This window comes from Taudactylus pleione, unplaced genomic scaffold (assembly GCF_031769625.1).
Source record: "Taudactylus pleione unplaced genomic scaffold, aTauple2 ptg000097l, whole genome shotgun sequence".
Taxonomy (NCBI): domain Eukaryota; kingdom Metazoa; phylum Chordata; class Amphibia; order Anura; family Myobatrachidae; genus Taudactylus; species Taudactylus pleione.
This window is the reverse complement of record NW_028284499.1, coordinates 674,167-746,255: the sequence shown is the minus strand read 5'-3', so window position 1 is coordinate 746,255 and position 72,089 is coordinate 674,167. Positions and strand designations below refer to the sequence as shown.

Sequence of the window (72,089 nt, the reverse complement as noted above, 5' to 3'; positions counted from 1 at the left end):
ATGCGGGCTGAGGGTCCTCTTCGTCGCTCGCGGGACTTTTACTTTCACTGGGGCAACACACTCTGCGATGGACGATGAGTCCTCCTTCCCGGGCAGCTCCTTTTCTCTCCAAGCACACGCGAACTTCACACACGCGGGGCCTCTGGCAAGCAGGCACTTAGACAGTCCTGTGTTCAGGGGGCTTTCTTCTGAGGGAGAGTGCCCTATGCAGGTCCCGTGGTAGACCTTCCCAGATGCAAACATCCAGTCCTGACCGGGGAGTACTAGGGCGGGCAGCAGCGGTTTGGGCTGTAAGGGACCTCTGATCCCCTTCCTTCTCTCTCCCCCAGGCAGCAATCTCTCAGTCCAAGGCCCTCCGACCCACGGGCACCCTCTGCTGTGACCGCGAACTTCACTCTGGCAGTGAGGGGCTGTCAGTGTAGTTTGACCAGAATCCCATACAAATCTCACACTGGCAGAATCCAGAGGTAAGGGGATATACAGCTGTCACTTTGGGGAGGCTTCCAGCATGTAATCCAGTCGGGTTTACCTAGTCCTGCGACCATGTGCAGTATTTGTAATCCAGTGCAAACAAAAGGGGTACCGCATTCCTTATCCAACAAATCCACAGGTGTGATGCAGGTCTCCACACATTACAACTTTCTCCTCAGATTCCACAGATCCAAGGGCACTCCCCAGAAACTTATTACAGAACACCCCTCCTTCCCTTGGGATGGGTATTTTATTAGCTCTCCCTTTCTCTTCTCCCTGTCGGTCTGGCTTCTATGAGTGGACAGGGGACCCCCAGCAACAGGCCGCCTACAAGCATCTCTGCCCGGACACCCAGGCTACCAATGAAGGGGGCAGGATTTTCCCGCAAAAATTAGTTGCTGACTAAGGGGTATTTTCTACCTCCCTGTTTGCACATGCTCAGTATGGTCCAGGGGGAGCAGGGTCAGTAAAAGTCCACTATACTTGCCTATGGGGCCAATGGTGCTGTATGATCTTATATAAAAAAAAACAACTGAAAGGGGCTACAGAACACCTGAGTGTCTCCCTAATTTACTAAGGTGTTACCCCATAACTATGGGGGCACCACACACTTACCCTCTAAAATCATACATGTCCTCATGTATGCTGTTTTCAGAAGGCCCGATAACCTTTCCAAAGCATCACAACATTGTTGCTCTTGTACCAATATATTGTAACAAACCACTAAGAAGCAGATACATTGTGACTTCAAATTTTCATTTACAGAAATGACAATACTAAGCCCTGAACTGAGTACAGTTCCTATTGAATGGTCAATCATTGGCAATAAAAAACAGAAATGTCACTGTTACTTATAATAACATAACATTTTAGCAGGTTTTCACAAGATTCTGAGAGCAAGTAACTGATTTCTCCTTTTCACTCTCGGTATCTGGCAGGAAGAACTCCTCTGTTGCTTCTTTCTGATCTTCTCAACTCCATTCCTGGAATGGTTTCCTCCTGGATTATGATATCAGGAGATGAATGGACCACTGCTGACGGCCCCGGAAAACCCTTAAGTAACAGCAGATCCATAGGATTGCCAAGGTCACAGCCCACAGGGGAACGTAACCTCTCTGTCACAGGCGCCCCACCCTCTGTTTCCTCAGGAGATGCTGACAAGCAGAGGCGCAGTTGATTTCTGTGTACAATCTTTCGCTGTCCATTTTGTTCTATCTCACAGGTTGGCTGCTCCTGGTTTGGTCTACCCATGATCAGGTAAGGGACAGTTTCCCATAGGGGGTCCAGCTTGCTGTGTCGGGCGTTTTTCTTTAGCCAAACTCTGGTGCCTATTGTCAATGGCTTTGCTCTTGCGTCAACGTTGTAGTAAGCTTCCTGCCTCCGGTGAACCTTCTCCATATTTTGCTCTACTATCGCCTGGGCCTCTTTGATTCAACTTTGGTGCTCTTTCACCCACTCGTCTTGTGGGCAGATTTCTTCATTCCCCTTGGTAGAAATTTCCAAGTGCGAATCTGCTGGGAGTCTGCCCTGGCATCCAAACAGCAGAAAGTATGGACTGTACCCTGTTGAGCAATGATCTGTATTGTTGTACAGGAATGTTAACTCTGGTAAAAGCGTGGGCCATTCCAGTCATCTTGGAAGAGGAATAGCCCGCAGCATGTTAACCAACGTCTGGTTTGGCTTTTCACAGAGGCCATTACTCTGGGGGTGGTACGCAGTGGTCTGCATCTTACGTCATTTGTAATATTTGCAGATTTCGGTGAATAGTTGCGATTCAAAGGCCTTGCCTTGGTCTGTAAGGATCTGGTCTGGATAGCCATAGGGCTGGACAAAGTACTTCCAGAAGGTGGCTGCTGCGGTTTGAGCTGTTAAATCTTTCACTGGTACTGCCACTACAAATTTAGAATAGTGATCCACGATGGTAAGGGCATACTGATAACTAGTGCGGCTGGGTTCTAACTTGAGATGATCCAAGGCCACCAATTCGAGTGATTGCTTGCTGACAATTGGGTGTAGAGGTGCCCTTTGAGAAGATTCCACCTTCCGCTTAACATTGCAGAAATGACACTCCTGGCACCACCTTTCTATGTCTTCATGTAGGTTAATCACGTAAAAACTCTTTCTCACTATCCTCTCTGTCTTGAGACAGCCAAAAGGGCCGGATTCGTTGTGGTATTGTTCCAAAATTTGGAGTGCGTATGTTTTGGATATCACCGCTTGTTGTTGGGTTCGATGGGTTTTTGGGTTGATGGAATTCCAGATCAGTAAACACTCCTGAATTTGCAATCTCTCTCTCTGTCACCAAAGTTTTAGCAATTCTGGATTAAGGGCCGCTCGTTGCGACTTGGTGAGTATAGTCTGGTTATGCAACAAATCTTTCACCTCACGAATTATTGGGCACTTGTCCTGTAGGGTCCGCCAGGGACTCTGTTCCATTTAATCTTCCAGGTCACCTTCTTCGGACTCTGACAAGGCTAGCTGAGTGGTTATGGCCACTTGCTTGACCGAATCCACCTTGAAATGAGGAAGTTCCACTGTTTCCCATTCATCCTCCCCATCGACTTCCAGCTACACAGATAACCGTGAAAGGGCATCGCGTTGTCATGAAGCTGCCCATGTCGGTATTTGATGGAAAAGTTGAAGTTTGCGAGCCTGGAACACCATCTCTGTTCCAGAGCTCCTAGCTTTGCTATCTGTAGATGTGACAAGGGGTTGTTGTCGGTGAACACAGTAAAGTTGGTGGCAGCGACATAGGCCCTCATTCAGAGCCGTACGCTCTGAGCAGAGCGTACGCTCTGAATGAGGGCCGGCCTCCATGAAAATGGAGCGTCCTCCTGGACGCTCGTATAGCTGTGGGTCACCACCCACAGGCTATACGAGCGTGCATTTTGATGGCCGCGATGGTCGTGACCATCGCGACCATCGAAACTGCGAGCCGGAGCCTGCGGTTGAGGTTTTCAACTGCAAGCTCCGGAGTGATTTTGGCTCTATCAGAGCCAAAATCACTCCCACTGACATCACTAGTGATGTCAGTGGGCAGGCTTCTGATGGGAGGCGTTCCCGTGGGAACGCCCCCGTCAGGGAGGCACGCCCCCGGCACGCCTACCAAAGGGGGCGTGCTGTCAATCAACATCGACAGCACGCCCCCTTTGATCAGACACAACGAGCGAAGGACTTTCCTACGCTCGTCGCGTCTGGCGCATGCGCACGACGGAGCTCCCTCCGTCGTGCGCATGCTCAGTCCAGAACATCGACCCACTTGCGAGCGGACAGCCGCTCGCGAGTGGGTCTGAATCAGGCCCTTAGTATTTAAACTTGCTGGTTATTGCCCGAACCATAGCAAGCAACTCCAGTTTAAATGCACTGTAATTGTTGTAGTTTCTTTCTGATTTGGACAAACCCCGACTAGCATACGCGATTACTCTCTCTTGGCCTTCTTGGACTTGAGCCTATACTGCTCCCAACCCCTGAGCGCTTGCATCCGTATAAACCCGAAAGGGTTGCTCGTAATCAGGATAGGCAAGCAACGGGGCAGTTGTAAGTAACAGTTTTAATCGATCAAAGGCCTCTTGCTCTTCTTCAGCCCATGTGATAGGTACTCTATTCCAGGTCGTCCCTTCTGGGCCCCTCTGAGCAATTTGTGTATTGGTGCGGCTACCTTGGAAAAATTTTGGATGAAGTGCCCAATAATAACCAGCGAATCCCAAAACTCCTCTTATTTATTTTAATGTGATGGGGACTGGCCAATCCCGTACAGCTTGGATTTTATCCGGGTCAGAGGATACTCCATCCACGTTCACCACGTGTCCCAAATACTTCACAGCAGTTTTCAGCAAATGACACTTGGACATTTTCACCTTTAGCCCTTAACGAGCCAGTTGCTGGAAGACTTCGTCCAAGTGTTGAAGATGGTCGGTGAAGGTCCTGGAGAAAATTATGATGTTGTCTAAGTATAATAGGACCATATCGAAGGTCCGGTGTCCCAAACAGTGTTCAGTGATCCGCTGGAAGGTCCCAGGGGCATTACTCAAACCGAAGGGCATCCTTAGAAACTCATGTAATCCCATGGGGGTGATAAAGGCCGTCTTCTCCCTATCCTCAGCAGCCACTGATATCTGCCAGTACCCGCTCGTCAGGCCCAAGGTAGAGAAATATTTTGCTGATTTCAAGGCTGTCAAGGATTCCTCAATGCGGGGTGAGGGGTATGCATCCTTATGAGTAATGCTATTCAGTTTATGATAGTCGATGCAAAATCGCATATTCCCATCTTTTTTTCGTACCATGACCATGGGAGAGACCCATGGGCTGTGGCTGTCCTGGATCACCCTGGTGGTCTTCATATCTTCTAGCATTTTCTTGACAGGCTGGTATAGAGCAGGAGCCAATGGTCTGTGTCTTTCCTGGATTGGTAATTGATTCCCCTTCTACGCACCCAAAGTCCCCTGGGTGTTGGCTAAAAGTTACCTGGTTTTTCCTCACTTTCTCCAACACTCTCTGCTTTTGTTCTGGAGTCGTCTTCTCGTTGCCAATTTGTATGTCTTCCCACCAGAGTCGTAAGTCGTGCTTGGTTTCTTCCCTATTTACACTCACGCTTAGCTGCACCAGTTCTGATGGTAGCGGATGAATATCTTGAAATTTGACCTGGAGCAAACTGGCCACGGGTTGATTTTTCAGTACAGATGGAGGGGATGATTATGTGGATTGAGGAGTCAGACTGGCAGTCTTCCTTTCTTCACCTGCACAACGCACCGGGCCACGACTGCTCCTGATATTGTTGCGCGAGGGTCTGTCTCCACTAACGCGTTATAGTCCTGACCTCCTGGTCCAATGCGACTCTTGCACCAAAGGATAGTCTCAGTGTTAGGTCTGCAATTCGTACTCTACCGACCTCCCCTAGAGTATTTGTGAATCGTTGTTGAACCCGTAGGGCCTTGAGGGTCTTCTGTAGCACCCATTTGTCATTCAGAGGGCACAATTCAAATTTTTCTTTTAGGATGGCTACAAGTTTGTCTGGGCAATGCTGCAGAACATTCATTCCTAAAATACAGACGGCACCTTCTTTTCCAGCACATTTGTGATGATGCAGCCTTCCTGAGAGAGAAGAGTGCTTCCCATTTGGATATCGCACTCCCAGTAACCATGGCAGGGAATACGTAACCCGTCACTTGCGAACAGGTGTAACCAGGTTGGAGGAGGGGAAATCATAGAATCCTCTTGCCAATGTCGCTTAAAGCAATCCCTTTGAATGGTGGAAACCTGGGAACCTGTGCCAAGTAAGGCAGAGACTGGAATTCCATTGATAATAACTTCAATCTGGGGGCTTTGTCCAACATATTGTTTCCCCCAAGCATGCTGGTCTGGACCTATTCGGAGGGGCTCTCCCGTGGGTTGGTCCGCTGCCGTGGGGCTTTCGAGTTTAACGCCTCAGACTGGCATTCGCGTTCCAGATGACCGCTTTAGCGACATCGCCAACAGATTGGACGCCCTTGCTGATCAAACTGATCCGTGGGCCGTCGACCTTGCCTCTCCTGGTTTCTCCAATTTTCCCTGTATGGTCTTCGCTCACGGTCTAGATTTCAACAATTTTCCCTATAGGCACGTCTTTCAGTTCCCCACCCGGGTGTTCCTGCTGTCCTGTTTTTAGGGATCTTATTTCTCTGGTAAGTTCGGCCACTTGCTTACTTAGGGATTCTAACTGATCCATTTTAAATTGTTTATTGCTTTGGGCCACTGACGCTGTTACTGGGTCCCGCTCCCCATTTCTTGACACGGTATTTTCACCTACAACAAAGATGGTCATTTCTTTAAAGTCCAAGAAGGTCACTTCTGGATCTTGCCGCTGCAATAATCGTAACTGGACCTTCATGGGTTCTCCCCTCACGCCTTCCGTGAACTGATCAATTTAGGTTTTATCAGCATCTCTCACTTCATCTTCATCCACTTGCTGAATGGCTTTCAAAGCCTCCTGATAACTAAGGGCATAGTCACAGAGTGATTCTCCATGTTGCTGTGTCCTGGCATACAATAGCATCTTCAGCTCTGACATAGTTTTCTTTTCAAAGGTTATTAGCCTCTCAAATATTTGTTCGATGGTGGTCTTTTCACAATTTGGCCAGGAGGTGACTTCTCTTAAAGCTGAACCTTTTAATTGTCATATCAGGGCTTCCACTTTCTGTGCTTCAGTCAGCAAGTGTAATCTGAACATGGACCTCAGTATTGCTTTGAAGTCTTTTAGACTCCCAGTTCCTTTATCTCTCACTTCATCAGAACAACATGACAGCCATTCTTTTAGGATGGCTACAAGTTTGTCTGGGCAATGCTGCAGAACGTTCATTCCTAAAATACAGACGGCACCTTCTTTTTCAGCACATTTGTGATGATGCAGCCTTCCTGAGAGAGAAGAGTGCTTCCCATTTGGATATCGCACTCCCAGTAACCATGGCAGGGAATGCGTAACCAAAGTAGTAATTTACAAACAAAAGTATAATGTTTTTACTCTTCGTGCCCTCACGGCAGCTTGGGTTAGGTATCTAAAAGAGAGGGTATCTATCCTCTCCAATACTTATATACTAGACCATGGGTAAAATACCCCACCTTAGCGCCCGTAAAAAAATACTCAAGATACTTAGCTTTTATGTATCATGTGAAATCTTGGTGATTCTTTACGATGGTGCTATGATGAACACATATAAATAACATGTAAGAAAAAAAATAGAAAAAACTAGTGCAGATTGTCATGTACCAGTGTTATTGCACTAAAAACTTTGCAACAATCTCTTATTCGCAAAGTAAAAAGTTGCTGTCATATATTGAAGAATCTGTTTTACTCTGTAATGCATATAATAAAAACACATTTATTAAAACAGAACAGAAAAAGTACAAATATAATTCCGATACACTGAAGGGAAGCACTCAAAAGACTTGAGCCTTCCTTTAACATCAAACAAATATAAAATCCTTCACAGGTGAAGATGGCTTCATACCAGAATCCGAAGTGATTTATGCGAAAAAAATGACTGGTAAAGATGTTCACTGCCTGGGTCATAACCTCAGCTATCCATCCACAATGGTCCCACAATGGTTCTGGTCAGGTCCTGTGAAGTTACCTCCTCTGCCAACACGTTTCGACTCCTTAGTCTTTGTCAAGGCAATGAGGATACTTGAATGTTGATCTACTTATATATCACTATCAATTAAGCACTGGATAACTGGGAGGAGCCATCATCATTACAATTTGTATTATAAACACACATAATCGCAACATCGTCCACTCCAAATATCATATATTATATATTTCAGCCTCAAACATATCAAAATCCCAATATGAAATAAATAAATGATAAAATTTGCTCCATGAAACCGGAAGTGACCCCGCACTAGATTTCCGGTTTAGCATGTAAACAGGTAAACAAGCCCGCTTGATACTGTGACCCTTCCTCTAGTCCATCCGGTCACTAAAAATCACTAGGGGTAAAGGAGTGGCCATTAAGTCCGTTAAAGTCGTTCAGTATCAGCATGCTTGTCGTATTATCAAACATGGTATAGCATTTCCTTCAGTCCGCGATACCGGAAGTGTACGGCGGTGCTACGCATATGCTCATGGGACTTGTAGTCAAATTGCCATCTTGTCTGGTACCGGAAGTCATATTCTACGAATCAACTTCCTATTAGTCCCAAAAGAGCCTGGGATCCATAGTTTTAAAGTCCAAATACGATATAAACATGTTGTATTGTGTCTCCACATGCCCGGAAGTGTACGGCGGCGCTACACATATGCTCATGGGACTTGTAGTCAAATTGCCATCTTGTCTGGTACCAGAAGTAGTAAGGCATGGTGATAGGAGTAAGGCTGGTCCCCTCCTGGGAACTGCTGCTTGGAAATGACTGTTTGGTTTTCATTGTATCTGTAGGGGTAGGCTTGCGTGGAAAATCCGTATCCTGTTCATCGACGCCAACATTTTCTTATGTGATGCCCTGGAAATTAGTACAGTGCTGCACCACTAGCACCAGGTTCAGGTGTGTCCAGTATGCTTTGGTGGCCAATTTCCCCGTAGCTAAGATAGGACACACCGTGACAGAGAGGCAAGACTGATATTCCCCTTTTTGCAGACACATTGATCTGTCAGGAAGGAAGATACAACGCAATTTTATTATTATCAATAAGTGAAAAACAATTCACATAAAAATATGTTTACCATAAACAGGATAACATCTTGCACATTTCAATATCAAGATATCTACTTTATACCTCCCTGTCCTCTACCGGTGACCCCAGCTGGCAAGTCAAAGTCAACTACGGGAAACACTATGCTTGACCAAGTAGAATGTTTGTAACAGTAGTACACTTGACTAGCAAATTGTAGCTAATAATCACAGTCTTCTGCTAGCATGAGGGCCTTTGCTGAGAAAAATAACAACAGTACACAGGCTATGCTGAGAGCAGTAGTGCACTGGCCAATTGTAGCTAATGAACACAGGACCTCATTCAGAGCTGCTCGCAAAATGCGAGCGCTCGCTCTGAATGAGGGCGTCCGCTTCTATGTGCCGAGCCAGCATCCTGGCCACTCGCTAGGCTATGGGTGACCACCCACAGCTCTAGTGAGTGACCAGGTTGATGGTCGCGATGGTCAAGACCATCGCGACCATCGGGGCTTGCGACGAGACCCTTGTGGTAGGGTCTCATCTACCGCAAGACCCAGTGAGCTTTCGGCTCTATTAGAGCCGGAAGTTCACCACTGACATCACTCGTGATGTCAGTGGGGCCGCCCCCAAACGGCAGGCGTTCTGTCTACAAAACGTGGCGAGCTGTCGATCACTATCACCATCGACAGCTGCCCATTTTGTAGTGTGTCCCGGAGCGAGAGAATTTCTCTCTCGCTCCGGGGCTTGCGCACGCTGCACGTGCGCAGGGCCTCAACGTCGACCTGCTTGCGAGTGCACAGGCGCTTGCGAGCAGGTCTGAATGAGACCCACAGTCTTTTGCTAGCATGAGGGCCTTTGCTGAGAAAAATAACAACAGTACACAGGCTGTGCTGAGAGCAGTAGTACACCAGCCAATTGTAGCTAATGAACACAGGGCCTGATTCTGACCCGCTCGCAAGCGCTATGCGCAAGCTCCAGAGGGAGTGAGAAATTCACTTGCTCCGGGGCTTGCTACAAATAGGGCGGCTGTCGATGTTGATCGACAGCTCGCCCCGTCTTGTAGGCGGGTAGGGGGGGTGGCTGGACAAACGGAGGCGTTCCTGAAGGAATGGCTGCCATTTGTGGGCGGCCCTACTGACATTACCAGTGATGTCAGTAGGGAGCTTCCGGCTCTATTAGAGCCGGAAGCTCACTGGGGCTATGCGGTAGATGAGACCCTACCACAAGGGTCTCGTCGCAAGCCCGATGGTCGCGATAGTTGCGACCATCACCTGGCCACTCGCAAAATCACCCACAGCTTAGCGAGCGGCCAGGAGGCCGGTATTAAAAAAAAAAAAGCGGCCGCCCTGATTCAGAGCGAGCGCTTGCTTTTTGCGAGCGGCTCTGAATCAGTGCCACAGTCTTTTGCTAGCATGAGGGCCTTTGCTGAGAAAAATAACAACAGTACACAGGCTATGCTGAGAGCAGCAGTGCATCGGCCAATTGTAGCTAATGAACACAGGGCCTGAATCAGAGCTGCTCGCAAAATGCGGCCTGGCCACTTCATAGCTGTGGGTGACCACCCACAGCTATTGCGAGCGGCCAGGATGATTGTCGTGATGGTCAAGACCATCGCGACCATCGGGCTTGCGACGAGACCCTTGTGGTAGGGTCTCGTGGCCGCAAGCCCCAGACAGCTCTCTCACTGACATCACTGGTGATGTCAGTGGGGCCGCCCACAAACGGCAGGCGTTCGCTTGGGAATGCCTCAGTTTGTGAAGCCACCCCCCGGCCATGCCTACAAAACGGGGTGAGCTGCCAATCAACATCGACAGCCACCCCTTTTGTAGTGAGCCACGGAGCGAGTGCTTTTTGCGCTCGCTCCGGGGCTCGCGCATTCACACTGGGCACACTTGTGAGCGGGTCTGAATCAAGCCCACAGTCTTCTGCTAGCATGAGGGCCTTTGCTAAGAAAAAATTAAAACAATAATCCCTTGATGCATCTACCACAAATTATTACCACCCAAATTGCCAGCCGGGGTTACACTGGGTTAAATAGACATTAAATGTACCTTGCACCATAGAAATCAACAAGGTGAATGGTTCACAGTAAACATACACAGTGTTTCGTGAAACATCAGCAACAAAATAGGCACTGGCAAGGGTGAATATACATTACATTAGAATATAGAAAACTAGCAATGCAACGTCACAGTACAGCAAACATTTAGCACTTGACTGAAATTAGGCACTGAGACGGTTGCAAACCTATACATGCATAAATAGAAGAGATACAGAAACAGACAAATCTCAGGTGCACAACTCCAAATCATTAATAATATATATAAATGCAATAAAAATTTGCAATCAGTAGAGGTTTTTAGCATAATCATGGCCAAGCTTATGGGCCTACCCACCATATCCAGGTAACCTCTTGCATTTATATATATTATTAATGATTTGGAGTTGTGCACCTGAGATTTGTCTGTTTCTGTGCCTGCAATTAGTCTCCTCAGGTAGCACCTCCCATTATATATATATATATAGTCAGGTTGTGCAGTCCAGAAATCTTTCCCATAAATAGAAAAGATGCCTCGGCGGGCATAGGTATTCAAGTGAACAAAATAAAACTTTAGCAATGAGAAATTTGTATTAACACCAATACTAGTGAATACATATACATTACATGGCAGAAAACAGCATTTACAGTAATCACAGTTGCATCAGACATGAGCTGACACAATACCCCAAATCATGTCCCCTCCCAGTATGAACTGGAGGTTCACAAGACAAATGACCCACAACAAGCCACAAATCTGTACAGAGGTAGAGGGGGCGACCTATCCCTTACTTCGCCCTATTTTTACAACACCTAAAACAAGGAATAGCTGAGCAGAATATCTACCTTGCCCCAAAAACAGCTCACAGTAAAAACCCCTTCTCCCTCATCTGCTTGGAGACAGCTAAAATCCCTAACCTAAAATCCCAGTTGATTTAAATGACACCCAGGGGAAGGCTAAAGGGGTACAGACTGCTGACACTAGGTGATTATTAGGAGGGTATAGGGAGAAGCATAGTTCTCAACAGTTGCAGGGGCTCTTCCACCCAACTCGATTCCAGTGATACGCCAGCCGCAAGCCCGGGATGCTGTGCACCGCATATATATGACAAAGTTGTGAGTACGCACTAGTAATACAATTGAAATGAATGGAAAATTGCTATTACATAATTGATACCAACATCATGGTTCATCACAATAAAAACATTTTTTGGATGACTCTAAGTTGGTGGTGCACCCTAAAGGTTTGTGCTAAACACATATAAAAGTACTTTCTGCAAGAAGCAGAGGAAAAGGACAAATATGCCTTTGTAGGGGCACTCTTATGACAGATAATTGTTTATATATGGATGATGATGGAATGCGATGGACGATGAGTCCACCTTCCCAGGCAGCTCCTCTTCTCTCCAAGCACCCACGGACTTCACACATGTGGGGCCTCCGGCAAGCAGGCACTTAGCCAGACAGTCCCGTGTTCAGGGGGCTTTCTTCTGAGGGAGAGTGCCCTATGCAGGTCCCGTGGCAGACCTTCCCAGATGCAATCATCCAGTCCTAACTGAGGAGCACTAGGGTAGGCAGCAGCGGTTTGGGCTGTAAGGGACCTTTGATCCCCTTCATTCTCTCTCCCGGGCAGCAATCTCTAAGTCCAAGGCCCTCCGACCCATGGGCACCCTCTGCTGCGACCGCGAACTTCACTCCGGCAGTGAGGGGTTGTCAGTGTAGCTTGACCAGCATCCCATACAAATCTCACACTGGCAGAATCCAGAGGTAAGGGGATATACAGCTGTCACTTTGGGGAGGCTTCCAGCATGTAATCCAGTCGGGTTTACCTTGTACTGCAACCATGTGCAGTATTTGTAATCCAGGGCAAAAAAAAGGGGTACCGCACCCGTTATCCAACAAATCAACAGTTGTGATGCCGGTCTCCACACAATACTACTTTCTCCTCAGATTCCACAGACCCAAGGGCACTCCCCAGAAACTTATTACAGTACACCCCTCCTTCCCTTGGGATGAGTATTTTATTAGCTCTCCCTTTCTCTCCTCCCTATCGGTCTGGCTTCTACGAGTGGGCAGGGGACCCCCAGCAACAGGCCGACTACAAGGATCTCTGCCCGGACACCAAGGCTACCAATGAAAGAGGCAGGATTTTCCCGAAAAAATGGGTTGCTGACCAAGAGGCATTTTCTACCTCCCTGTTTGCACATGCTCAGTATGGTCCAGGGGGAGCAGGGTCAGTAAGAGTTCACTATATTAACCTATGGGGAATGGTGCTGTATTAACTTATATATAACTTATATATATATATATATAAAAAAAAAAAACTGACAGCGGCTACAGAACACCTGAATGTCTCCCTAATTTACTAAGGGGTAACCCCATAACTATGGGGGTACCACAATAGCATAATGTGTTATACAGGTCATTACTCGCAGTCCTGTAGTTTCCATTTCAAAAATATTTCCAAGATCAGACCCTATCTCACCCAGGATGCTACTAAAACCCTCATACACTCACTGGTCATCTCCAGATTGGACTACTGTAACCTCCTCCTATCTGGCCTCCCCAATTCCCATCTCTCTCCTCTCCAGTCTATCCTCAATGCTGCTGCTCGGCTCATCTTCCTCTCCAAACGCTCTACATCTGCCTCCCCTCTCCTACAAGCCCTCCACTGGCTCCCCTTCCCTTTCAGAACCCGATTTAAGGTTCTCACGCTCGCTTACAAAGCCCTCACTCAATCTTCTCCCATTTACATCTCTGATCTTATCTCCCTTCACTCTCCTGTCCACCCTCTTCATTCAATAAATGCACGCCGTCTTTCATGCCAACTGATTACTTCATCCCACTCCCGCCTCCAAGATTTTGCGCTTGCTGCTCCCCACCTTTGGAACTCTCTCCCTCTTCCCATCAGACTCTCCACCTCTCTACAAACCTTCAAATGGGCTCTCAAGACCCACTACTTCATCAAAGCCTTCCAGATGTCATCCTAACTCCCTGCTACATGCTCCTTCCTCCCCGTCTACCCCATCTGTGTCACACCTGTTTGTCTGCCCCTCCCTTTTAGAATGTAAGCTCTTACGAGCAGGGCCCTCTACCCTCTTGTACTTCTCCCTACTTTACTTTTATATACTTTTTACTCTCCACTAGTGCACCTAACACTTGGTTGCTTATGCTCGGCTGCTTATGTGTGTGTTATGCTTGATAATGTAGCTATGTATATTATCCATGTCCTTGTCCTGTATTGTATTGTTCTATAAGTCACTGGTCACCTATTTGTTTATGTACTTTGTAAGGTGCTGCGGAACACTTGTAGCGCCATACAAATAAATGATAATAATAATAATTTAAAAAAGGACTTAACACATACATTATGTTAGGAGAGTAACGGAAATATTTCCTTTAGCAAAAGAGAGAGTTTTCAATGTTGTTTACACTTTTGCACATTCTAGTACATATCTCCTGTTTTTTGCAGGGCTGCCATCAGAAATCGTGGGGCCCGGTACTGACGAAGAAGGTAGGGTCCCCCCGGGGGATGGTGCAGAGGTGGTTGGAGCTACACTTTGGGTTGGTCGTCAATTAGTGCATAACCCAGTTTAAAAATTCTCAATGTTTGGGGTGAGGAAGGCAGGATGGGCATGGGGGGCACAGAGCTGGGAAGGCTGGTCTGGGGGGGGGCACAGGGAAGGCTGGACGGGGGATGCACAAGGCAGGGAAGGCTGGACCTTAATTTTGGGGCACAGGGCAGGGAAAGCTGGCTGGACTGGGAGGGGCAGGGAAGGCTAGGTACACTAGGGGGAGGCACAGGGCAGGGAGGGCTGGACTGGGGAGGGGGAAAGGGCAGGAAAGACTGGCTGGATTAGGGGGGCACAGGGCAGGGAAGACTGGCTGGATTAGGTGGGCACAGGGCAGGGAAGGCTGGCTGGTTTAGGGTGAGCACAGGACAGGGAAGGCTGGCTGGACTAGGGCAGCACAGGACAGGGAAGGCTGGCTGGACTAGGGGAGCACGGGGCAGGGAAGGCTGGCTGGAATAGAGGGTTAGGGCAGGGAAGGCTTGCTGCACTAGGTGGAGGGGCACAGCGCAGGGACTCCTACCTTGTTTCTTCAGCGGGCCTGGGAGACAGCAGTCCAGATATAAAACGGTAGCCGCTGGCGTTATTTGAAATATGACGCTGACCGCGAGCCAATCACAGCTCGCGGACCGGCAGCCAATCAGGAGCGGCCGCAATGATTGTCTGTCGAGCTGTAATGTCTTGCAGCTGGCACCATATTTCAAATACCGCTGGCGGCGCTGTGTCTCCCTCCCCGGCTGCTGATTTATATATTCTGTACTGCTGTCAGAACTGCCTCCATTATAGTGGGGGCTTCCTCCCCTACCTTCCCACTCTACCATTTTGGTACCATTTCAGTGAAGCAGAAACAGGGTTACACTGCATATACATAGGACCCCTTGTCTGCACAGAAGGGCAGAGTAGGGGTTGTGGGATTGTGGACTGAATCGCTGGGCTCAGGCTCCAAACTTTTCTTTGAGGTGCAGTGAGGTAGTGCTCCAAGGTGGTTCCAATAAAATGTATTGCAGTGACAGTTAGATTCGGTTGACCCACATACTGTACATATGTTACACATCTTTGATGTAGACAGATAATTCTGCTGTGCTGGACTAGAAAGACACAGAACAATTTCTTAATATGAACACTTTAATAGTACAACCATATGTGTATAGTATGTCAAAATGTCTGTAAACATTACAAAACACTTCACAAAATAATACATGAAGGAAAATAAGAGAAAATATAAGTTTACAATCAATATGATTTTATGTTAAATAAATATCTGTGTGCAAGATGGCAGACTGGAGAATTCATATAATGGCTGGCCATGAATTGGTGAAAGGATGTTAGTAGTGAGGCTCAAATTCAGCAGCACCTTGTTATAGTGATACTGTTATGTTCGGACTGTTCTGTGGGATAAGCAAACAAGATGGCTGCAGGTACAAGAAATGTATTCATAATCTATCAGTATCTGAAAACGGAAAGGATCAATATTTTTTTACTTTTTTAAAGTTCTTTATTTGAAATTACTTTTTTTTATAATATCAACACAAATCACATTTTCATGATTTAATAATTCAGATGGCTATGGCAAGAATAACAATGAGATGGATGGAGCTCCAGCTCCAGGCCACATAAAAATAAGCCCATCATCATAAGCATTAAAAATGTTCTCCAGTTTTCTTACAAAATGATGCAATTATTTATTTTATGTATTTAGGGAGACATTTGTGCTGGCAGTGTATTGGGTGTACACACCCACATGGCGCCGGCCACACCCACACAGCACTGGTCTCAGTATAGCACCTTGAACAGTTTCAGACCCATGCCCATGTGGTCTGTAAGCCGGCCCTGCTGCTGGCAATCTAGTAAATCAAACAGATAAGTCTTCATTATCCACCAAAACTGTTAACAGAAAATTATAAAGATATTAAAGGTCACTGAGGAGTTCTAAAGGTCTGTGTCTCTAAAATGATATGAGGTCTACAGAAATCCTCACATTTTATCAGAGCCGTAACCGGACTTTTGAGTGCCCTGTGCCAGAGAGAGCATTGGCGTCCCCCCCCCCTATTTTTTAAATAGGGACATAAGATAGTGCACCTGAAAAAGGGCCATGGCTTCATGGGGAAGGGCCAGGGAAGAGATAGGGGTACTCCTAGGAAATTTCTGTTGGCACTTTGCGATGCATGATGAGAGTATTTGGCATGTCTTGAAACGCTCTGCGAGGGGACCGAGGTCGACGGACAGCATTGACAGCATTGGTATAAGTACTGAAGCTTTCCACATTGCACATTTGGCATTGAGCCTTATTAGCCACAGCAGGCTTTGATCATGGCTTTTGTCCAAAGGACATTATGAATATTCTTTTTGCACTGAACAGAAGTGAATATCGCTTGCACCAAAAATATAGTTTTGATGTGGATGGAGATTGCAGGATGTTTTATTAATTTATACATCTGAGCATTATGTTGGTGTTATGGACATCTCAAGCTGTTTTCTGTGTGCTACAAGAAATTCTAACATGGATATTTAAAGAGCCATTGACACCATTAAGCCTGAATAATATCTGTGGGAGATCAATGTATATGCACAAAAAAAGAAGTACAGGTGCTCAACTCCAAATTAACTGATTATATATAAATAAATACATTTTTGCAATGAATAGAGGTTTTTAGCATAATCTTGGCCAAGGTTATGGGCCTACCCACCGCATCCGGGTAACCTCGGTCGGGTAGGTAGGCTTAGCTGGGCCGGTTTGGGGGTGTCCTGCGCTCTGGATTTGAATCCTAGTATGTTAGGGACCTACCCGACAGAGGTTACCCGGATTGGATGGGTAGGCCCATAACCTTGGCCAAGATTATGCTAAAAACCTCTATTCATTGCAAAAATTTACTTATTTATATATAATCAGTTAATTTGGAGTTGAGCACCTGTACTTCTTTTTTGTGCATATATCAATTGTCTCCACAGGTAGCAACTCCAATTATATATATATATGATCAAGGTGTGCAGTCTGAGGCCCATTTCCCATAGGAGATCAATGTATGCCAGTTTTTGAAGAAACTTGACTGATTTACTGGGTGTTATATCACCAATAAATGCAAATTATAAAGCCAAGTTGGTGTTTTGTTTGGAGAGTGCCCGCTATCCAATTGTCTTTAATTAATCCCCTTGGACAGTTGTCAAGGTGGATTATTGTGGATGCACCCCGCATGTTGATAATTGAAGGCTGAGTGCAAGTATACACAGTATATATATATATCTCCAAAAAACAAACGGCACTAGGACACTAGAACAATAGCTTGTATTGTAAAAAGATCAACAGTTTCGGAGCTGCCGCCCCGTCGTCAGGACCATACTAACTGTTGATCTTTCTACAATACAAGCTATTGTTCTTTACATCAGTGCCGTTTGTTTATTGGAGGTGTATGATATTGGATTCTGGCACAGGATCAAGTTGTTACAGCGTTGTTCAGAGTGCCAGCAGAACTGTGGATATAGATAGATGTATGTATGTATGTATGTCTGTATATATATAAATATATATATATATATATACACATACATACATACATACAGGGGCGCCGAGAGGGGGGGGGAGCGGGTACAGATTACCGGGGCCCAGTCTTCCTGCGGGGGCCCGGGTCTGGCACCGCTCCCCGTGCCTCACAGCAGCCCAGCACACAGCGTGTGCTGAGCTGCAGTGGAGACTGCTCGTGGTTGCAGAGCAGCAGCCACAGCAGTCTCCTATGCCTGTGGGGGGAGCGATCACACTGATCCCGCCCCCCCTGGCTTTGAGCAGGGCTGAGGGGGCCCAGAGCGCCCCCCTCCCCAACGCAAAGCTGCAAATCGTTTTTTTTTTTTCAGGAAGGGGGCGTGGCTACACCTCCAGCTATTAGGCCAAGCCCCCTATTACCCGGGCCCGCCACTGCTCTCAGCGGGCCTGCATACATACACACACACATATACACACACACATATATATTTGGATGATGGACAGTCAGTTCGGCATTACACACACAGTGACATAGACACGCAAACAGACACACACACACACTGACACAGACACACTCTAACCTGGACAGACACTCACAAAGACTACACACAGACACACACACACCTCTTTCACAAAAAAAAACAGAAGCACAGGCAAACAAGTACAGTACAGCATCAGTTTTTAAATAACACCCTCACTGGCAAACTCCCCCCCCCCCCCCCCGCGCTGGCAGTAAACCCCCTGCCGGCGGCTCCTCCCCCACTGGACACCCCCCACATAACTTCACCTACGGCTCCAGGTCCAGGAGAAAGCGCCGGGAATACAGTCACCTGGCGGCAGCTCGACCTGGCCTTCTTGAAATCAATGCCCTATCAGAACTTCCTAGGAGGAGCTGTGTGCTGCCGCAGTCAGCCAGCCCAGCTCCAGCCGCAGCCACAGTTGCCTGAACTCTGGCAGCTCCTTTTAATAAAAATAAAATAAGATGTTGTTTAACTGCACGGCGATGGAGGGACGGCCAGGGGGGGTTTGTAGGTACTCAGAAACCCCCCCTGCATGCGCGTATGGAGAATATACAAACTCCACAAAGTTAGGGCTGTAGTGCAGTCTTCTGAATAGTAATAATTACAGTAACTTTTGGAAGAAGATACTTTTTCTAGGTTAGTTATTTTGTTGTACAATAATTTTATCTTTTGGTGCCAAATGCTATAAGATAATTATGTGTCTATTACTATTGATCCTGACAGCCCAGGTACAACAGTATTGGAAGCCTTGGAAATAATATAGTGCAGTTTACAAAATAAAAGCAAACTGATTGGTTGGTGTAGGTCACAGTACCTTTTATTATCTGTGCACCAATTTCAGAAATGTTTTTCAGTATATTTTAGCAAATTAGGTGCTTAACCCAGTCTACAGATGCAACTTAATGTTAGAGGGACCATCTTTGTGGAATGTTTCTAGGAGGTTCAAATGGTCTATTTAGAAACTAAAATCCATGCAGTTTATCAGATACACCCTCAGGAACCTGATCAATAAGGCACTCGTTTTATACCCCATTCTAGGGGACCATCAGTGTCTATATGCACATTTAACTCTTAAAAAATATACACGGAGGTGGGGTTTTTTCTAAATAATAATTTGCAGATTAGGAGATAAAATCCAAACTTTAAGCCAAATTAAATCAAAGTTAATTTAGTGATTGTTTGTGGTTTCTTAGTTGTGTGTGTTTAGGAACATCATTAATACCTTAGAAATATGTTAGAACTAAAGAGCTAGTTAACTTTTAACTCCATAAAAGTACCTCTGAAAATGTTGTTGGACTAGTCAGTTCTGGTTCCTGGTGGGAAAGAGATTGCCGAGGAGTGGTCACGCTTATGATTTTACAGTATAGGAACCATGCCAAGGACAGAAAGTGAAGAGCACCCTCCTGAAGAGATATTGTGAAATGTGGAGAAGGTCAGGTTTATACGTCTATTGCTTATCTGCTTATATAGCGACACTGCAAAACATTTTACATAGGCAATCTCTGGCTGCCCATATGCTGTGGGTCGCAGTATATACTCCATTATCTGGTAATAGACTGAAAAGAAAGACTCTATTGTAGAGGGTTTACATAAAACAGATAGGCAACCTGTGTTGGCTCCAGCTGTTGCTGGACTAGGGTCCCTGGCTCCGATTTACATGATTGAGCTAAAACATAACTTTTGAACCACTGTCAGAAGGTCATTTGTTTGTACCCTCGGCACTATAATATTTCAATCTAAATCAGTCCCTAAGCCCCTGATTAGTGAGTCAGTTTCAGGATTGCAGGTTAGACATAGGAACGTCTTTTCTACCAACTCTCTTTAAGAAACTCTGTAACCTTAAACCTTCTCTATTCCAACACCCATCAGTAACCCTACATGCAAAAAGAACATTGATTTGTTCTGATCATTGTGCTACACTTAGTCAATAACCCCTATATAGTTATGAGCACAATTACCAATCATATCTATACAATACAACTTCATAGTTATCATTCAGTTCACATATAAAATGTTACAATCACAGCATTAATAAGGTTTATATTTTCAATACTTGTCTATCAACCAGGGGTGTACTTAAGCCTTTTGGTCCTACCCCTTTGCCAGGCCTTCCCTGAACTCTCCATTGATTGCATGTCTACATCTAAGTTGGTTCTGAATCTACTTTGTCCTCTGAATAGTTGTATCTGTCTGGATCTGGAATTGGCATAGGATTCCCAGCCGGTGACTCAGGTGGTGAGGCGGATAAGGTTCCTTCATAAAGATCCGATATGCCATCTGCTCTGATGATATATGATGGAGCATCATCATGGTATTCTGCTTTTTTCTTTCCATACCTTGCATAGCCGATTATGATCAACATAGCTACAACGTCAAATACCAGTTCGGCCAGTTCTGCCACCGAAAGCACTGAAGACCCAAACCAAAAACTCCACTGGTTTCCCATTATAGAAAGAAGGTCATGAATCTGTAACGTTAGAATGGTACATAGATTTTTTTTTTTTTAACAGCAACAAAAATTTGTCTTTGCAGATACTTTGGATTACATTTTGATGAGCCTTGGTTATCCAGCTATTCCCATAAAAGAAAAAAAACTTAACTTTTTAAAAAATTAAATAAAGTAAAGCATATGGTTATTTTATATTAATAGGAAGTTCAGTGTTACGTCCCATACCTCTAACCAGATTTAGCATTAGGCCCATATAGGCCACAAATTCATTTGTCATAAATACATCTGTTCACCACTGGGCAGGCAGCTGGATCAATCCCAGCATCTACTAGGGTTCAGCAGTTAATATACAAAACCAATTGTCATCGTCATCATTATCAATCATAGTTTATAAAGTGCCAGAGATTTCATAATGCCGTACAATCAACAAATTGCAAATAGAACAACACACAAATGGGTAAGGGGCAAGAGAAACCATATAATCAGAAATAATTAAAACACAATGAGATAAGAGAAAAAGAAACCACATAAGAAGACACAACTTGAACAAGAAAACCTTTCCAAGAGGACGACTAGACAGGAAGTAGAGAGGGCCATTGTCAGGAGAGCTACGATTAAAGAGGGATGGGGAAGCAAACAGAGATAAGGGTGCAGAGGCAGGAGGGGAAGGGGCAGGTGGAATGAGGGAAAGGGAAATTTAGGATCGGGTGAGGAAGGAAACAAACATTATAGGGGTTGAGGAAAAGGAATGGAAGTGGCAGGTGTGATATGGAGAATATTGGAACAGGAAATAATCAGATTAGAATTAATCTTACCACTGTTTCCTATATGTCTGCATAGAATAGATTAATTAAAATTAAATATAGCTCTATTATTTAATACCCCACCATTTTTTTAATACTTACATTAATTGCAGGTGTTTCAGCAAAGGTCCGTAGATTGAGTTCTTTAAAGTACACGTTGACCCTGGAAACACTGCTCCTAGAATGGGACAAGTAACCATTTTTATGATAACTCGTTAATTCTGCATTATATGGAATGGACAGAGATGGAGAGCTGTCATAGCTAAACCCACTACCCAATGATCACTTAGGATGCACCAATTCTGCAGAAAATCCTGCAAGATTTAAGCGTCCCCTGGACGTATAACGGGGGTTTCTCTATTTCCGATCATAAAAAAAATGTTTGTAGCTAATGCCATTGTAGCATATAGGCTACACACTATATTGCACAATTTACCGGGAGAGGGATCCTATGGCGAAGACCGATCTCATGCACAGTCTGGTGACTGCACATGCGCAGTAGCATGCCAGGGGCCCTGCAGCATCACATCAGCGATCACTTTACTATACACATCGCACGGACGGGCCCCTACTCCCTGTCTGGATACGCCACTGGCAGAGTCTACTGCTCTTGTGCAGAATGCCAGAAAAATGGCGCGCATGGCCCGGGGAGTGCACACGGGCACCCTCCTCTCTTAAGACGCCCCTGATCCCGGCGGAACATAATTTCTTATAGCTGCAAATAGCGGCCAAAACAAATTAGAATTATCATGGCGTAAACCCAATATTTCAGGAGTCAGGGAACTGTTATACCTTTTATCCCAAAATATATTTAGATACGCCGACATTACCCCCTTGATTTGAAGGGAAGAAAATCATATAGTAGTGCCCCCATATAATGCCCCTGTAGTAGTGCCCTCATATAGGGCCCCTGTAGTAGAGCCCCCATATAATGCCCCTGTAGCAGTGCCCCCATATAGTGCCCCTGTATTAGTGCCCCATATAATGCCCCGGTAGCAATGCCCCCATATAATGCCCCAGTAGCAGTGCCCCCATATAATGCCCCTGTAACAGTACCCCCATATAATGCCCCTTTAGTAGTGCCCCCATATAGTGCCGCTTGTACAAAGAAAAACAAAACAAAAAATACTTACCTTAATCCCAGCTCCAGCATCCGCCGCCGTCCTGTCCGCCTGGCTGCTCCTCGGAACTATGGGAGAAACGTCAGGACGTCTCTCCCACAGTGCGCATGGGGAGAGCCGGAAGCTGGAGTTCAGAAGAGAACTCCAGCCTCCTTGTATCGCGGCACTGCAGGGAAGGAGCCGGGCGCCCGCTGGTAATAACATCTCAGCGGGCGTCCGGCTTAGAGCCTCCCTGCGGCACCGGGCTGGAGGACACTGGTGCCGCACCCGGCGCCAGTGACCTCCATTCCTGGGGGTAATGGACGGACAGCTGGGCATGCAATGATTAATATGCATGCCCGGCTGTCCGTCCATTACCCCCAGGAATTTCATTTTTACCCCATTTGGGGTAATTTACCCCTGTTCCCCGACCATTGCAATATTTGATTAATATGCCTTTAGAGATCACACAACATGATTTTTCAGCACATGTAAGTCTATACACTTGCATATTTATGAATGTAGTACCAAGCGGAAATGCATAACTCTCAACTCAGGGCCAGCTCCCTAGCGCCCTGTGCCAGCCAAGTGCTCTACGCGCGTCCGGAATTGGGGGCATGGCCTAATTACCATAGGCCAAGCCTCCTTACGTGACGTTATCTGAGGGGCGTTATCTGAATGGCATCCATTCAGTGCCGTGAGAGGGCTGGGGGAAGCACAGCTAGTGAGGCTCCCGTCAGCCCTCTCACGGCACTGAATGGATGCCACGAGCATGTGCACAGCTTCCATTCACACTCCGGGGTCGGTGCGGGTCCCCAACCACCCCGATTTACCCACCCGCGGGCCACTTCGGCCCACGGGTGGAAAAGCGGGACAGTGGTGTCCCGCTGAAATCGGGATGCTGGAAAAGGGTGCGCCCTCTATGGATGGCGCACTGGTTCAACCGCTCAGGTCGAACACCCCTAGAGCCGGCCCTGTCTCAACTGTTCCAATTTTGGTGGGAAAGTACTGCTTTTCAGGCACTGTCCTGCCATTCCACCTGCGGGCCACAGTCTCCCGCAGTGGGGGGATGTTGGGAGGCCCTCTCGTATCCGCTCCTGTTTAGCAGAGCAATTGGTGAATAGATTCCATGTGCATGCGTGCATCATTTTCTGTGTAAGCACTGGGCATGCCCCCAGCTTGATGAAAATGGAGGCGTGGCTTGCTGGCACAGCATTTCCTGCACTTGCACATTCCTTGCCGTAAGTGCGCTACCACTTTTTTCGGACACATGTCTTTAGTGAGCGCAAAAATGTCCCGCTATGCTTACTATACATGATGTGATGTTTGCATGATCGGTGACGTGATGCTTAAATCCCAAATACTGAAGAATTGTTAAATAGCATTTGTCGTTTGCCCTCAGTGGAGGCAGCCATTTTTGGGGCTGAAAAAGTATTTTTCTATATTTATTGTTCTTAATGATATACTTGTTACTGTACATACTGTCAATACAGGGTTTGTTTTCTTTATATTGTAAGAGTACATTTGTTTTGTAGCTTCTTTAACATAAATGTACTAGTCCAGTTGTGAAGCTGTAACATCCATCCCTTCCACAAATTGGAGACATGGGGCTTGATTCAGTAGTGCACGCAAGTTTTCACGATTATCGGGAATCTGCACAGGACCCATTCAATCTCATGTAAGCCCTTTAATGCTTTTGCCTAATTGACAGGCAGAGGCATTTAAGGGGGGGGGCGGCCTGCGCTCCTGGTAACGGGGTGTGTTAGCCCCGTTTTCTGGGAGTGGCCAGACCAGAGACTGCGTGGACCTATGCAGTCTTCTGGGCTCGCAAGCCAGCCAGCCTGAGGCCGTCCCCCATCGTGTCCATCAACCACCGATGGTCGCGATGGTGATCACAGCCTGCGACCTCAGTCGCAGTGCTGGGATCGCAAATGCAGCAGGGGGTGTCATCAATTTTAGCTTAGTTTGGTTACAGTTGACGGCTAGGGGACATCAGTTTACCACCTTGCCCCAGATGTCTTACCTGTTGCTACTGCTGTTGAAATCATGGCGACTGGACAATGTTGACATGACCCATCCCTGCATCAGAGAGTAAGAAAAATCTGTGGTTACTACTTTACTCTAATGTAATATAAAATCATAAATAAGATTTTAAATGAACATACTGCCTTAGGTAGTACTTCATTCTATATCCAGACACTACTTCAGAAGCTGTGAGGTGATTGAAGAAATTGTACCAAAATAGATATTTAAGTCTCTTTTATCTATTAATTTAAATATGGAGCATTATTATTTACTCTCTTAGACTGTTAGGGAGACTCACAAATGTAGGGTGGCTCTCCCAGACTCTCACATGCCGCTCACACCCCGAGTGAGGTGGGTGGGATTCACGTTGTATTACATCATCGTGTTCCTGCTCCACACTTTACATTGTCACGAATCATGGCTTCATACTTTATGCAATTGCACAACCCCTCCCCCATTATACTCCTCCCATCCTATCTCCCATAACTATTATTGGTAAAGACTTGGCAAACTGGATGATCAATCAGAGATCGGAGAATGATTCACCCTTCTTCTTATACCTTTTAGGAAAATATTCATCAACTACAGTATTTGAGTGCTAAAGTTTTACCATGTATTACCTTTGGGCCTTTGTGGAGTAGTTGGGATAATTACTGACTCACAGCCTGTGGTCATAACTACAAAAAAATCCTCAAAACATGCCATGCTCAGGAGTTCTTATAACTGTTTTAAAAAGTTTCATTAATGTCTCCTGAGATGTCTTAGAACTAATACTGTGACCCACATAGGGAATAAATGGACATAGACCATTTCAATGTAAATGATACTTACCTTGGACACATTTGATGGCCATTTCGCAGACCCAGCAGACAGGTAATACATTGTCTCACTGTGAAGATAAAGGAATTACAAACAGCTGTGTACAATACACTTACTAATCTAATTACTATCTTGCATTTCTTTTATAATTGGTTGTTTGACGTAATCATGCACCTTGGTCCGGATTCAGCGATGACAATTACGGACGCAGATCGAGCGATTGCCATTGCACACGCATATAAGCCGTATGCACATGTGTAGCGATTGCATTGTTATTAAGGACGCACAAAGGAATACATCGCAGAATGAGTGACAGGCTGTCAGCGTTTGTGGGTGGTGACGGGGGAGTGGTTGGAGAAATGCAGGTGTGCCTGTCTGTATGAACGCCGCTTTATGGGTGTGCATAAATTAGCCACTGCGATTGCATATGCAGCAGTGTCTGCGGCTGGTTAGACCTGGTGTAAATGCTGTGTGACTGGTCAATGTGCACCGATGGTACCAATGTTTACGCAGAAGAGCGACATTGGACGGATATGAGAAAGCAGCATGCTGAGCATTGGCAGCCATTAGCATATTTTCGCAGCTGTGTTCCATGTGAAATTGCAGCTGCGATCGCATTAGCGTCCACTGCTACATCAGGCCCTTTGTCCAATAATGTCTCAGCTAAATTCACAATAGATGTATTTCCAGCTTTCAGCACCCGTGTCCTCTACCTCTATAGTTAGAATGTCTTGTGTGTGACACAATCGCCTGCTCTCCAGGAAAGTCTGGTAGACACTCAAATTTTGGGGACCTGTCCCAGGATCTGGGGAAAGCAGACAGACTCTTCCGCTTTGAATGGTGGCACCTTCCAGTGGGGGCAGGGGCATGCTGGCGCAATCACAACATACATGTTGCCCTTGGGACTTTTCTTCTCCAGGTTCTTCCACAAAGGAGTCCCACTAAAGTTGGCAACTACAGATGTGTCCAAGCTCATCTTTGCCGCCGCTGTGACTTGCCGCGGCACATATGCCGCAAGTCACGTTCCCACGAATGGGCGCATGCATCTAGTTCACTCCCACGATCCATAGGATCGCATGGTGCGAATGCTACTGAGGCCTGGCGTACAGTGGCATATGTGTGTGCGGCAAATCACATGGCGCGATGACGTTTTCCGCACAAGCGGTAAAGAAGAGCGTGGACACATCTGTTTGGTGTGTTGATATATTTGCTCATTACAGGTAATTAACACATACATTCACAATGTAACTCTTAAGGTGCGTACACACACAACGATTTTTTTAACGATTTAACTATAACGACGTCATTATCGTTCAAAAAATCGTTCAGTGTAAAACGATAAACGATGAACAATTATCGCTCATGCGCGTTCACGTTTGTCGATTGTAGTTCAGTCAGACTGGCCAACTGAACGATTTTCAATAGAAGTTGCAACATTTTTCCTTCAACACACAGAAAATCGTTTATTATGTAAAGTAAAACCAACTACTTTGTAAAACGATTTTCGTTCACTTTTTCAAGGGAAAAACTGAACGAAAATCGTTCAACAAAAATCGTTCATTACTTACATCGCTGTATGTACACACACACACGATTATTTGAACGATTATCGATAACAATATGGTACAAAATCGTACAGTTTCTGAGTTATAACGATGAACGATTATCGTTCATGCGCGTTCCCGTTTGTAGTTTGTAGTTCATTCTGACTGACCAACTGAATGATTTTCATTAAGGGAAGTTACAAAAATTGCAGTTCAAAAAATCGTTCATTACACTTTAAAAAATCTGACCGATAATCTGACAAAAAATCGTTCATAAAATCGTTGGTAACAAAATCGTTGTGTGTATATGCACCATTACTCACCTGCACTGCTTTTTGCACTTGGTAAAACAGACGAGCCTGTGATCTAACAGTTTATCATACAGTCTATAGAAGCAGTGTCCTAAAATAAAGAGAGATTTAAGTAAGATCATAAGAACCAGAGATCTGGAACTACTGAGGGTGATATGCAAACTTCAGCGTAACCATGGGCCTGATTCAGATGTGCATGCAAATACCATCGCAGCCGCCGTCTCTGACGGATCGCTATTGCTAAAATATGCTAATAACTCACTTGCCGTCCGGTGCTTAGAGACGCCCACTGAAAGCATCTCACATCCGCCGCTCACACAAAATCAGAATCATTGAACTCAGGGCCTAATTCAGACCCGCTCGCGAGCACTGAGCGCTCGCAAGCGGGTCGATGGTGCCCAAGTGCGCATGCGCACGACGGAGACGGCACCGTCGTGCGCATGTGCGAGACCCGAATAACGATGGCCAAGCCGTTGTTATGGGTCTCGCACCAAAGGGGGCGTGCTGTCGATGGTGATTGACAACACGCCCCCTTTGGTGGGCGTGGCTGCCCAGACTGAGGCGTTCCCATGGGAACGCCTACCGTCTGGGTCCAGCCCCACTGACATCACTAGTGATGTCAGTCCAGATCTGAATCAGGCCCCATATGCATAAGCAAACATATTGGATAGGCAGATATATCAAGTTGGAAAGATGATATGAACAGACTGGCTAAGTAATTAACTCTCTTAATTTGGCAATGCCCTCAGTAGTAGTGCCCCTTATGCAGTGACCCCAGTAGTGCTCCTTATACAATGCCCCCAGTAGTAGTGCCCCTTACACACAAAGCTATACTTACCCGAATCCCTGCTCCTGTCCCACTCAGCACTATTGGAGAGACGTCATGACGTCTCTCCCTTCACTCACTGCGGGAGCTGGAAGGCGGAGCAATAAGAATCTGTCTGACTCTTATTGGCTGCTAAAACAAACACACCGCCGCCAGGTAGCACACTCACTGTCAGTGAATGTCCTACCCGTCACCAGTGTGTTGGTTTTGCTGTATAGTGCCTCGGTATGCACTGAGGGCCTGATTCAGAGCCGCTCGTAAGCGGCCGCTAGTTCGTTCCGAGTGATGTTTGCCCAACTGCGCATGCGCACGGATCGTAATACGCATGCGCGAACCAGTCAGTGTGGCCGAAAATCATTTGTCGCTAAATAGCGAATGCCTGCTATTTTGAGTGACATGAGGAGGCGTATGTGGGTGGTAACATGGGAAGGTGCTTGAAAACGGGGAGTGGAGATCCGAACGCAGGTGTGCTTAAAGGTCAAAACAGGCGTTTTATGGGTGTGCATAATTAATACAGCAGCGTCATTGACCACGTCACTGGGTTATTTTATAGTCAGAACTGCTCGCAAGATTGCGGTAGGAAAAACCAACCACAAGAATAGCGAGCAGTTCATACGCTGGTCGATGTACTCGATTAATCTAATAAATAGCGGACATGACGTAGGATGCGAGCGGCCAGGGGGCGTAGTTATCCAAAAAACAACCGCAAGTTTTGTTCGCTCCTTCAGAACTAGAGGCGTGAACAGACCGCAAAGAGCGAACGGTTCATTTGAATAACCACACCTTTTTTCCAAACGAACGACCGCAAATAGCGTCTGGCTCTGAATGAGGTCCTGAGCCCACACTTTCCCCCACATCAATAACTAACCCTAGCACTAGACAATTAAATAAAGTGTCGTTGAAAATTCTGTATATCTGTTTGTTTGTTTATTTATTTACTTATATTTTTTCATAAAATGGGCAGGGGCCTTAGTGATCTTTGTCCACTTTACCGTGACCACTGGGCTGGCAAAGTTTTCATTCCCAGTCCCCAAAGTGTTAGAATAGTTTTAGCACTTTTCTGCATGGAACTTGTAGGCTCTAGGAGGGGGCCACAGACTTTTTTTTGCGTACCCTTGTAGAAGCACCGCCGCTGCGCTGACTAGGTGGTCTCCCTGTTGCAATGAAACCCGGCTGGCTGTGGGGCTGGTTGATGTTTTCTCTTTTTTTTGGAGGAGGAGTAGGGATGGTCAGCATGCATTCCAGTTATAATGTAGTTATTTATGCCACTGTACATTCAGAATGGTGAAACAATAATCAAACTGAAAGACTGTGGGCCTGATTCAGACCCACTCGCAAGCGGCTGTCCGCTCGCAAGTGGGTTGATGTTGTGCACTGCGCATGCGCACGACGGCGGGAGCTCCGTCGTGCGCATGCGCCAGACGCGACGAGCGAAGGACTTTCCTTTGCTCGTTGTGTCTGATCAAAGGGGACGTGCTGTCGATGTTGATTGACAGCACGCCCCCTTTGGTGGGCGTGCCTCCCTGATGGGGGCGTTCCCAAGGGAACGCCTACCGTCAGAAGCCGGCCCACTGACATCACTAGTGATGTCAGTGGGAGTGATTTTGGCTCTGATAGAGCCAAAATCACTCCGGGCCTTGCGGTTGAAAACCTCAACCGCAGGCTCCGGCTCGCAGTGGCGATGGTCGCGATGTTCAAGACCATCGCGGCCATCAAACTGCACGCTCGTATAGGCTGTGGGTGGTGACCCACAGCTATACGAGCGTCCAGGAGGACGCTCCATAATTATGGAGGGTGGCCCTCATTCAGAGCGTGCGCTCTGCTCAGAGCATACGGCTCTGAATGAGGGCCAGTGTTTCCTGAACTCAGCACCTCTGTAGAATTGCTTATTCTGCTACCAAACTCGCTTTGAACAAATTGTTGCCACAATTGTGTTAATCCCTAGAACATGGTAAAGATTGCTGTTGGGGAGCTATAAGGTTTCTGCAGGCAGTGGAGGTCCAGTAGGATGTGGGGGCAGGGTTTGTAATACTGCCTGGTAAGGCCATTATATTATTATGTACTTCTCAGTTGATCGCTCTGCCAGTAAAGTGTATTAGTTTCAATTTCATGTCAACAATTTGCATTTCAGTGTCTCATGCTAAATTGTTCTGCTCCTTACCCCATCCAGGGTGCTTATTATAGTCACAATACTCCATTCCAGGAAGCAAAGGGTAAAAGTAATAGCCACAGCCACACAGTTCTATCATTTTGTGTTGAAAACAGGACTGTAGACAGGCCTAAAAAAACAAGATAAAAGCAATATATACAAAGCTATATTCAGACTTATTACCTTAATCTTAATTTTCATAAGTGTAGTGGAAAAATTGAATATTTGCATTGTGGTCTTATCTGGTCCATCTTTAAATGATGCATGCAATAAAGATAATTGTATATGTGTCTTCTGTTGTTTTATTTTATTGTGTCACTACAATTGTCTGTGACTCACAGTGTCAGTGGCTTCTCATATTTCCAAAATGCAGTGCAGGTGGGGCAAGGTTAGCCTACAGTCACATCATAACCCTGTGTGCAATTTTTTGCAATAAACTGCACCTCGTCTCATCCATAGCAACTTTACAAGCATCAGAGCAGCGTAACATCTCCCCGTGACATCCTCACAAACCTATCAAATGAACTGTTGCATTAGATAGTGTTGAAGAGATAACATCTGCAGAGAAGGCAACACAAAGTGGGAGGGACAAGGCCAGACCGTCCAAATGCTTTATAGCAGTGTCAGAACAGCTAAACTGAACATAACATTCCCCAGGAGGTCAGACTAAAACTTACACGTATCATGTTTGTGTCAGCTAATAGGTATGTTTGGGCCTAAAACATTTCATGGAGACCACTTAATACAGAGCTGGCCCTAGGCATAGACAAACTAGGGCTTTTGGAATGCCTAGGGGCAGTGGCAGTTTGGTGCAGGCACTGCTGGGGCACCTGCTGCCAGCTGGGTAGAGACTCTGGCAGCTGCTACTGCCGCTGTGCAGCTTCCACAATTGGAGCTCATCTGACAGCTCCGATCGGCCATGGTAGCAGCAAACAGTGAGCGGGCAGCAGCAGAACAGCCGGTGGCAGTTTGTGGGGGCCGGGCACATGGAAAGGCCGCTAGTGGTTAGCACCAGGCCGTCTCTGGGCAAGGGCAGGGGCTCATTCATGACTATAAGTAAATGGTCGCGGGAGGGCTGCTGCACCATGGGCCTTTGCGGAGCTCGGAGTAGTGAATCACACCTCACGGTTCTGGGCTCCGCCTCAAGCAATTATCATACATAGCTGCGGCCTGCCTGCCTGCCTGAGACCTGAAAAGCAGGTCCGCCGCCTGAGGCTTGCTGTACCTTGAGTCGGACAGCTCTCCTGGTAGAGTAAGTTTGGAGCTGGGAGAGGGCTAGTGTGCTGTGGTGCTCACTGCTGGGAGCGGGGTGCTCTGCTAGGTGGGGGGTGGTGGGTGAGGGTGGGTGCTGACACTGTGCTGGGATAGGGAGGTGCTGTGCTGGGTGAGGGCATCTTCCGTTAGGCCACACCCCTTTTCAGAATCCCACGGGGAGGGGGGCACCACCCAAAATCTTGCCTAAGGCACTAATTTGGCTAGGGCCGGCTCTGACTTGATAAGCGTACCCATGTTGTAGGGGCAGCCATGTTGAAAGCATATGACAGGCTGCAGAGGTCACCAAAGATATTTAACTATAAGGTTTGGCAGCACAGAGAGCTGGCACTGAGCACAAAATGTGTGTCCATAGGCTGCCTGGGTTTATGCTGATTTATCAAGAGAGTGATCTGATTCTGAAGCTGTTGAGGCTACCTATGCATAGCACACAGGATTAGATTGATTACATGTGTTACAGTGCTATATGGTGTTACTTTACTGACCATGTGGAGTTGACTCTTAGGTTAATGGAGATAGTGGAGCTCATTCAGACCGGCTTGCAAGATGCAGGCGCTCGCTGGCAAAAAGGGGCCAGATATTCAAATTCCACGCTCGCACTGTGTGGCGTAAGGACGCCCTCTGTGTCTTACCAAGCTACTGCACTGACCGCTCGCTAGTGTATAAAGACACCCCCTTTCACCTCGCAACACACGTCATCTCCTGGAATTGTTGGATTAATCGGTAACATCGAGAGCCATCGGAGCTGCTCGCAGCCCTTGAAGTAGCCCTACCCCGCCGCAAGCACAGGGATCAGTGCTGGCTGAAATACATGCAGGTGACGGGTACAATGACACCATTTTACTAATTATGCACGGCCTTTAAACAGCGTTTTGTTGGCCTGACACGCCTGCGTCCGCAAAACCACTCCCCCGTTTACAAGCACCTTCCCCTATAACCACCCAAAAACGGCACTGTCACTCAAAATAGCTCTCCGGCTTTGTGCTACGAGCAGACGATTCCCCATCGCAATGACTTGCTTATACATGCGCACTGCGAATTATACGCATGCGCACTGAGCAACAATCGCCCGGCAGCGAGTGATCGCGCATTAGTGAACGAGTCTGAACCAGGTCCAGTGCCCCTTACATATTATTGGGGGAAACTGAATTACGTGACTGGTTAGGTCTGCCAGCTGTCAGACTATACATAATATATGTATGCATACCAGCCATATATATATATATATTCAGTCCTTTGCTCTTTTGTCTATCTATACATTAATTGTGTCAACTATTCAACCAAACCATAGCTAGAAGATTATGTATTTCTCTTTAATAAACTAGAAATACCCTTACAATACTTCTTCATTTCCATTTTCCTAGTCCTTCCCTCTTGCTCCATGGCTGTCCATTCTGGAACAGTTATACAGTAATAAATTAGCTCTACATTCACCTTTGTCTACAGTTTCCTGAGAGAATGTGAAATCTTGTTAATTGCCTCGGCCCCAGTAGCTACAGAAGAGCACTTTTTAGCATGAGTCTGGGAGCTTAAATAAGTAAGATTGTTTTTGCACTCCCTGTAGACGTACTAGTTTAGTACTGACCAAGTGGTCTCTCTGTTATTCTGAAAACCAGCCCCGGCTGTTTGAACAGTAGCCAACACTCCGGAAAACCTTTGACATGGATCTTGAACTCACCTGTAGTGTGTAAGATGAATTGTACAGGGGCATGAGGTCTAAATCACTTCCATCTTCTGTACAGTCACTGTATGGTTCTCTCAAGCGGTTCACCTGATCCTGGAATTAAAGTAAAAGTGATTGATTCTAAATTGTAGACAATTACATTGCAGTATGTGCACTAATGCAAAAAATAAAATAGATCACTTTGACTTTCACACATGTAATGCAATAAAAGCGCATCGCTTACTAAGAGAATACTGTAGCCAGGCTTACTAAGAGAATACTGTAGCCAGTGGGCTTTCACGCCCCGTTGAAAGCCCAGCCGGGCCCGGGATAAAGGGAGAGTGGCCTTATCGCAGATGTATGACCACACCCCCTTAGAAAAAAAAACTTTTTTCAGTGCCATGCACTGGGGAGGGGGGTGCTGTGAGCTCCTCAGCCCAACGCAGAACCAGGGGGGGGGGGGGGTGTGATCGCTCCCCCCACACTGCAGTGCAGCCTAGCACATGCTGCTGTGTACTGGGCTGCCGGTGAGTTAAGAGTGAGGGGGGGCGGCAGCAGATCCATGGCCCCTCCAACAAGGGTGTGGGTAATTAGTACCCCCCCCCTCTCGACGCCCCTGTATCCAGGCAGTGTAAAGTTACATAAAATATTTCCAAAAAAAGCTATTTACCCAGAGTTTTTTTCTGTGAAAAAGATGCAGGTACTCAGAAAAAATTTATTGGTACTCACATGCAGTAACACGTTGATACAACATTTATAGTAGCTTCAACCGTCTGGATAAGTGTGTAGATACTTATTTTATTGGTATATTAAATAATTTCACTGATTTCTTCCTGTTTCTGTAACGTTATAAATAATAACTAACTAGTATAAAGAATAAAATAAAGTACTGGATTCCAGTGGTCGGGATTCCGGCAGCTGGGATTCCAGCGGTCTGATTCCAGCAGTTGGGATTCTGGTGCCAGGATTCTGACAGGTGTCGGCATTCTGACTGCCAGAATCCCAGCGGTCGGGATATTGACCGCATCCCCTGGTTAGAGCTTACAGACTTCATCATAGAGAAGATCATATGTTCTATAAAATAGGATTTAGAACTGAATGCAGTTATATAATAGTGGCTGTCAAAACCATGATATATATGAAAATAATTAAAGGCAGACAATATAATTTATCACTGACCTGCCTAATACCTATTGATATCTCAGTGCCTGGCCATATGTAAAATCCTTCATGCTCCACCAGAGGGGGCTGGTTAGGGTTGTGAATCAGGACCATAGCGGCTGCTGTTGTAGACAAAACTGGCATATTATTCTTTTGGTCTGTTGAAATCGTCAAGCTTAGTCCTAAAAAATGAGATACAGTTAGGAGTTAGCAAATGGTGTTAAAGTGTTTTCTACTTAATAAAAGAAAAAGTCTCTGTTTATATAAAACAATAAAACGTTGTCAGAGCTGACATACATTTTGGGAAGTTATAAGTCATTGAGGATTAATATATGAAGATTTTGTGATTTATGTGTTTCCATTCCAACTCCAACAGTTCACAACAAAAATTGAAGAAGTATAACATGCTTATTTCTATAACTGTATATTTATTAAACAAACAAAAAAAGAGTACAAAATAATAAAATGTAAAGGACAACAAATAGGAGGGGGGACTTGTGAAGCTGAGAGGGAGGATGTGTGCTGCCATTTTATAGTAAAGGGCTAACCACCCCCTCCATGAGCTATGCACACACCCTGGCTGGGTTAGTCATAAGTCCTTTGTAGGTGAGAGAGATGTATTCTATTTTACATCCTCAAAATGGAGAACATGATGTGTAGAACATCCTCTGCCCGAAAAGGTGCACAGATTTCAGTCAGATTGTAACCCGACATGTTGTTTATAATGTCTGTAGAAATTGTATTTTTATTTTTCATGGTGATTGGAATAATTACCGTTCTGCTTTCCAGGCTTCACTGTAGTCTCAAGGCTACTGTTATCTGGGTTAGCTTTTATAGTAAAGCAGGTTCCATAAGTTGGGTGATGGAAATGTGTGTAATTTCTGTTGGGAAAAAAAAACATTATTATAGAAGTTAAATAAATCTTACATATACAGTGCATCCGGAAAGTATTCACAGCGCTTCACTTTTTCCACATTTTGTTATGTTACAGCCTTATTCCAAAATGGAATAAATTAAATTTTGTCCTCAATATGCTACACACAATACCCCATAATGACAACGTGTAAAAAGTTTGAGATTTTTGCAAATTTAATAAAAAAAAAAAAAAACTAAGAAATCACATGTACATAAGTATTCACAGCCTTTGCCATGAAGCTCAAAATGAGCTCAGATGCATCCTGTTTCCACTCATCATCCTTGAGATGTTCCTACAGCTTAATTGGAGTCTACCTGTGGCAAATTCAGCTGTTTGGACATAATTTTGAAAGGCATACACCTCTCAATATAAAGGTCCCACACTTGAAAGTGCATGTCAGAGCACAAACCAAGCATGAAGTCCAAGGAATTGTCTGTAGACCTCCGAGACAGGATTGTCTCGAGGCACAAATCTGGGGAAGAGTACAGGAATATATCTGCTGCTTTGAAGGTCCCAATGAGCACAGTGGCCTCTATCATCCATAAATGGAAGAAGTTCGGAACCACCAGGACTCTTCCTAGAGTTGGCCGGCCGTGCAATCTGAGTGATCGTGGGAGAAGGGCCCTGGTCAAGGAGGTGACCAAGAACCTGATTGTCAGAGCTACAGCATTCCTCTGTGGAGAGAGGAGAACCTCCCAGAAGAACAACCATCTCTGCCGCAATCCACCAATCAGGCCTGTATGGTAGAGTGGCCAGATGGAAGCCACTCCTTAGTAAAAAGCACATGACAGCCCGCCTGGAGTTTGCCAAAATGCTCCTGAAGGACTCTCAGACCATGAGAAACAAAATTTCCTGGTCTGATGAGACAAAGATTGAACTTTTTGGCGTCAATGCCAGGAGGAAATGTTATGTTTGGAGGAAACCAGGCACCGCTCATCACCAGGCCAATACCATCCCTACAGTGACGCATGGTGGTGGCAGCATCATGCTGTGGGGATGTTTTTCAGCAGCAGGAACTGGGAGACTAGTCAGGATAGAGGGAAAGATGAATGCAGCAATGTACAGAGACATCCTGGATGAAAACCTGCTCCAGAGCGCTCTTAACCTCAGGCTGGAGCGACGGTTCATCTTTCAGCAGGACAACGACCCTAAGCACACAGCTAAGATATCAAAGGAGTGGCTTCAGGACAACTCTGTGAATGTCCTTCAGTGGCCCAGCCAGAGGCCAGACTAGAATCCGATTGAACATCTCTGGAGAGATCTGAAAATGCCTGTGCACCAACGCTTCCCATCCAACCTGATGGAGCTTGAGAGGTGCTGCAAAGAGGAATGGGCAAAACTGCCCAAAGATAGGTGCGCCAAGCTTGTGGCATCATATTCAAAAAGACTTGAGGCTGTAATTGCTGCCAAAGGGGCATCAACAAAGTATTGAGCAAAGGCTGTGAATACTTATGTACATGTGATTTCTTAGTTTTTGTTTTTTTATTATAGTTGCAAAAATCTCAAAAAAACTTTTTACACGTTGTCATTATGGGGTATTGTGTGTAGAATTTTGAGGACAAAAATGAATTTATTATATTTTGGAATAAGGCTGTAACATAACAAAATGTGGAAAAAGTGAAGCGCTGTGAATACTTTCCGGATGCACTGTAGTGGCAAATTAAGACAGCAATAAGCCCCAGTGCAAAATATATAATAGTGTCTCCTAATTTTAAAATAAAGAAGTAGACCCATGTGACCTGATGTTTATTTACTTCATAAGTCTGTGCTGTCTTGTAAGTGCCAAATAAGATAACACAGAAGTTGGAAAATATTTGTATTTTGGTTTATCAGAATAACCTAATTACAATGAATAAGTCAATCCATGGGTCCTTTTACCACATTCTGTTATTTCTGAGAAGGCGTATATTATAGTCTGTTTAACTGATACATCTATTTGCAGCCTTCACTCTGAATTATTGTTTAAATACTTATTATTATCAGGGCCAGATTTTGAGGGTGAAAATAATCACGGCCTATGGTGAGAGGAGGGAGCTGTGACCAGTGCGGTGTAGGTGTAGCCAGTGCCATGTGATCACGCTGATCGCGCCCCCTGGCTTTGAGCAGGGCTGAGGGAGCTCAGAACGCCCCCCCTCCCCAGCACGTCTGCAAATTTATCTATTTTTTCGGGAAGGGGGCGTGGCCATGCCTCCCGCGATTAAGCCACACCCTGTTACCCGGGCCCACTGCAGCTCATGGCGGGCCTGGCCATGTGTACACCCCATACATACACTGGGCGGGGTGTACTAAGCATCGCATCTGCAATGCAGTACATCCCACCTCTTATCCGGTACATATCGGCGTTAATTACACCGGCGTGTACTTATCTCCCGATGCAATACCTAGATGCTAGCGAGACTGCCTGGTTTGTTACCCAGAAGTCTCTCTGCGCATGCACAAAACGGTGTGCACTACCACAGTGGACTCTCGGAGGGATCCTATTGGATCCCTCTTAGAAGAAACCTTATAACAAGCCCATAGGCTTCTACTGGGTAACGCCATCTAAAGACCACTGGGTCAAAGCTCCCTGGCCCTCTCTTTCCAAATAATGGTTCTTTTGGGTGCAGTTTACACTGGAGATTTTTATGGATACATTTCTCCACAGAATGTACAAATGAGCCTTCAGGTAAAATATACTGTAGATGATAACAGTCGGTGTACTGCTGTTTAGTGCGGCGTTTGTTGTTCCATGTAGTAAAAGTGTCCTTACATGGGAAGATCTGGATGAGTAGCCAGATCTTTATCCAATTTGGTCAAACAAATATGTGGCAAAATCAGACAGATCATGAGCCAAATCTCAGTGGGCACAACTAGTACTGATGGGCATCAATGGAATTGCCCAACTTTCCTTGTACCTGTATATGCTATCATTTGCAATCAGGTCTAAAACAATCCAGTTATTGCTTAACATCTCATCGTCTATGTGCACCTTTAGTTATGGTTTATGTGAATTTACAAAGAAAGGGTATGAAAAATAGATATCTCCAAAGCTTAGTAAATAAGATGAAATAATTTATTATTTATTTATAACCAGTTATTTATATAGCGCACACATATTCTGCAGCGCTTTACAGAGAATATTTGGTCATTCGCATCATTCCCTGCCCCAGTGGAGCTTACAATCTATATTCCCTACCACATGCTCACATACACATACACACTAGGGGTAATTTTGTTGGGATCCAATTAAACTACCATTATATTTTTGGAGTGTGGGAGGAAACCGGAGCCCCCGGAGGAAACCCACGCAAGCACAGGGAGAATATACAAACTCCACACAGTTAGGGCCATAGTGGGAATCAAACCCACGACCTCAGTGCTGAGATGTTATGGAAGTAATATTCACCGTGGCAATTCAAGTATTTAGCAAAATCATGTTTTACCTCATGCCTCAGCGGCATCACTAGTTCTTAGAGAATGTCAGGCTGCATTTTCATTAAGAGAGGTCCAATCAAGAAAACGGCTGCCACATGGTGTGTGGTCCTCAGATACAATGTTTTAAGATCTTTAGAGTCTTATTTATCAATGAGTTTTATCATTCACAACGAGTGATAAAACTCGCTGCGATGATAATGGTGCTCCAGCCAATCAGCTCCCAACTGTCATCTGTTTGAAAACTGACAGTTGGGAGCTGATTGGCTGGAGCACCATTTATCATACACAACAAGTTTTATCACTCCTTGTGAATGATAAAACTCGGTGATAAATAAGGGAGGAGATTTATTACATCTTGGGGAGAGTTAAAAGCTGATTGGTGACTATGAGCAACTTCACTTATCTCTCTCCAAGATTTGATAAATCTCCCCCTTAACATATAACCGTAATATGTAACCGTGAGAACAGCCATAAAAGAGATCAATATCCCTTCCCACATCTGTACAAATCTCATGCTCACTACACAATGCAGCATGACTGTATATTGTATAGTTATTTTCCATTATCTCAGTTTATGTGCATTATGTTTAATCTTCTGAATGTCACACAATACCAGTGACCTGTTACATGAAGGACTTTACTGTAATATGAAATATCACAGACAATAAATACAGGAATGTACCTGGTTTCTAATAACACATCAATGAGGAAAATTGAATAAAAAACTTAAACTGAAATAACAGTAACAATAGTCTGAGTCACGGCTCCCAGAAATAGCACAAGAGACAAATACCACTGTTCGGAAAAAATACTATCATTTTAAAAAAATAGATTGCATTACCTCATATTCAATGTTTTGTTTTTTGCTTGTTCTTTACAAAGAATAATGTTCTGCTGCTGCTGAGTGGGTGTAAGTGGGTGGCAAAACAGGGTGCTTGCACGTGGCTAAGTGTACTCAGTGCCGTAACAGGGCTTCCAAAAGCCCTGTGCCGGCCATGCCCCCTGAGCGTATGACATCATGACGTTGCGCAGAGGGGGCGTGGTCGGGTAAGTGCTACATAGATACTATCAATTACAAAATATATACAGGTTGCAGATTTGTGTGAAACTCTGTCGCAGGTCCTATATGTTTGAATTAATTCCCTATAATTGCTGCTCTTTATGGGGCCCATTTACTGATAATCGCTTTTGGTACTACATGCCAGTACCGCCAATGATCACATTGCAAAATGCAATCAAAGCGTCCGGATGTATCATCCGGACATGCAGGGAGAGCTGCCGGCCAGTGCAGATAGTGCTGCACATGCACAGCCGCCATAGTCGGGGAGGGTTTCGGGGGATCCCTCCGCTGGCTAATTATGCACGCTGTAGCCCATAGTCTACAGCGGCTAATGCCACCTTCAGATGGCGTTAGCTGCAGGGGCAATATCTGGAATACATCGTCAGCGGTAATGGAGGGATCACTACAGGTATCAGAGATACCTGCTGCGGTACCTCCTTAGTACATCCGGGGGATACTTAATATTTGAAGCAAACCCCAAAAACTGGTGTTTTTGGGGATTATACTTCAAATATACTTGATAAATGGGTCCCTATATCCTGCTGAATCATCCGCTGCCAGCATTGTACAGAGATGTTTGCAAATGTTCAGGCAGGTTATAGATTCATCTTTACATAAAACAATGAACAGGAATTTTTAATGAACAAACCTGTGACAAGGGTTCCCATTGAAATCACATGTTAAAATAAACTTCTCCATAAACTTCTCATCAGGGATTTGAAGCACTAGAGGAATCTTGGACATGATGTTCATGAAATGGAACTTGTACCACTCCTGTAATGCATCCACTCCTGACCAAAAGGAACGGTAGTAGCAGTCTTCACCAGAGGAATTGCACTGTTAGGGTAGAACACGAGAATAATACAGATATCTGAATGTAGTGACCATAGTTTGTGGGTCTTTTAATTCATTCGCCATAAGGGACTGTCACTGTAGTGCTTTGAAATATGTGAACACACAAAAAATGATTAATCCAGTTTATGAGTACTAAAAAGATAGGTATACACATTTTGGAATCTATATACACATAACACACAACATACTGTATAGAGTTTGTAAAGAAACATTAATGCCATATTATAAAGACATATTTGTTCATAAAGAAATGAATGGAGTATACAGTATATACAAATGCCTTAGCAATAATGTTGGTCACATAAAGTTTAGCGTGATACCAACATAATAAATATGTTCAGAGGTAATAAGATCATTTGTGACTATGGTTGGATTGTAACATTACTGAGTTATAGGATTAAATAAAGGGTAGACAGGAGACTGGCACGCAGCTGATAAATATTTTATTTTCACAATTCTCTTTCTTTTCAACAGACACTTTCTGTTATTTTATTACATCATCTTTATATTAACAAGTGCTCAACAAAATTTATATTTTAATTTTACAGACAATTTTTCTTGTATTTTTTGGTCTAATGTTGGCCATACACTATGAGCTTAAACTCACCATAAGACAGACAGACCGACCAATTATCTGTCATTACCATGCACTGTCAGAAAGCGCAGTAACTGTGGGTCCCGATGCCCTGTGCAGGCCACGCCCCCATCCACATGATGTCATGCAGATGGGACGAGGCCACAATCGCCGGGAATGACTGCACATTACTATCTCGGCCCATCTTCCTGCAAATGGTTGTGCATATCTCTTGTATTAAGGCAATTTGGAAATGAGCATTGTGGCCAAACAGGCGCAATTGCAGGTAACATCATCTTCTGTAGGCAGACATTTTCTGCCCTTTTCCTGTGTTGCCTCACAGAGACAGGGGCAAACACAAAATTTCCCGAGGGGGGTTTCCAAATGCGTGAGTATGGCCAGTCCATGAAGAGGGCATGATTAGCACTTAACCAGGTTATATGATCATACATACACAGGACCAGCGAACACAATAAGCTAGAGGTCCTCAGAACTCTACACACATTTACCAGGTCACCTAGCAGGTACACAGGTGTATTCATTACTCACTGACACATTTTAAAAGTTCCACTGGTGGAGCTAAATATTTCACTTGTGATTCTGTGAGGAGACATGGAAAACATGCCCTGTTTGGGGTCCTGAGGACAGAGTTTGAGAACCTGTGCAATATTTCATATGTGGCCATCATTCCATAGCATGGGAGCAAAATGGCTCTCTACAGCCCTGGGTCACCTTATGCACTGGATAACAGTATTAATAATTAACCCTATAGCTGGTCTAAAGCAGTGCACACCTAACAGTGCATGTTTTTCAGATCTCCTAGTTAGTGCGCAGGTTTATTAATTACTGGCTGACACTTGTTAAAAGATCCACAGGTGGTGCTAATTATTTCACTTGTGATACTGAGGAGAACATGCAGCACTTTTGTAGTCATGATGTGGACTGAAGGAGGGGGGTTTCCAGGCAACCGGAAACCCCTTGCATTTGCCAATGAGAGGGGTCTATTCATGTAGCAGTGAAAATCCCTTTTTCAGTGATCACTGCTTCATCCAATTCATAGAAGGGGTTACCATGGAGAAATCTCAGATATCTCAAGTGGTGCCCCTGAAGAGTGTACATATCGCTTCCCCAAACAGTAGTATGCGGAGAGCAATTCAGGGATGCACAGAAAAACTCAGTGTTTCACTTCTCAAAAAACATTTGCCATGTCAGAATGGTGTAAAGAGCCTCCTGAGGGAAGAAAGCATCCTTCTTGTTCTCTTTATTTTCTGCCCCCTTCTTTTATAGCAGATGATCAGAGGGGCCCTACTCTGCCCCTGCTCCCGTGTGTTCGGGACACTGAGCACTCCACTGAAGTAGAGAGGTTCCCTTACTGTATATAGAAGTGACGCGGCATATGTTACATGCCGGGTCGCTGCTGACTGTCAGCTGGCCCTACCCTCACATGGCCGCCTCACTCTGCTCTCACCCTACTCTGTCTTGCATGTACTGTATATTAGTGAAGTGACCTGCCATCCTACAGCTCACTGTGCCTCCACCGCTGCTCTGTCCTATCGGTCTGTTGTAAGTGGAACTGCCGGCACATGTGCAGTGCAAACAGCAGTTACCAGAATAGCAGTAATTCACTCACCGCAAGGCTCACCAGAATCGCAGATGGGTCATTTATCGGAGGACAGCGCGGGACAGGTACGTTTTCCTGAATGGCTACAAAATATGCAATATAGAGTGATATTTGCTGGTAGCCATTTCAGAACGTACATGTAAAGACTCCAAGTCCTAGGGGCCTTTACATTAGGCGACCTGAAAAACTGAACGACTAGCGTTCAGTCCTTCAGGTCGCCTAGGTGCGGTGCCCACACTGAACGGCGTTCACTGAACGTCATTCAGTGCAGGAGACCGACCTATCTGAGAACATGCCAAACCTGATGATTGTCATCAGGTTGACAGGCATGTTCCACAGGACCCAGTGTGCACGCGCATCGCTGGTCCTTGCTGGATATCCATTAGACGACTTTCTGAACGTTCCGACCAAAACCTGGTTTTGGTCGCATCGTTCAGAAAGTCATGTAATGGATAGGCCCCTTACATGGTACTGAGAGGAGTTTTTTGCAAATATTTCCCATGTACTTTTACATTTGTGATGGGTGGAGGATCTGTTGGTGACCAGTCCTAGTGGTAGCAATAGGGAAGCTTAGATGAACTCATAGCTTGGAATAATGGTTTCCACGCTAATTTATATTCCCCCGGACATGTTTTCTGGATCTCCCTAAGGACAGTTGGAAGACTAAAATACTGCGCCCTCCATTAATTATACCGGTCTTAAGCAGGGTACACTCTTTTGCGTGTTCTATGTGACACCCGAGTGGCCGGAACACACTGCACAATGAAGTGACCTCCTGCCCGATATGTCAGACACCGACTGACTCCACAAGCATGGGGTCGTTCATCAAATTAATGTAGGCTCGGTCTGTCAATGCGATGAACGACTCAGCAGGAGTGCACATTGTCGGGCATAGTGCGTACACATTTGTCGACGTGGACAATATGTCGGCCCGATCCATTGGAGCGGGCGATGTATCGGCTAGTGTGTACCCACCTTTACTGTAGAGTCTAAAGATGACCTTATCTGATCCTCAAGTAACTTTAATTGCCAGCTGGATCCTGCTCAAATCTGTAATAATTTATAGCTTATATAGCTGTAACAGTTTGTATTTTTATTTCATGCTGAAAGTCATTTACATTATTGTCATAGTAATATAATCATTTCTACTGTACATGTGTATCTTTTATGGTCATGTTTATAAAGATTTAGACTTATCTAAACTTCATAAGAATAAATGAATGTATGCAGCTCTTTACCTTACCAGCTTATATCCCACTTTGTGCTTCTTCCCGGGGACAGTTTGGTGTGGATCGTTTATTGCCAGTCTTTCCAGCACTATTGTGTTATCTAGTCGAAAACTTCCATTGTCGCTGCTATTTACACTTTCCAGAATGCTTGCAAGATCTACAATCTCATTGTCCGTGTTTTTATGCAGGGATGCATTAAAACCATACAGCGAGCTCAGTGTTTCCTTTGTCAAGTGATCCAACTGGTTAAGATACTCATTAACCTGATCAAACCTAGGAGGAGACAGCAGACATCTGTTCAGCAAACACATTGTACAATTCTGCTATCTAACAACTGACTTTTTCTCTCTCAATTTATTTTTCATCTCCAAGCAATGAGATCTTCTGATCATCTAAACCCAATGAGGAAACATCCTCGCTCAAGGTATAACATCTGTCTGCAAGAAAGTGAACGCAGCATCAGGGTTTGAAAATTAAATTGTTATAGATTGCTAACAAGTGCAGGTGCTACACTCTAGGCCAGGGGTGGATGGACATTTGTGACATGGGATCAACTTTTTGTTTACCTACTTAGTGGTGATCTACTATCGTCAATGTGTTGAGGTGTAAATTATTGTTGGTGCTATTAAATAATAGCACCAGTAACAATGTCCACATGAAATAATAGCACCAATAACAATGTCCACATGAAATAATAGCACCAATAACAATGTCCACATGAAATAATAGCACAAATGATAACGCACACATTAAAAAATAGCCTTATTAATAATAATGATTATTAAGGCTATTTTAATGTGTGCATTATTATTATTTAATAATAGCAACAATAATAATGTGGGCCGCACCCGAGTGTCACCCTTGGAGGGGTTGACACCAAAATGCAGTGACAGGAGCTAGGTGCTGCAATGTGACATTCCCCTGCAGCACCCGACTCTTGTCATAGAAAAGGAGCCAACAGCCCAGTCTCCTGGGGAAGCCTAGTATGCTGGGCTGCCCCCGAACTGACGTCATCAGAATCGTCACGAGGCCACTTTAGGCGGCACGCAGGGACACTGGGGCAGTCAGAGTGTGCACCGGGTGTCATCGGACCGGACGCCTCTGCTGACAAATCTTCAATCTTGCTCTGTGACCGCTTGGAATTCTTGCTGTGTAACAGCTGGGCTGACTGCTTGGGGTGCCTGCTGCCATACACTGCCTGACGGGTTCTGACTGCATCTGATCAGCAGCGCAATATGATAGGCTCCTCTCATCATGTGTGATGTCATGTTGTCACTTGCGCACTGCACCACTGGGCTTCTGAGGCCCCAGAAGCTGTCAGACATTTGTTAGTGACCAGGAGTTGTTAGGTTGGCTACGATCTACCTGCTGATGACCAGTGAGCGGTTTATCGTGATCGACGTTTTGGCCAGGTCTGCTCTAGGCAGTCTATATAAACATTGGATGGACTATAGAAGAAAACTCTGTCCATGCTCTGTCTGCGGTCTGTAAATAAAACATGATTGTGGCAATGAACAAAGGCTATCCAACCATCAGTTAGGATGGCATGGCAACATGCAGAGTGCCAGAGTCATTGCTGCTCCTGTGCGGAATCATCTTACTGAATATATCACAGGAAACATGGTGCCACGGAATGAGTATAGGGATGAGGGCTGTCACGGACAGCCAGAGTGGCGATTCGGTCAGTGCTGGGTGTATCTCCTGGACCTATGGTTCCATGTGTACAGCACGTTATACACCCATGATAAATATGCCACTGGCCCCAGTTCTGGCTTATTCTCTTCTTATGTCATAAAGCAGAGAAAAAGACAGGAAAAGCCAGCTTTGGAATCACATGACTTCCTCTGCGTAGGAAGGTCATGAAGTACATCCAATCAGAGAAGGAGGTAGTGCAGTACATCCAATCAGAGCAGGAGGTAGTGCAGCACATCCAATCAGAGCAGGAGGTAGTGCAGTACATTTTGCACCATGTAGTTTCCCTCCCTCCTCTGTAAACTCGGGACAGAAGAGAAGCACTTTTTTTTACATTAATTATTAAAAACTGTTGACTAATTATTTCCTAAATTATTTCTGGGTGGTCACTGGTGCTCCCAGTGGAGTGGTGGCATGTAGGGAGGATATTTTATATGGTGTCTTATTTATTTATTTTTTTAACAAAACTTTTTTATTGAAGCATCAAGCGTCACATTTATAGACATTTCAATAAACAATAATACAAATACAATGATCACAAAAGTTGTACAATAGTGCAAATAGTATATGATATTATCCGAACAGCAAAGAGAGGAACCAATAGGCTCTATTTATGCATAAAATAATTTCTATACATAAGAGAATTAGAATAGTACAACAAATTATTGTAAAGACAGAGTAGAATTATAAATAGATAAACTAGATAGCTCGCCATCCTCCAACCCCCCCCCACACTCCACTGAATGTATATATAAGAAGTTGCTAAAAAGAAAAATCAATGCTGCAATCTTATCGGAGGGTCATTAGCTGCAAGCTGTAACAGGTACCAGGGCGAGTTCTGCAGACTATTGTGGATTTGGGAACGCATAGAGGTGGAAAGTGTCTATATAACTCTCCCACATAAGGAAGAATTTCTCAGTTTATCTAAAATGACTTCAACCCAGTTCATTCTAAACAAGTAATGTAACTTGGCTTTAAAAAGAGAAAGTGAGGGTGGGAAGGAGTTTATCCAGGTTTGTAGAACAGCCTTACAAGCCGCTGCACTTAATGCCAATAATAGGCGTCTGCTACCTTGCGTAATGTGAATATTGGGGGGAATTATACCAAACAAGGTCCATTCCGGCGTAAAAGGGACATAATCAAATTAGCAATGGAGTAGGCACGTATTTGAAGCCAAAAACCATGAATAATGGGGCATGCCCAAAGGCAATGATACAAATCTGCTGTTTGAGCTCCACATTTATAACAATTTGAATTTGGTGAGGATTCTATCAAGAAACTCCTATGGGGAGATAAATAGGCTCTATGTAGGATATTTAAAAACATTGCAGTATAAGGGGAGTAAGGCATCAATGTACAGGCTTTATCATGAGATCGAATTAAATCATCTGCTGTCAAATGAGGAAATCGGGCTAGCCAAGGTGCAAGGCTTGTATGAGAATTATCAGGTATAAATACGGGATGAAGAAGAGTATAAATTATGGAAATGGCTTTTGTTGTCAGAGATCCAAGTCTGAATCCAAGTTTGAAAAAACCCGTACAACTGAGCTAATATAGTGTTGCGCTTGCAAAAATGCAAGAGGGTATGCTGCTAATGTGGGATAACTTTCCCTTGATTCCTGGAACGTGAGGGGCTTTCTGGTGGATTTGTTGACAAGTGGTCCTGTATTACCCATGGTGTCTTATTTAAAAAACAAAATACATTTTTGCAGTACTTTTCTAGTTGACACTACAGGTCCCAGTTCTAAAGGATGCTAGGAACAGCAACGTTTCTACAAGTTCAAGAGTGCTCTGGCAGCCATGGGTATGCTGGTACATGTAGTTCTATAAACTGCCAGGGCTTGCTGAGACCAATGGTGGAATATAGAAAATGCTATTAACTTACGTTTAAATATGAGAAACCCAAGGGCACCACACAAGGTAGTTGAGAAAAACCACAAAGCTGTATTTTTCTAGGGAGGAATGGGGGCAATTTTTGTTGCATTGTGATTTCCCTAGGAAACTCTGCCCTGTCCGACTATGACAGGGGTATGTTATGCTGTAGGTTTCTGTTTCCCTGTTATAGCGTAAGCAGCCCGACCTGCCATATAGTGGCGCTGGTTGCAACTTTTTTAGGGAAACCCCACACTTCCTTTCCTTCATTAGTGGCAACCAGCCCAGACTATGAGCATTACTGCTTAGATCACTTTTGGGAGGGAGGTAACAAATCATTGCTCCAGGGGTCCAGCCCTACAACAGATACTTCTCTTGACAGGAGTATTTGCAGTTACTTCCAACACTTTCAAACACAGCCTGTAGCATTACAGTTAGGAGCTGAGTGGCCGGTAGTTTATCACTTTCCAACTTATAACTTTCAATAGCTTAGTAGATCTCCCCCTGAATATTTTGTAATTATGTGACACCTTTACGCACTCAGCGCCTGATTCAGAGATGAACGCAACTGCAAATCACATGCAGATCAAGTGATTTGCCATAGCGCATGTATATGTATCGCAGTGCGCGTAGGCAGCAGTGCGTCCACTGTGCGTTCACGCAGTGCACGGAGGTCTATTGCATATTGATTGACATTAAGTGAGCGTTTGGGGGTGTGGACAGGGGGTGGTTAGCGAAACGCAGGCGTGCCTGGCCGTTTGAATGGCGTGCATAAATTAGCCACTACAATTGCATACGCTGCTCTGCGTGGCAAAGAGCTCCCTGGCCTGCGTCAGGTCAGACCTGCCGCAAGGGTAAAATGGCCGCCGATGAACTTCGATGGTACCGATGTTTAAGTAGTCATGTGTAGTTGCACGCAGGTGAGAAGGCAGCAGTGGGTGTCTTTATGCTCGGGTGATCTTTGCTAACATTAGCATATTCAGATCCCCATCATGCACATGCGCAGACGGACAGTCATGCATGCACATTACACTTTCGTTAGGCTACCAGCAGCTGAGCGGAGGACCTCGCCGATGAGGACTTCACGGGACCTTGCCGGAGGGGTAAGTATTGATAAATATTAGTGGCATTTTCGTTTGTAACACAGTGATACTAGACAAAATTTTTCGTTCGTTTACAAATAGGGCCCTTAGTGTTCTAAAAGAAAAAGGGGTTTTGTCCAACTCTAAATCCCCCTTTTTGCCATAGTTCCTAGCAACTTAAAATTAATACAGTAATGGTTCCAGCAGCAAAATGCTGCCTCTATCCACTGTAGGTGGTGCCGTGGTGGATATACATTAAACCCTACTGCACCTGCCAAATGTGGCTCTGCTTGTCACACTGTGAATGACATACCTGTAAGGGTTAAGATTGCAGATGGTCACAGCTGGAAATATATTTTGCTTTGACTGTAACAGTATGGCTAAGTTGGTGGGGTAGGCCCAGTAGTCATGGATGGTTGCTCCAAACTGCCAGTACATCATTCCAAAAGAGCAAAAGAAAAGCACAACCCAGAAACTGGTCTTCATGGCATTCCTTCTGGAGCAGTTCAGCCGGACGGTGCCGTGGATTGTGGTGTTATCACAGAAATATTCAAACAGGTCCTGGAAGGACTCATAAAAGTCAATCCAGCCTTCTTCTTTCTTTTCTGTGTCTGTGGACTCCATATCGAGGATCTTCTGACACAAAAGAGAGAGTATAAAGATCCATAGGGAACCACACACTTACACACACACACACAGCCTCATTCTAAACAATAATCAATACATTCTATGCCTACATAATGAAGATAACGGTACATGCCATGAATTGCGATTATTCTGTTTTGGTTATCATGCATAATGTGTAAATATGTTTGGAAACTATACACCTGTCAGAAGGCTGCCTTTTACATTTATTTGTCTTTATATGCTTGGGTTAATGCAGTGTTTTACAGAAAGGTACTGTATATAGATGCATCATGCATGCATGGAATAAGCTCCCAACAGTTGTGATGGGCAGGGCCGTAGCTAGGGTAGTGCGGCCGGTGCCATCGCACAGGGCACCACAGGTCAGGGGGCGCTGTTTGGGCCTGTCAAATTTCTGTTTATCATCATTCTCACTTGTAGCTTCCTCTTATTTAATCCCCAGAATCTCCTGGCCTCCCCTATCTCTTCTCTGGCCCTTCCCCATGAAGCCATGGCCCTTTTTTGGGTGCATTATGTCCCTTTGAAAAATGAGGCGGGCACCAATGCTCTTTCTGGCACAGGGCACCAAAAAGTTTAGTTAAGGCTCTGGTGATGGGATATCATACTGTAATATAATTCAAGAATGCCTGGGATAAAACAATCAAAATAATATTAAACAAATTCTACACGAAAAGGGAGACTAACTGGGCCTGTTGGTTTGTATGTGCTAAATTATGTCAAATGCTTTGATTCTATGTTGTAATGACGCGGCTTCTGCATACAGCATCTCAGAAACTATCTAAAGTTTAAGTCAAATAAAGTAAAAATAATTCATGTCTTATGTAATGGTCCAACACATAGGTCAACGCAGGAGAACATATTGGGTTTGGGTTGTTGATAATCATAAGCAAAGTCCTTTTTATACCTGAAATAATACTGATGCCAAAACAGGTATATACTCTTCTGCGGTACTCCCAAGTTACCTTTTATACCCAAGTTACCTTTTATACACAAGTATACCTTTTATATAATATAAAATTAAATCCTTTTTAAAATAAGTATTTTGGTAATGAAATATCACCCACTAGGTGCTTCACTTACTTAGCAATAAAAAGTAGTGAAGATAATAAAATAGATGTTAGTGTGTCATAGTGGTAATCTCTAACATAGAGCAATATCCTCTTACCTGAGTAGTTCAGCCTGTACAACAGGTGTGTGTGGAGAGAGCTGGGAGAATGTCACACAGCGTTGCTGAAATCTGCTTTATAAAGGCTGACGGATGTTCAGCTGATAAGGAGGTGGCAGCAGAGTATGAATATATGAATGACAATAAATGTGCACCTTACTTGGAAACATAAAAATACAGTAGATTGCCATAACTCTCTTTTTACTACATCATAATAATAATGTTAAACCAGTTTTAAATATACTGTTCATATACAGATTTTGCCTTATTCTGAATATATTGATATTGTAGTTACTGATATTTGTATGATGGGGAAGCAATCGGGAAGCCGACTGCCTAAATACCGGCAGCCGGCTTCCCGACTGTCATTTCCCGGCAAGGGTGAAATGCCGGGCGTCTAGATGTAGACGCCCGCATTTCCCCGACGCCGGGAGACCGGCGCCCGGCATCCCGATCGTAGTGATGCCGGGCGCCGTGAGCGGACAGCCGCGGGGGGGGAGGGTTAGGTTTAGGGCTCCCGGGGGGGACTTAGGGTTAGGCATCCCCCGGGAGGGTTAGGGTTAGGCTAGGGGGAGGGAGGGTTAGGCACCCCCCTGGGGGACTTAGGTTTAGGCAACGGGGAAGGGGGTGGTTATTGTCTTCCGGGTCCCGCAGTGTACTATGGGAGTGACGTAATTACGTCACTCCCATAGTGCCGAGGAGCGGACGCCGGGGACGGAGCTCAGGAGTGAGCTCTGTCTTCCGGGTCCCGCACTGCACTATGGGAGTGATGTAATGACGTCACTCCCATAGTGCCGAGGAGCGGACGCCGGGGATGGACGGCAGCAGCACTGGAGCGGGGATAAAGGTAAGTGTTTTTTTTTTGTGTGTGTGTGCGCGCGTGGTGGGGGCCATCACTACTGGGGGCAACTACAGGGGCTCACTACTGGGGGTAACTACAGGATGCTCACTACTGGGGGCAACTACAGGGGCCTCACTACTGGGGGCAACTACAGGGTCTCACTACTGGGGGCAACTACAGGGTGCTCACTACTGGGGCAACTACAGGGTGCTCACTACTGGGGCAACTACAGGGGCCTCACTACTGGGGGCAACTACAGGGGTCTCACTACTGGGGGCAACTACAGGGGCCTCACTACTGGGGGCAACTACAGGATGCTCACTACTGGAGCAACTACAGGGGCCTCACTACTGGGGGCAACTATGGGGGCTCACTACTGGGGGCAACTACAGGGGGCTCACTACTGGGGCAACTACTGGGGGCAACTACAGGGGCCTCACTACTGGGGGAAACTATAGGGGCCTCACTACTGGGGGCAACTTCAGGGGGCTCACTACTGGGGGCAGCTACAGGGGGCTCACTACTGGGGGCAACTACATGGGGCTCACTTCAGGGGGCAACTACAGGGGCCTCACTACTGGGGGCAACTACAGGGGCCTCACTACTGGGGGCAACTACAGGGGCCTCACTACTGGGGGCAACTACAGGGGGCTCACTACTGGGGGCAACTACAGGGGGCTCACTACTGGGGGCAACTACCAGGGGCTCACTACTGGAGGTACTGCATAGGAGGACCATTACTGGCGGGCACTGCATAGGGGAACCACTACTGGGGGCATTATATAAAAGGAACTGCATAAGGGGGGCGGCGGCAGCTGGGGCTGGCATAGGTGCTGGGGGGTGGTACATTTTAGTTTGGGGGGGGGCACCAACATTTATCTTGCCTCCGGGCACCTGGGATGAAGTTACGCCACTGGATCAATGCAAGAGTCGACCCTGGTGTTTGGGGACCAGAACCTATTAACATGAGGCTTTGACATGACCTTTTGCACTGAGGATGGAGGGAGTGCAGGAGTGCTCCTCATCCAATACCCCCCTTGCTCAAGACTGCCTCTCATCACATGACACAATGTGAGAATCACACACACTGACATCTCACCTGTAATGAGACAGAAGGAGGGTTATGCAAACTTACCATTACTCAGCAAGAAAATATAACAACATTCAAATGTGATGTAATCTGCATATCTACAAAAAAAACATTGTGGACATGAGAAATCAAAAATGTTGTCAACATGTCGGCAAAACTGTTTCCACCTATAACTTGAAGCACTAACTAAAGCATCTTCTATCAGCTCCCTGACAAAGGCCGCCTATTTATCAACGAGCGCTAAAGGGGTTAGGCCTTCCTTTCTGCATTTAACAAACAGCGGTAATCACTGTCTGTCACAACATCACTCTCGCTATCTTTAGATGCGCATCACACAAGACCCCCGTCGCTGGCAGCGTTAGACTGGCAGTAGCCAAACAGAGGACCCCCCCAGAGGAGGAGGAGGACTTCGCTGGACCTCGGAGGAGTATGGATTGGTAAATACTAGTGGATTTTTCCTTTGTCTCACAGTGATACTAACTGAAAAATTGCACTGGTTTACCATCATTGATAAATGGGGGCCAAAGTGATGTTTGGTAGCAATGTAGATGGCCTTCTCTGAAACAGAATCATTCAACTTACACTAACAGCCGTATTCAATATAAAATCGTTAACTCCGCCGTTTTTACGGGTGAAGTTATCGCCGCACATCTCAGTTTTAAATTGCGTCAAAGTTACGCGCGCCGTCGCTTATCCCCGTATTCAATTTCAAAAAGTCGAAACGCCCAAAGATGCGGAAACTAGCCAATAGGAGGTGGAGACTTTTCGATGGGGACTTCTACGTCAGGCGGGATTTGCAAGGGGGCGGGTAACTTAAGGCTGGCCTGGCGCCCTTTTCCCCAGGGTATATAAGGCTCTGATTGGCTGTTTGATCAGCCTGCAGTGTGGAGAGTGCAGTGTCCCTGATCAATTTGGCTTGTTGACAAGGGCACCTGTTGGTGAACAAAGTTTTCAAGAGAGACAGCAGCAGCAGTGACCAGCAATCCAGGATCCAGAGGAGAGAAGACAGCGACTGGGAGCAGAGGAGCCAGCCCGTGGAGGAAGAGATCTTTCATATTGCTATTTGTTATAGGTAAGTGCAATCTGTCCCTATAACCTATAGTGCATACCTTAGCCACACCTTGCCCCTTTTTTAATTATTTTTTCAGTTTTAGAAAATCGCCCCCTCTCCTCTCCCACCCCTGCCAGCCAGCACCCGCCCCCCCTCCCCCCCACGCGCTAGATGGCAGGGATCTTTAACCTATGGCCCTCCAGTTGTTGTAGGACTCCAGATCCCAGGATGTCCTGCCATAATTTTAGCATGGTGTTATGTTAAAAATGTTTGCAGGGCATGTTGTGATGTGTAGTTCTACAGTAGCTGGAGGGCCATAATTGTTTTGTATTGTAAAGCCATGCACACTAACAGCACCCTGACCCTGGCACTGTTATAATAAACGTTAATAAATACTAACATCTTGCCTGTAAGTCCATCCCGGCCCATTAAGTGAAATATTTTATATTGAACAGCAGTGCCCTTGTCACTTGTAAGCACATGTACACTAACATCAACTTTGATCCATGTACTCAAGCATATTATTAAGCCTATAGTGCCTTGTCCCCTGTAAGCACATACACTGCAATACCAATCTGTCACCTGGCCCATGCACTCATGCAGTGATGTACATCTATAATGCCCTATTTCCTCCGAACATATGTACACTTTCAGTATGTAAAATGTTTATAATGCATTGATGTTGTGTTTTTTTTTTTTTTTTTAATGGTATTAAATGTTATAATGTAGAGTTAAGTTAGCCAAATTTTTTTGTGGTTGTAAATGCGGCCTGCCATTCATGTACTTACTGCGGTTTGTTACCGTCAGGGCCGTAGCTAGGGTAGTGCGGCCGGTGCCATCGCACAGGGCACCACAGGTAAGGGGGTGCTGTTTGGGCCTGTGAAATTTCTATTTATTAACATTCTCTCTTATAGCTTTCACTTATTTAATCTACTGCATCTCCTGGCCTCCCATATGTCTTCCCTGACCCTTCCCCATGAGGCCATTCTCCTTTTTTCTTTGTGCATTAAGTCCATTTAAAAATTGTGGGGTGCGTCTATGTTTTTATCTGGCACAGGCCAGAGGTATGGCTCTGTTTAACGTGGTATGTACTAGGGGTGTGCACCGCCCACTTTTCGTGTTTTGTGTTTTGGTTTTGGATCTGGATCTTTCTTCGTGTTTTGGATCTGGATTGGTTTTGCCAAAACCACCCTTCCGTGTTTTGGGTTCTGGGTTTTGTGTTTTGGATCTGTATTTTTTTTTTAAAAAGCATAAAAACAGCTAAAATCACAGAATGTGTTGGTTTTTCTGCTCCTATGCTATTATTAACCTCAATAACCTTAATTTCCACTAATTTCCAGTCTATTCTGAACACCTCACACCTCACAATAGTGTTTTTATGTCCAAAAGGTTGCACCGAGGTAACTGGATGACTATGCTAAGCGACACGAGTGGGCGGCACAAACACGTGACCCATCTAGGAGTGATACTGCAGTGGCAGACAGGATGGCAGTTTGAAAAACTAGGCCCCAAACTGTACATAATGCAAAGAAAAAAAAGAGGTGCAAGATGGAATTGTCCTTGGGCCCTCCCACCCACCCTTATGTTGTATAAACAGGACATGCACACTTTAACAAAGCAATCATTTCAATGCCAGGGTCTGCCACACAACTGTGGCTGAAATTATTGGTTCGTTTGGGCCCCCACAAAACAAGCTGGCAATTAATCTGTCCCTGCACAAACTGGCTCTATGGAGGCAAGATGTCGTCCTCATCCTCCTCATCCACCGATTCCTCACCCTCTTCAGTGTTGTGTACATCCTCATCCTCACAGAGTATTAACTCGTCCCCACTGGAATCCACCACCACAGGTCCCTCTGTACGTTCTGGAGGCTGGTCTCCCTGGAAGAGTTGATAATTCATTTTTATGAACATCATCGTCTCCACATTTTGTGGAAGCAACCTCCTACGCCTTTCGCTGACAAGGTTCCCGGCTGCACTAAACACTCTTTCGGAGTACACACTGGAGGGGGGGCAACTCAGGTAAAATAGAGCCAGTTTGTACAGGGGCCTCCAAATTGCCTCTTTTTCCTGCCAGTACAGGTATGGACTGTCTGACATGCCTACTTGGATGCTGTCACCGATGTAATCCTCCACCATTCTGTCAATGGTGACAGTATCATATGTAGTGACAGTAGACATGTCAGAAATTATTGCCAGGTCCTTCAGTCCGGACCAGATGTCCAAACTTGGTCCTGCCTGCCCTGCATCACTGCCAGCGGGTTGCTTAGGATAGCTAAGTTTTTTCCTGGCAGCCCCAGTTGCGGGAGAAAATGAAGAAGGAGCTGTTGACGTGTCACGTTCCGCTTCAGCTGACAGTGTGTTCACCAGCAGGTCTTTGCACCTCTGCAGGCTTGTGTCGGCCGGAAAGAGAGACACCACATAGGCTTTAAACCTAGGATCGAGCACGTGGCCAAAATGTAGTGGTCTGATTTCAACAGATTGACCACCCTGGAATCCTGGCAAAGCGAATGAAGGGCTTCATCCACAAGTCCCACATGCCGAGCGGAATCGCTCCGTCTTAGCTCCTCCTTCACTTTCTCCAGCTGCTTCTGCAAAAGCCTGATGAGGGGAATGACCTGACTCAAGCTGGCAGTGTCTGAACTGACTTCACGTGTGGCAAGTTCGAAGGGCTGGAGAACCTTGCACAACACGGAAATCATTCTCCACTGCGCTTGAGTCAGGTGCATACCCCCTCCTTTGTCTATGTCATAGGTGGATGTATAGGCTTGAATGGCCTTTTGCTGCTCCTCCATCCTCTGAAGCATATAGAGGGTTGAGTTCCACTGCGTCACAACCTCTTGCTTCAGGTGATGGCGGGGCAGGTTCAAGAGTGTTTGCTGGCGCTCCAGTCTTCGGCACGCAGTCGCTTAATGGCGAAAGAGTCCAGAAATTTTTCGGCCCACCCAAAGCGTCTCCTGCACGCCCCTGTCGCTTTTCAGAAAATTCTGCACCACCAAGTTTATTGTGTGAGCAAAACATGGGACGTGCTGGAATTTGCCCAGATGTAATGCCTGCACAATATTGGTGGCGTTGTCAGATATCACAAATCCCCAGGAGAGTCTAAGTGGGGTAAGCCACTGGGCGATGATTTCCCTTAGTTTCTCTAAGAGGTTGTCGGCGGTGTGCCTCTTACTGAAACCGGTGATACACAGCGTAGCCTGCCTTGGAACGAGCTGGCGTTTCTAAGATGCTGCTACTGGTGACGCTGCTGCCGTTGCTGCGTAAGGTGATACATCTACCCAGTGGGCTGTCACAGTCATATAGTCCTTAGTCTGCCCTGTTCCACTTGTCCACATGTCCGTGGTTAAGTGGACATTGGGTACAACAGCATTTTTCAGGACACTGAGGACACTTTTTCTGACGTTTCTGTACAGTCTCGGTATCGCCTGCCTAGTGAAGTGGAATCTAGACAGGATTTGGAACCGGGACACACTACCTCCATCAATTGTCTAAATCCCACTGCACTAATGGCGGATACCGGACGCACGTCTAACACCAACATAGCAGTCAAGGCCTCAGTTATACGTTTTGCTTCAGGATGACTGCTGTCATACTTCATCCTCCTCGCTAAGGACTGTTGGAGGGTCAATTGTTTAGTAAAAGTAGTGGTGTTCCTACTTCCTCTCTGGGATGATGAACGACTCCCAGCAGCAGCAACAGCAGCAGCGGCAGCAGTAGGCGTAGCAATGCAGGATCCTCCGGAGGAATCCCGGATAGGAGAGTCAGTCATGCCAGTGACATGGCCTGCAGGACTACTTCCGATCCTGACTAAGGAGGAAATTGACGAGGAGGGAGTTGACGGTGTGGTTTGCAGGCGCTTGGATACAACAGGACAACGGGATTTAGGTGTCCCTGGACTGCTTACGGTCTTAGCCAAAGTTTCTGAACTTGACAGTAACTTATTATGAACGCGCTGCAGGTGCCGTATAAGGGAGGATGTTCCTAGGTGGTTAACGTCCCTACCCCTACTTATTCCACCTTTACATATGGTACATATGGAAATACAGTTGTTGTCTGGATTTGGATAGAAATATTGCCAGACCAAAGAGATGGAATGTTTGGTCTTCTGCCCAGGCATGACCGTGATGGGCTTTTTCATCCCATGGACAACAACTGTCTCCCCCGGAGCCTGATTTAAACAAACCACATCACCATCAGAATCCTCCTCGCCAACTTCCCCCTCAGCGCCAGCTACACCAGTATCCTCATCCTGTTGTACTTCAACAGTGACATCTTCAATTTGCATATCAGCAAGTGGACTGTGGGTGCTCCTTTCAGCACTTGCAGGGGGTGTGCAAATGGTGGAAAGAGCCACCTCTTCCCGTCCAGTGCTGGGAAGGTCAGGCATCGCAACCGCCACCACACTTGGACTCTCCTTGGGGATTTGTGATATCTTCTTAGAACGCACAGTTCTTCGCTGCGCTTTTGCTAGCTTAACTTGTTTGATCTTTTTAGTGGGAGGAGGGCTTCCATCTTCATGTGAAGCTGAACCACTAGTCATGAACATACTAGGGATCGACCTTAGCCGTTCCTTGCCACTCCGTGTCATAAATGGCATATTGGCAAGTTTACGTTTCTCTTCAGATCATTTAAATATTTTTTTATTTGGTTTGGAGTGTACTTTGGGGGTTACAGCACCCTTTAACGGTCAAGCCAGCCGGCCCTTTACTTATGACACAGGCGCACGCTTGGCACTACTTTGTTGATGCACGTGCGGCTATTGCGCACACAATTCACAAACACAGAAAATATTTTTTTATTTGGTTTGGACTGGAGTGTACTTTGGGGGTTACAGCACCCTTTAACGGTCAAGCCAGCCGGCCCTTTACTTATGACACAGGCGCACGCTTGGCACTACTTTGTTGATGCACGTGCGGCTACTGCGCACACAATTCACAAACACAGAAAATATTTTTTTATTTGGTTTGGACTGGAGTGTACTTTGGGGGTTACAGCACCCTTTAACGGTCAAACCAGCCGGCCCTTTACTTATGACACAGGCGCACGCTTGGCACTACTTTGTTGATGCACGTGCGGCTACTGCGCACACAATTCACAAACACAGAAAATATTTTTTTATTTGGTTTTGACTGGAGTGTACTTTGGGGGTTACAGCACCCTTTAACGGTCAAGCCAGCCGGCCCACGCTTGGCACTACTTTGTTGATGCACGTGCGGCTACTGCGCACACAATTCACAAACACAGAAAATATTTTTTATTTGGTTTGGACTGGAGTGTACTTTGGGGGTTACAGCACCCTTTAACGGTCAAGCCAGCCGGCCCTTTACTTATGACACAGGCGCACGCTTGGCACTACTTTGTTGATGCACGTGCGGCTACTGCGCACACAATTCACAAACACAGAAAATATTTTTTTATTTGGTTTGGACTGGAGTGTACTTTGGGGGTTACAGCACCCTTTAACGGTCAAACCAGCCGGCCCTTTACTTATGACACAGGCGCACGCTTGGCACTACTTTGTTGATGCACGTGCGGCTACTGCGCACACAATTCACAAACACAGAAAATATTTTTTTATTTGGTTTTGACTGGAGTGTACTTTGGGGGTTACAGCTCCCTTTAACGGTCAAGCCAGCCGGCCCACGCTTGGCACTACTTTGTTGATGCACGTGCGGCTACTGCGCACACAATTCACAAACACAGAAAATATTTTTTTATTTGGTTTGGACTGGAGTGTACTTTGGGGGTTACAGCACCCTTTAATGGTCAAGCCAGCCGGCCCTTTACTTATGACACAGGCGCACGCTTGGCACTACTTTGTTGATGCACGTGCGGCTACTGCGCACACAATTCACAAACACAGAAAATATTTTTTTATTTGGTTTGGACTGGAGTGTACTTTGGGGGTTACAGCACCCTTTAACGGTCAAGCCAGCCGGCCCACGCTTGGCACTACTTTGTTGATGCACGTGCGGCTACTGCGCACACAATTCACAAACACAGAAAATATTTTTTTATTTGGTTTGGAGTGTACTTTGGGGGTTACAGCACCCTTTAACGGTCAAGCCAGCCGGCCCTTTACTTATGACACAGGCGCACGCTTGGCACTACTTTGTTGATGCACGTGCGGCTATTGCGCACACAATTCACAAACACAGAAAATATTTTTTTATTTGGTTTGGACTGGAGTGTACTTTGGGGGTTACAGCACCCTTTAACGGTCAAGCCAGCCGGCCCTTTACTTATGACACAGGCGCACGCTTGGCACTACTTTGTTGATGCACGTGCGGCTACTGCGCACACAATTCACAAACACAGAAAATATTTTTTTATTTGGTTTGGACTGGAGTGTACTTTGGGGGTTACAGCACCCTTTAATGGTCAAGCCAGCCGGCCCTTTACTTATGACACAGGCGCACGCTTGGCACTACTTTGTTGATGCACGTGCGGCTACTGCGCACACAATTCACAAACACAGAAAATATTTTTTTATTTGGTTTGGACTGGAGTGTACTTTGGGGGTTACAGCTCCCTTTAACGGTCAAGCCAGCCGGCCCTTTACTTATGACACAGGCGCACGCTTGGCACTACTTTGTTGATGCACGTGCGGCTACTGCGCACACAATTCACAAACACAGAAAATATTTTTTTATTTGGTTTGGACTGGAGTGTACTTTGGGGGTTACAGCACCCTTTAACGGTCAAGCCAGCCGGCCCTTTACTTATGACACAGGCGCACGCTTGGCACTACCTTGTTGATGCACGTGCGGCTACTGCGCACACAATTCACAAACACAGAAAATATTTTTTTATTGGGTTTGGACTGGAGTGTACTTTGGGGGTTACAGCACCCTTTAACGGTCAAACCAGCCGGCCCTTTACTTATGACACAGGCGCACGCTTGGCACTACTTTGTTGATGCACGTGCGGCTACTGCGCACACAATTCACAAACACAGAAAATATTTTTTTATTTGGTTTTGACTGGAGTGTACTTTGGGGGTTACAGCACCCTTTAACGGTCAAGCCAGCCGGCCCTTTACTTATGACACAGGCGCACGCTTGGCACTACTTTGTTGATGCACGTGCGGCTACTGCGCACACAATTCACAAACACAGAAAAAATATTTTTTTTTATAGCACTTTGGGGGAGCACCCCTGACGGACAGAGCACCCCCTGGACAACACTACAGCACCCCTTTAGGACTGGGACACTGCACAGGACTTTGGAGTGGACACAGCCCCTATGGACAACTGACTGCACAACACAGTCCAGACAGCCCCTATGGACTTTGAAGTAGTGGACACAGCCCCTATTAACAACAGCAGCACAGCACAACACAGCCAGCCCCTATGGACTTTGAAGTAGTGGACACAGCCCCTATGAACAACAGCATGCAGCGCAGCACAGCACAGCACAACACTACTCTGCACTACACTACACTACACTACACAGCCCAGCCAGCCCTAACTCCCACCCTCCCTCTTCACTGTCCACAGCCGAGTGAGAAAATGGCGCCGACGCGGGTACCTTATATAGGATCCAAAACCCGCGAGACCGGGAAGGCGGGATGATGACGTTTTGCCTCGATTTCAGATCCGAGTCAGGCGAGAAAAGTCGAGCCTGACTCGGATCGGCCTCGGATCGGGGGGCTCGGGGGGGTTCGGATTTCAGAAATCCGAACCCGCTCACCCCTAGTATGTACCATAACTTTCTGGTGCCCTGTGGCAGGAAAAAACATTGGCGCACCCCTTAATTTTGAAAGGGACATAATGCACAAAGTACAAAGGAGAATGGCCTCATGGGGAAGGGTCAGGGAAGAGATATGGGAGGCCAGGAGATGCAGAAGATTAAATAAGTGGAAGCTATAAGAGAGAATGTTAATAAACAGAAAGTTCACAGGCCCAAACAGCACCCCCTTACCTGTGGTGCCCTGTGCGATGGCACCGGCCGCACTACCCTAGCTTCGGCCCTGACGGTAACAAACCGCAGTAAGTACATGAATAGCAGGGCCGCATTTACCACAACAAATAAATTTGCCTAACTTAACTCTACATGATAACATTTAATGCCATTAAAAAAAATGGAGGGGTGTATTTTTATTTTTAGCCTCTATTTTATAATTTCTTACATTTGTGTCCATAGCTACCTGACTTATTCTTTGAAAAATGTCGTTGTACACCCTTATAGGTTTTTCTAATTGTTTTTTTTGCGTTAGGCTAAGAGCAACATTTACAAATTTTTTTGCATTTAATATCCTTGACCACTATAAAAAATTTTAATAATTGTTTGTCATTTCAGGTACACAAAAGAAGAAATGTCAAGGGAAAAGAGAGGCCGAGTACCCCTCTCGTCCTCATTCTCTGATCAGACTCCGGACACCGGTGACGAGTGGCAGGCATCACAGGAAGATGGGTCAAGACAGAGGGAGAGTGGTACGGTGGGGACGACGACATCACAGGACCGTGGAGATCAGCCTTCAGAGGTAATTTTTTTTTTTCACACATGTAGGGGTATTCAATGGGTATTCAATATGAAACGTAAACTTCGCTGTCGAAGTTTACATTTCATATTGGACTTTTTTCTGTGATAAAGTATCGGGCGTGCGGCCGCTTTATCCCAGTATTCAATATGAAATCTATGAAAACGGGAAGGTGTGAAATTTTCCTTGAAAAAATGGTAGGACCCCCCTAAAGTTGTAATATCTTGGGGGATCACTATGGGTACCCCCGTTTTAGCCTGCAAGTCAAAGTCGGGGATTTAAATAGCAGCAGCAAGTGTTTTTTTCCCCACATTGAAGAAGTGTTGCAGAAGAGCACTTAGGTTATTTTTTTCATTTTTTTAAGTGGTTCCATCAAATTTGGAGTACATGAAAATGGGTACTAGCATATTTTTTTGTCCCTAAAGTAAGTTTAAAACAATTCTGCATCTATGCACCTGGTGCAAATAGCCTATTCTACAATACACCTGCTGCATACTTACAGAATAGTCCTGAACCTATTTCCCTATTTTGAAATAGTTTTTTCCTTTTTTTTTTCTTTTTTGACCCCAATGTTGTAAATAATTTTTTGGGGTGTCCCTATTTTTTTTAACTTTTTTTTGCCACAGTTCTTTTTAAAATGTCATTTCCAGTGGTGCAGGCTATTTTTTTTAAGCCTGCACCCCTAAACCCCAATTCTGCAGTGTTTTCGCCACCTATTCAGTGGTGAAAAGATATCTCTGTTTTTTTTCAAAGATTTTTTTTTGAACCCTCGAAAAGTCTTTGAAATTGAATCCAGTGTAAAATTAAAACCTGCGATAATGACGTCATAGGTGCGATTTTAAGGCAAAAACTGAGTTTTTGCTCCATGTTGAATTCCCCTAAAGGAGTGTAAACTCCGTTTTAGGGATGTTTTGCCACCGATGACGCCATTTTGGGAGGTTTTGGATTTACACTGTATTCAATTTCAAAGACTTTTCGCAGGTTCGAAAAGTCTTTGAAAAAAAACGAGATTAACTTTTCACCACTGAATAGGTGGCGAAAACAAGTGCAGAATTGGGGTTTAGGTTGAAAAAAAAAAGTATGCACCCCTGGGAATGACATTTTAAAAAGAACTGTGGCAAAAAATGTGTTAAATTCAAAAATAGGGACACCCCAAAAAAAATATTGAAAAATTGGTGTGATTAAAAAAAAGGGAAAAAAGTGTTTAAAAATAGGGAAATAGGTTAAGGGCTATTCTGCAAGTATGCGGCATGTCTTTTCTAGAATAGGCTATTAGCTGCAGGTGCATACTTGCAGAATTATTTAAAACTTACTTTAGGGACATAAAAATATGCTAGTACCCATTTTTATGTAGCCCAAATTTGATGGGACCACTTAAAAAAATGAAAAAAAATAACCTAAGTGCTCTTCTGCAACACGTCTTCAATGTGGGAAAAAAATACCTGCTGCGGCTATTTAAATCCCCGACTTTCATTTGCAGGCTAAAACGGGGGTACCCATAGTGATCCCCCGTGATATTACAACTTTAGGGGGGTCCTACCATTTTTTCAAGGAAAATTTTCCTTTATTTACGCAAATGCCACTTCGCACCTTCCCGTTTTCGTAGATTTGATATTGAAAACGGGGATAAAGTGGGCGCACGCCCCATACTTTATCCCAGGCAAATCTCCAATGTAGTAGGGGTATTCACTATGGGAGTGAAAAGTCCGTGCTGGACTTTTTTGCTCGAGATTGGAGTTTTTACAGGGATAATATATCGGGCGCACGGCCGCTTTATCCCCGTATTCAATATAATAACTTTGAAAACCGGACCTTGCGAAGTGGGATTTGCGATAAACTACGATAATTTTTTGGGAAAAATTGTAAGACCCCCCCTAAAGTTGTAAAAACATGGGGGATCACTATGGTTTAGCCCCGTTTTAGCCTGCAAAAGAAAATCGGGGATTTAAATAGCCGCAGCAGGTGTTTTTTCCCCACATTGAAGAAGTGTTGCAGAAGAGCACTTAGGTTATTTTTTCTGTTTTTTAAAGTGGTCCCATCAAATTTGGGGTACATGAAAATGGGTACTAGCATATTTTTATGTCACTAAACTAAGTTTTAAAAAATTCTTGCAGAATATCCCTGTACCTATTTGCCTATTTTGAAACACTTATTTCCTTATTTTTTTTTTCCCCACAAATTTTAAATGAATTTTTTGGGTTGTCCCTATTTTTTTTTACAGAGTTTTTTTTTAAATGTCATTCCCAGGGGTGCAGGGTAATGTTTTAAAGCCTGTACCCCTAAACCCCAATTCTGCACTTTTTTCCCCACCTATTCAGTGGTGAAAAGTTATTTCCGTTTTTTGTCAAAGACTTTTTGAACCTGCGAAAAGTTTTTGAAATTGAATACAGTATAAAACTAAAATCTGCGATAATGACATCATAGGTGCGTTATTAAGCCAAAAATTGAGTTTTCGCTCCAAATTGAATTCCCCTAGTAGAGCGAAAAGTCCAGCACTGACTTTTCCCTCCCATATTGAATACCCCTTTGGCCTGTAAACTTTAAACAAATAGGCTGCATTACTGGGAATGTCAATTTTAAATAAACAGTGTGAATTAAAGTTTGTTAAAACATAGGGACACCACCAAAAAAAATTTCACACAATTTTGGCTGAAAAAAGTGTTTACAAATAGGGTAATAGGTTCAGGCCTATTCTGCAAGTATGCAGCTGATGTTTTTGCGAATAGGCTATTAGTGGCAGGATGCATATTTGCAGAAATGTTAAATAAAAACTTTAATTATTTTAAAATCTGCTCTTACCCATTTTCATGTACCCCAAATTTCATTACACAACTTGAAATTGCAAAAAAAACCCCAAAGTGCTCTTCAGCATTATTTCTTCACAGTTGTTAAAAAAAACACCTGCAGCCGCTCGTTAAAACCCCGACTTTCATTTGCAGGCTAAGGGCCCTATTAAATTTGAGGCGTTAAGTCTGGATTTGGGGTAATTTACTGGCAATGACGTCATTATCGCCTGATTTAGTTTTCCGCTTTATTCAATTTGAAAGACTTTCAGCCTAGGCGTTTAGTCAATGCAATGTAATAGGCGGTAAAGTAAATACCTATGAATGGCAGACGTGAAAAATTGCAGATTTGGGGTGCAACATTTTGGGACCCCCCTGTGCAGTCTTCAGACAGTCCCCCAATGGTAATCTGTGTCCAAAAATAGTTTAAAAAATGTAAGGCCCGGCCAAAAAAGGATTATGAAAAAGGGGGTTTATAATTGAAAAGTGGGGGGAAAAAGTAAACAAATTGCCTACATGACTCTGGGGGGGTCCCGTAGTATGGCCCAAGTGCTTTTTTTCAATTTTGCAGTTTACGGCATGAGGTTTTTAAATGTTTTTTATCAACTCACTTTAGTGAGTTGAAAAAATGCTGACCCCCATTTTCAAGTAACCCAAACCTGAAGGGCATAGTTATTTGCCCCAATAAAATCTTCTAAATGCTCTTTTGCAGCGCTTTCTTTCCAACCCGCATTTATTCACCTGTCGCGGATATTAGAAACACCCACTTCCTTCAGTAGTTAAAAATGGGGGTACCCATAGTGATCCCCGCATGTCTACACATCTTTAGGGCGGTTCCTTGAATTTTTTGTGAAAAGTTACTTTTTGTTTAATTTTTTGAAAAAATATTTTCAAATAAAAAACAAAAATGACATTAGGCCCCCATCGAAAAAAAAAAAAAAAGTCCCAGGCTTGGCAGCCGGTGGTGGTTTATAAAAAAACGGGGAACAAAATGTGTAGGGTTCAAACATTTTTTTAGAAAGCACCACAAGGCTGCAGGGACTAGTGCTGGTTTTAAATATAGGGGGCAAAAAAGGCGTTGGGTTCCCCCCTATATTAAAGACCAGCACCAGACCCAAACGTACCGCCGTGTAATGACACAGGCCGGAAACCCAATCACCAGGGGTATAGGTGCAAAGCATGACACCCCAAGTTGGTCACAGCAAGCCGGTGATCTCGGGGGAATCGGGGACCCCCCAAAAAAGGGTAGCCCCTTTCCCAAGCACCACAGGCTTGGGGTATGAGGAAAACCACATACCAGCTATTAGTATGTGTCCCAACAGCTCCCCAATGGCCGCTAACGGCAGTGCATGGAGCGTGCATGTCCCGTTAGGTAATTTGCGGTCCCAATGACTGTAGTGCGCCCGCTGTTTGGCTGGTGGAAGTGACAGTTTACATGTCTGGTTTTTTTGTTTTTATTACATTTTTCTTTAAAAAAAGAACGGTATTGTTAGTTTGTAAGGATACTTTCCGACCTCTCAGTTTTCAGAAGACGTAATTTTCCTGGTGTCACAATCTAAATGCATGTTTTGTTTTTGTAAGAAAAATTTACATTTGTAATTTTTAAAAAAAAAAATGTACATCACCACAATTAAAATGTTGTATTTTTCATTTTAGCGTCGGACTGAAGAGACAAGGAAGACAGGAGAAAAAACAGTGAAAAGAAGAAAAATTCGCTTTAGTGAGGCGGAAAATAACACCCTCGTTGAAGGAGTGCACCGTAACTACGCGAAGATCTTCGGTGACTGAGCACAGCGAACCACTGGAAGGGAGAAGAAGGCAATCTGGGATGAGATTGCCTCCAGGGTTACATCAATATCTGGCCGTACACGTGATGGAGCCATTTGCAAGAAGAGGTAAACTTAAAGCATACATTTTTGTAGATTTTATTGAGAGATGGTAGCATTGGACAAAATGGAATGTACACACATCACTGGTCATACTCTGATTCTAATGTATTTTGTGTAATAAATTTGTTTCCAATGTAAATGTTTTTTTTTACAGTATTAATTTTTGTATGATGCATGGAAAAACTTTTGATTTTACATTTTTTGGTCTAAAATGTTTAACAGCATTTTTTTTTAAAATTTTATAGGTACGGAGACTGCAAACGCCAAACAAAGGAGAAGATGAAGAAGCAGAGACAGCACCAGAGAGGAACCGGCGGTGGACCAGAACTCACCATTCATTGGCTGCCATGGGAGGAAGAGATCCGGAAACAGATGAATCCAATAATGGTTTCTGGTGTCGGAGGCTTAATAGATAGCCGTGACTTCGCTACTCCTCAGGTGGACGGTACATTTTTTTAATTTTTTTTAATGATTTTCAGTATACATTAAATAATATTTACACAATTATTTATTCTTGAAAAAAATAGAGACAGCACCTCAAAGAAGAAAACAGAACACTGGAGGAAGAACAGAAGAAACAGGAGCAGGAACCAAAGTTTGGAGGACAATTATGATTGCTCCAGATGTGCCCAGAGGGACCTCAGTTGAAAAAAGTAATTTTTTTTTGTTTGTTTTTTTTCTTTTTTCAATGTAAATTTTTACACTAAACTACAGCTCGAAAACCATCAAAGGAGACTTCTAGCACCGCAGCAGACAAGACCACCAGGATCAGACGTCCAGAAGAAGAAGGAACAGACGTCAGCGTCATTCAATCTGTGGAGCAAAGACCCCAAAGTGTAACAAGGATTCAGGGTAATATTTTAACATTTTCAAAAAATAAGTTGAATGCTTACTAATAGTGTGTATTTTGTTTAGCTTTTGAAATTAAAAGATTTATTTTAGTTTGTATTATTTGTCTTCATTAGCGAATGTAAAATTAATAATTAAAATGTGTGATCTGCTCAAGGGTTAAGGTCTCCCTGGAGGATCCTCCAAAGTTAATCGTAAATCATATTATAAATACTGAATTGTGTTGAATGTTTTTCTGTATTTTATTATATACCCTTACAACGCCAAGTTTTGTTTAATTCTAACCCTTGTTAAAATTAGAAGAGTCTACTTTTGAAGAAATTAGAAGAGGACCTGGTTTGGAAGAAACCCCTCAAGAAAGTGAAGAACAAGAAGATTTGGGCATATTACCGTTAGGTAATATGTTTTTTTGGTAATTTCTATGTAATTGTAAACAGTTGTAAATTTTAAAACTAGTAGCTGACTGTTTTTTTTTTTACTCATTGTGCATAATTGTACTTTTAATCAATCTTCTAAATGATTTTGAATTAAAAATTTACTTTAAACTCTTTTCTATAGAAAATGTCGGACCATCAACAAGTGGAGGTCTAGCTTCAAATATTGGAGCTTACTTCAGACCGGATCTACTGGAATCACAGGATGAAGAGGATGTGGATGTGGAACAAATTACGCCTTTGAGACCTACAACAGTTGGTAAGTTCCAAACATCTCTTCAAATGTAAATTTTAACATTTTTAGTTTTTTTTTTAATATGGGTTTGAAAAATTCAACAGTGTAGTGTTTTTTTTTTGGGTTACAAATAAAGCACACAATAGACCTATGTCTGGCTCCTTGTTTGTTTTTTTTAAGCAAAAAGTGTCAGATGTTACACAAGATGGACCTTTTTGTCACCCGCTTGCGACCACATAGCACTCACAAGCGGTTCCATAGATAGTCAGGGAGCATGTCTACCATCCAGATTGTGTGTGGAAGCAGTTTAGCTAATGGTTTTAAAACTTTCACTGGGACTGACTGCAAGATGGGGGGCATGATTGCCTTTGAGTGTTCACCACCTGCTTTTAGGTCATCTAGGGGGGTGCCTGGGCTAATTGAGACTTTTCTTAAGGAAGTCCTGTTTGTTGGGTGTCCCTACTGACATCACCAGTGATGTCAGTAGTGAAGTTCCAGCTCTATTACAACAGGAAGTTCACTGGGTCTCGCGGTCGACAATTCCCTACCACAAGGGTTTTTTTTTGCAAAACCCTTATGATAGTGATAATCGTGACTATGGACAAGCTGGTCGCTAATGTTCTGGCATGTAACCCACATGTTACCGTACAGGCCTCATGGCCATAGGCAAATCAAATGGATCCACCTTCAGTTACAGTGAGCGTTTGCATATTGTATTTTTTTTTAAAAACGGGATAATTATGTTTTGAAATTTTTTATTTTTGTTGTAATGTTTTTTTTCTGCATTTTTCTAAGAGTTTTTCTATTTTATGTTTTATTCCTAGTACAACAATTTCAAGTAGTGGCCGAAGTTCAACAGCCCCTTCCACCCGCACAACAAGTGGACAAGATTATTGAACTGGCTCAAGACATGGAAGATCGCCAGAACAGCTTCAGGGACATCGTGGACCGAAGACTGGAACAAATGGATACAAGCATTCAAAGACTTTTGGAAGCATATCAAGAGGATCAAAGACAGCAAAGACAGGAACATCTGGAAACCCAGGAGAGATTTAGTGGAATTGAAAATCAGCTGCCTGTCATGACCACCACACTCAATAGGATGGCTGAAAATGCCGAATGTCAGGCCACATCACAGAGAGACATCGCCACCAGCAACAGCCTCATCACCACGTCTCTTCAGCAGATAACACAGAACATGATGATGTACCTTGGAACACACAGGACAGCAATGTTTCATGGATCTCCACGAGCCTATGCCCATGCAATGCCACAGCCATGGTATGGTCAGGAGGCCCAGCAGTTTCATCCACCAGCATATATCTACCAACAGGTAGCACCGGCACGACCATCACAACCACGCCGTCCAACAACGCCAGACCCACCAGGAGCAATTGTCAAAAGAGCAGAAGAGGAGGATGAAGGACCTTCATGAAGATATTACATTTCCTACCAAATATCAGGTCGTATGATCCTTTTTTTTTGAATGTGTAATTATTTTAATTAACATGTAACTTCCTTCCATACCCCCCCTCAAAAACAGGATAATTAATGGGAGTTTTGGGCGTTTCGAATACATACATGGGATTGTATGTGAAGTGGATAAATGATGACAGCCTTTCTGAGCCCACTTTTTTTTTTTTTTTTAATTTAAATTTTTATCCTATGATGGTATGTTATTAATAATGCTTGATTGTGTATTTATTTTTGTAAACATATCATTTAAGTTTTTTTTTCTATTTTTTTTTTCCCGGGAGCCATATTATGTGATCCATCTTTCAAGTACGTTATTTGGCGAGAACTTCATGATAACAACATTTAGAATAAATATACATTGGTGAGTATTAATGTACATATTCATTATATTTTAGTCTTTCATCCAGATGATTAATTGTAATATGAAGTTTTTAAAGTTTTCCCTGTGATGTAATATTTGTGTTTTTTTTTTAGATTACAGACTGTTAAAAAAACACAGAACCTCAAGAAAGAGAACATGTTCAAGAAAGTGTTTAGAAATAAAATTAATAAATATGATCTCTAACTGCTTTAAAAATTTATTCGTATTGCTCAATTAACAAAATCTTTTCAAAAATAAAAATCTTCTTTTTTCATTAATGTTTCTGTTTCATTTTATTCCGATAGTTTATTCGAAGTAATTTATGGGTGTTTTGTAATTATTGATATAATACATTAGGTTACTGTACTCTGTGGTTGATTTTGCATTTTTTTTCTTTTGTTTTGAGGCACACATGGGTCATTTGTATGAGGCTTGTGTGCCTCCAAACGTTAAAGGGATGTATGCAAAATCAGCCTCAAACTGCAGTGTTGTCTTAAGCTGCTTTACTTGTGGTAGACATGACATAGGGGCCCATTTATGAACGTTACTTTGAGGTAAATTCCCTGAAAACACCTGTTTTCGGGGGTTTACTTCAAATTTTAAGTATCCCCCCGGATGTATGCAAGAGGGACCGCAGTAGGTATCTCCGAAACCTACTGTGATCCCTCCATTGCTGCCCGCAGCCGCCTCCCCCATAGGTTTCTATGGGGGATGCGATGCTGCAAAATGTATCAATATTGGGAATGCGAAGCATTCCCGATATTGACCCCAGCAGCTAACGCCATCTGAAGATAGCATTAGCCGCTGTAGTCTATGGGGACCTACCGCATTTCAGCCGGCAGAGGAATCTCCCAGATCCCTCGGTCAGCAATGGGTGCCGCTCATGTGCAGCCCGCAGGACTGCGCATGCGCAGTAGTCCCGCATGCACTCCGGCCACATCGCAGGGAAGGGCTCCTTTCGGAGCCCGTATCCCTGAATGTGCCGGATAGTACATTCAGCCGGTATGATCACATTTTGCAATGCGATCATGGGCGGTACTGGATGCCCTGATTGCATTGCAAAATGAAATCATTCATAAATGTTGGTTTTTAAGTCCGTTAACTATATTAATTAACGTGAAATTTGGTAATAACCAGAGTGTACATGGTGCTAGTGTGTGTGTGTGTATAATATACATACACACACACACAGCTTTGTAAGAAACGTAATATTTGTTGAGGCCTATTAGGAAAAGATAGATTTTGATTGAAAATAAATGTGAAATAAATCCTGAGCGTACTTGCTTTTAACGTGTGTTTATTTTTATATATATATATATATATATATATATATATAAAAATATATATATAAAAATATATATGTATATATTACATATACACACACACACACACACACACACACACACACACATATACACACCCACAATAACAGCTTTGTAAGAAACCTAAAATTTTTTGAGGACTATTAGGAAAGTATAGATTTTGGGTTAAAAAAAATATTGAAAATATCCTGAGCATACTTGCTATTAACGTGTGATAGATACATAGAGATAGTTAGAGATATATATATATGTATATATATATATATATATATATATATATATATATATATATATATAATAATCACACGTTAAAAGCAAGTACGCTAAGGCTTTTTTTCTAAATTATTTTCTTTAAAAACCTATCGTTTCCTAATAGGCCTCAACAAACAATATGTTTCTTACAGAGCTGTTAGTTAGTGTGTGTGTATATGTGTGTCTGTATATATATATATATATATATATATATATATACACACACACACACACACACACATTTTTTTTATTAGTCCAAATACTTGGCACTAACACCTATATATTAGTAATTGGAGGTGGCCTCCCATTATAAAATAAGCAGGAGCGGGTGGCACTCAAATCAGTGCTTGAAGTGTGGCGGTATGCAACGGAATAATATACCGCCACTACCAGCACTAGTTTATTTTCATTTGTCAGTATTGCAGAGCTGAGTGCCGAGGCGTGCCTAGAGTGCAGAGTGACAGACTAACAGTTTCACTCAGGCATGCTCCGGAGCCCTGCTGTGCCGGCCGTCCCCCGCCATCCTGACAGCATCTGTTACTGGCCGCTGCGGCATAGT

At 44.5% G+C, this 72,089-nt stretch overlaps 1 protein-coding gene across 1 annotated transcript; it reads right to left on the bottom strand.

Annotated features, from left to right (window-relative positions):
• Positions 1–18,483: 18,483 nt before the first annotated feature.
• Positions 18,484–49,277, bottom strand: LOC148526427 (epithelial sodium channel subunit alpha-like). Its single transcript, XM_088470322.1, has 12 exons — positions 48,967–49,277; positions 44,022–44,280; positions 40,378–40,565; positions 35,113–35,219; positions 34,357–34,520; positions 33,193–33,291; positions 30,255–30,372; positions 27,280–27,358; positions 25,425–25,482; positions 24,592–24,647; positions 21,571–21,646; positions 18,484–20,683 (listed from the first exon to the last, which is right to left on the bottom strand). Exons 1-12 carry the CDS (start codon positions 49,275–49,277, stop codon positions 20,360–20,362), a joined length of 1,839 nt encoding a protein of 612 aa, XP_088326448.1. The 3' UTR covers positions 18,484–20,359.
• Positions 49,278–72,089: the final 22,812 nt, after the last annotated feature.

Bases quoted from the DNA above. Each gene is read 5' to 3' on its own strand.
- LOC148526427 (XM_088470322.1), bottom strand. From the start codon at position 49,277: ATGGAGTCCACAGACACAGAAAAGAAAGAAGAAGGCTGGATTGACTTT. The intron at 33,292-34,356 runs GTCAGTGATAAA...CTTTAATTCCAG, and splicing joins TATCAATAGGTATTAGGCAG to GATCAGGTGAACCGCTTGAG. The intron at 21,647-24,591 runs GTAAGACATCTG...GTCCCATTCTAG, and splicing joins TTCAACAGCAGTAGCAACAG to GAGCAGTGTTTCCAGGGTCA.